Source organism: Beta vulgaris, chromosome 9 (genome assembly GCF_026745355.1).
Source record: "Beta vulgaris subsp. vulgaris cultivar EL10 chromosome 9, EL10.2, whole genome shotgun sequence".
NCBI classification, from domain to species: domain Eukaryota; kingdom Viridiplantae; phylum Streptophyta; class Magnoliopsida; order Caryophyllales; family Amaranthaceae; genus Beta; species Beta vulgaris.
Genome location: NC_079210.1, coordinates 20559037 through 20619984, shown reverse-complemented (window position 1 = coordinate 20619984; position 60948 = coordinate 20559037). Strand labels below are relative to the sequence as shown.

The 60948-nt window shown below is 35.2% G+C and overlaps 1 protein-coding gene and 1 pseudogene across 2 annotated transcripts; both read right to left on the bottom strand.

Moving 5' to 3' along the window:
- Positions 1-716: 716 nt before the first annotated feature.
- LOC104903374 (secretory carrier-associated membrane protein 1) lies at positions 717-24512 on the bottom strand. 2 transcript variants are annotated; one of them, XM_010691400.4, is made up of 13 exons: positions 24272-24509; positions 21995-22057; positions 21027-21137; positions 20848-20910; positions 20523-20556; positions 20305-20427; positions 10736-10798; positions 10553-10646; positions 3281-3326; positions 3143-3210; positions 2073-2121; positions 1301-1366; positions 717-1194 (listed from the first exon to the last, which is right to left on the bottom strand). In XM_010691400.4, exons 1-13 carry the CDS (start codon positions 24320-24322, stop codon positions 1108-1110), a joined length of 918 nt encoding a protein of 305 aa, XP_010689702.1. In that variant the 5' UTR covers positions 24323-24509; the 3' UTR covers positions 717-1107. The 2 variants fall into 2 exon arrangements, 1 of the variants encoding a protein (XP_010689702.1); XR_008967612.1 differs by lacking the exons at positions 717-1194; positions 1301-1366; positions 2073-2121 and adding an exon at positions 4289-4629 and having other exon boundaries at positions 3144-3210; positions 24272-24512.
- A 5723-nt stretch (positions 24513-30235) lies between these two features.
- LOC125493877 (small nucleolar RNA R71) lies at positions 30236-30334 on the bottom strand (annotated as a pseudogene).
- Between the last annotated feature and the right edge of the window lie 30614 nt (positions 30335-60948).

Genomic DNA, 60948 nt, shown 5'->3' with positions numbered 1-60948 from the left:
TTCACTCTTAGGAACAATTGGGTTAATTTCAAATGAACATTTCTCATATCACACTAAACATTTTGGAAAGATTCAAGTTGCATATTAAAATTTGGCTCGATGGCTTTACAACACATAGTTAATAGCTTAATTCCAATAAACAAGTAAGATATGACCTTTTGAAAAATGAGCTGACAGAGCTAAGAGACACGAGCATCCACCCTTTGTGGCCAACCACACACCTCCTCCGTTGAGATAGTTGCAGCATTTGCAAAGTGTTCACTATTCATATCTTAGACTTTAATTGTCTTTGATGATTTATATTTTAGGAAAAACATAATGATATGAAATCTTGTTAAATTCATTTCAATGTATATTATTTAATATCAACTTTTATAATTTTGACTTATTAATAGTTAAACATATTAATGCTTGAAATCATGTGTCGATAAGCGTGAAAACAATAAATGATGCAACTAATTTTAGAAAGAGGAAGCATAATAGTTTGTGTTCATATTGAGATTGAGAAAGCATCAAGAAGTTTCACTCGATTGACCTACCTACTCAATTCTTTTCAGATGGAGTAATTTTCACTTAGATTATGCAGTCTCCCGCCTAGCTTGAGGATGTTGAACATTCTTCATCTAGATTAAAGCAACAGTGGATTCCAGCCACAGTATAACCAACCCCATGTTAGCTATTAATTTAATCTTTCTAGATTCCTTCTTCTCTGTTAGTGATCTTGTATAAATAGGAGATGATGCAATAATATGATTTATTCAGTTAGATTACACAAAAAATACTGCTTCTGCAAGTGGAACTCTAAAATGAAGCTCAATGCTCCTAAAAAAATACTTCTGTAAGTGAAAACTCTATGAAGTTCAAGCTCTTAGTCCCTATGTTCATAATGGCAGCAACAGTCATCGTAGAATGGTATTCTCTATGCTGATCTGTTGACTTCTACAAAGTTAATCAGTCAAGAACCTTAGCAACCACCTCAAAACATTAGAGTGGCCAAACCAGAGAGGTGTGTGTTGGAAGTCGAAGCCTGCTAAATTGGCGGCAAGCTTTTAAAGAATCAAAATTGAATATCTTCCATATGTAAGGTGAACTTTTTCTGTACCCAAATTATAGTGCTGCCATCATTGTCTGTCTTGCCGCCTGCTTCTTTATCTCTGCTGCTTTGCCACTTCCTCGAAAATACATGTAAACTTGCTGCAAAGATACATGACACAGTGGAGAGAAGATTGGAAAAGGAACAATGGAACATCAAGAAGAAAGAAAAAGATGAAGATTAACGAGAAACTGAGCATTGAGAAACCTGAATAACCCAAATGCTAAGTAGCACTTCCAGAACGAACAATCCAAATCCAACAAGGTATAAGATCTGTAAACAAACCCAAAGAAAACGAAAAGGACACATCAGAGTGTTTTGTACTTCTGTTGACAATGACAGTCAATTGAAAAATGCGCAGGTAATGTTTCTATAATTCCTACTTTCATTTAACCAAATCTGATCAAAGTCGCTTCAACAGGTTTCAAGTTAAAGTGAGAACCTTACAGCTGTGAAGAGCGTGACCTGGACTCCTTCCAAGTTCCAGCACCGTGTGATTATTATTATTATGATTTCCACCCCCACAAATATTATGTGTTTATACAATGTGGCACCAACTCAATTTGCTAATAAAACCGTTAATATAGTGTGGAATATAGAGTTGTTAAAACCCATTCTTAGGCGGGAAAGTTTGTTAGTCAGGATTGTTAGTTTAATCATTATAAATACTTGTATTCATTTCCTTATGAAGGATATTCTGATTTTAATAACAATTCTACGGACCCATTTCATTCTCTCTCTTCCTTCTATCTCTCATGTAACATTCATGGTTGAATGTTGAATTCTCAAAGCTACTTTCTATTCTTCATCAGTTAGTTTGTTGTATTCTACATCTACGGCCAATGAACATGATTGTTATTCTACATCAACGTTTTGTCCATATCACAAGCAAAAAAACACAACACATAGATCTCGCGAAAAAATCAGCTATATCCGATCTTGATTGGCCTTCACTGAGATTCTTAAAAGTAGAACTTACCCCAATAATAGCATTACCACTCAAAACATCTATAGCAGGCAAGATCCCCCTATTATACACCATAGAAACAAACATCATAGCAAACAGAGAAGTGTCAGCAAACATAAATATTTGAAAACTTCAGAAATAAGAAAACCAAAGACATCTCACATTTTCTATCTAGCAACAAAAAAATAACTCCTATACATCCCACAAGGTCCTTTAAGATACATTGGACAAGACTGTCCACTGGCTATATGTACTTTCCAGCATGCAACAGCTCTAAGGTTGGAAGTGAAGAGGAAATCAATTTTCCCAGCAATTCAAATTTGCCTGGTTATATGCGAGCTCGAATCTTGAATTCATAATACATTATGTTGTAAATGTTAAAAAGATAACCAAGCCGGAACAAGATCCTAGAAAAGCATGAGCACTAAAGCAGAAAAGAAGTGAAAGGTCTTTGGACCAGAGATGCAGAGTAATCACATTTTCAGAAAAGAACTGTAGGGAGTATCAGGCATGAGAAGAATTTAAAGGCAAAAGTAGGCTGGAAATAGCTGAGGCCTTTCAGTGAAAAGTAGATTGATTCGAATGAAAAGACATCATAGAAAATTCTAACAAAAACAAGCTTCTCTACCAGATTGATGTATGGACCAAAATCAGATCATTTAAGCTGAGGCAGAAGCTTATCGGAAGCTGATGATAGCAAAAGCGGTGAATGAGAATGAGATGCTTCCACAGATATGGCACATAAAGTGAGCTCAGTCAATTTCAATGAACGGACAATGGCTAGCATAATCATGTCAAAGTATGTTAATTAGGCATAAGTGTCGACGTGGGAACACAGTGATATGACTAAAATATGTTACATGATGATGTAAGTCAAACCGTAAATTACAATGCATCAAAGGTATGGAAAATATATGCACCCTCACTGCAGTAAAGCATCATAACAATCCCCTCCCCCCTACAAACATAAGATAAAGATTCCGTGACGAGGACCATTATGAGGATTACCTACTCCCTCTTCTTTTACGGAAAACATAAAGATCAAAGAGTACAGAAATAAACTCATAGACATGTAAACTTACGTAAGAGATTTCCCCTCGAAGACAATAGGTGGAGCAACTGCAGCCAAGATGCAGAAGCCAATATGAACCTGCAAAGAAAAGAAAAGCTTCAGTAGCAAGCATAGCAAAAATAATCCTACCATGTAATTGACAACTTACTGAATAGGCAATGAAAAACCAGCCAAACTTCAAAGCACTGTCCGTCCTGTTGAAAAGTGAAAGAAGTCCCATTACATAATTTTCCAATTTGGCTCTCGCATATTAATTCTTATTCTGATATGTAAATTTTCACTGGTTTCACACATCTAAAACCTATTATATCGAATGTGAGGTTAAACAAATTTCACATTTTTTGGCTCAGTTGGTAGAAGGTACTTAAGTCAATGAAATATTTTCGTCTCAGTCAGTATAAGGTACATTGCATAGTAGTCCTCAATATTTGGATCATGTGGTAAAGGGTAATAGCTTGAGTGCATGGCAAGGATTCTATCAATCTTTACATGGGATGATAATTATGCATACACATGGAAGTACATCTCTACTAATAAATATGTGTTGTTTTTGCGACTTTCCATTTTTCATCATAAACAAATCTCTAGAGAGTAATGAAGAACATTAAAAGAAAAAAGATATGATTTTATAGATGTTTTACCTTAGGTAATCACATGGGGTATTCTATGTAAGATTACACAAAGGCTTCATTACCATTCCTTTAATATATTACCCTATGCCAATGAGCATTGAAGTTGTGATTCTACACTAAGTCTATTCCTTTGTTTTGCACATGTAATTTGATGCTAAACATGTTAGATCAGATAATTGTTGGGGCTACCCACTTCTTTACTCTCCAATTGCTGAGTATAAATGCTGACCAATCGAACAGGTTTGACTGACCATGGTTAATTCCTTATTTTCTGTTACCTTGTGTAATAATTTGCATTAGACAACTAGGATTTTATTAATCTATGCTTAGTGGGAGCTATATATATTGATAATATCAGGCAGGTCCATTGATATCAACCATGTACCCAGCAGTTGAGACTTGAGAGTACTCTCCTATGAGATAGCGCTGTTGCTTTTCAGGATTTGTCTTTTGAATTATGATCTCCTAATCAGTTAATAGTTGCATTTGCACATTTACATGAGGTCCATTATGAGATTCATTACTGTTTGCTGCTTCTTGTAGACTTGCAATTCTGCTTAGATGACCCTGATTAGTTGGTCGATTGGCAGCACGGTACTTCCTTCTGGCTTAGAGTGAGATGTTCCTTGCTTTCGATGGAACTGAAGCAAGATTGAAGAACTCCTGCTGCATAACAGGCTCAAACCAAGCCTAGTCAAGGCCAGTTTTAGAGCGTTCAAGCTAAGCTTGAAAAGAATCATTTGTTAAAGTATGCCTCGAGCTCAAAAGAGCTTCTAGATTTGTTGTTCGAGCTTGGCTCGTTACACATCCGGCTTGCTCGAACTTAGCTCGAACTTCCTTCAGCTTGAGCTTGAGCCTAAGCAACCTTAAATCAAACTTGAGTTAAGCTTGTGTGTACTTATGAAAATAAAAAAGATACTGAAGGTTCAATGAGCAATCTGTTGGTATTCCACTCTAATTATGGGAAATAAAATCTTCCAATTTTCAATTAAACAGTTGTGCTTATTTGTCATTTAGGATTGACTCCAGCAGACTTGCAAGTCGTGACTCACAAGTCCTTTTGTGAAGCTTTAATTTTCTTTCAAAGATGAACCTTGATGCTATTTTTAAACCATCACGATTGCGAACGATGTACCATACATCATGAACAAGCTAATAAACAAGTTGTTTGCGAACATCCACAAGTCGAATACAAAAGTTTTCAAGTTGGCACATGTACTAAATGAGCTTAAATTTTTTTGTTCAACGTTTTTTAGTTACATAGCAAATGGGTCCTGATTTGACCAAGTTTATTGGCTCATTTGTATCCCTATCACCAGTCCCAAGCCCAAACCAACAACCAGCTATGGCTATCTATCCACATCGAAAAAGTTAAAATTTGGTATAATGATTTGTTGAGAGATGGATGAACCACTAGCATATATTGAGGGTTTGGAGGGGGGATGATAGCACAAGACTCAAATTTGGAAGTTTTTATGATAATATTGGTGATCAGAGTTTTGAACATTTTTATGTGCTCCCTCCTCCTGGTCCTGGACCCCCATTCCTCAAAAAAAAAGAAGATAATTATGGAACAAGAATTCGCTCCAGAGTCCAGTAACTCTTGGTGAACCTGAGTATCAAGAAGGCTTCCTGAAACAACAGCAAGGACATACTACAACGGTATGTACTACTTAACTATAGCATGAAAGTAGGAACCCTCCCCCCCCCCCCCCCCTTCTCCCTCTCTCCTATTATATCTTTCTTTGTCACCATATCAAACTGATATGTGACTTATAATTTCTACCCACAGTGATGTCTAGTCATTTATGAAAAAAATTCCAGTTACATTTTCAATCAAACATCAATAAATCTTCAATCAGGCATTAAACATTTCTTAAAAGGTGAAGCTCCATTGCTTGTTCTGTTGTTTTATTAATATTCAATAATGTTCGGGAAAAGAAGTCTGATTGGTGGTTCACTGAATATCAATTTCCAATTGAAGCTCCATTTTGGGTTTAATTCAACAGCGTACATATAGATGGTCTACCTAGTAATTCAGATTTTAGTACACACTACACATACTACTTAAATACTCCCTCTGTCCGACAAAATCTGAAGACTTGTTGCCACACATAGTTTAAGGAGATATGTGGTTATCAAATGTTATGTTTATTATAAGGTAGATGTGATAAGACCTTCTGGGGTTTTTTTTTTCATTGGAGATAATAAGTTGGGTATATTTCTATTGATAGAGATAGAGTAAGGGCTAAAAGGGGTGTTAGAAAAGTAATACCACATCCGTTCTTTTTCTATTGTAACAATAGGTTAGGGCACGATTTTAAGGAAATGAAAAAGGTGGGTAATTAAGCATAAAACTACCCTTTAATTTAATAGAGAAGGAGAGAGAAATGATCTTTTAATAAAGTAAAAGTACCCCTTTAACAATAAAAGGTGGGTTGGTGAATAATTAGTGAGAGTTTTAATAGGATAAAGTAAGGGTAATAATGTCAATTAAAGTTGCTTTTTATACTAAAAATAGAATTGTTGCAATAGATGTAAAACTACTCAAAATTGTAATTGTTACAATACAAAAGGAACGGAGGAAGTATAATAATAGTGGGACCATGTCCAGGGGCGGACTTACTATGGGTTGAGTGGGTTCAGATGAACCCAATGATTTTTGGAAAAAAATTGCCTAGTTTTTTTTTTAAAATTAAAAATATTTTAGCTATAAGATATATATTACTCGCGTGAAAAGTGAAACATGAATGAAGCGGGTGGCAGAGTGGTTTTGTCTCTCTCATAAACCTCTATGTGCGCGCGTGGGGTGGGGACTGGGTTCGAATCCAGCAAAACACCCTTTTTTTTTCTTCTCTTTTCTTTTATCTAAATTCTAAACATAAAACTGAAAGCCCAATCTACCTCCACCTCAACAAAGTCGACATTTTTTTCTCCAAAACCCTAACTCCCTAAGCAACGAATAACACCATCACTATTTCACTGCCAAGCCAACTGACTGCCGGATCCCTGCTGGCTGCTGCAGTCCTCGATGGTGCACTACCGGTGACTACTTACCAACCGCAGCAGCAGCACAATGACAGCCTCACAGCCAATTAGCCAAAGGTAACTTTTATTTCTTCAATTTTAAATATGAATTTCAGATTATAGTCTTTTAGACATTAGAATATGTAATTGTAACTATGTACTTCCTTTGTTTCTTTTTAAATGCAGCAAAGGAATATTTTATAGCTTACAGAAAATACCCCTTTGTTGCATTTAAAAAGAAACAGAGGAAGTAATTTTATTAATCATTTAAATGTTGAATGAATGAATGTGGATTGTGGAGTTGTTACTTGTTAGTGTTACTTAGACTTACTGACTCATGGACTCGAAATTTGTTGTTTTATGAATTTCAGATTTTAGTCATTTAGACATTAGAATATGTATTGAATTGTTTAAATTTGTTTAAAATTTCTTTCAAGAGTTAGTAGTAATTGTAATTCTGTGATTTTGTTGAGGAAATTTTCCCGAGGTACCTTTGAAGTTTGGCTTAATTTTCAAAATACCCTTATTGAATTTTGAAGTTCAAAGTTTAAGTTTCAAGGGTACCTTAGGAAATTAATGCACTTGAATTTCGGTGTATGGTAAGGGTATTTTGAGCTCAAACACAAAGTTCAGGGGTATATTCGCAAATGTGAGGGGTAATTTGAGAATTACGTCAAACTTCCTGAGAAAATTTCATTTTTGTTGATCATTTAAATGTTGAATGAACGAATGTGGATCACTGGATAATGGATTGTGGATTGTGGATTGTAAATGTTGAGTAAATGTTGAATAAATGAATGTGATTGAACTTTGAAGTGTCTAGACTCATGGAGTTGAATTTTATTGCTTGTTTAAATTGTATTGTGACTATGAAGGGTTATAGAATTTTTTTGGAAAGATCATGCGGGAAACAAGTCACAAAAATCATCCGCTAGTTCTTCTCCTAGTTCAAGAGAACCTCTAAATTCAATACAAGAAGGTGAAATTCGTGATAATGAGTCCCCAACATCCGTACCACCACAAAGTACACCACAAAGTGAAAATTATTCAAATGCTAGTGTAGATGTAGATGCTCCCACCTAATGTTAATCTTCTTCCACATGACCCCGGAAAAAGAATCCCGATATTGGCATACCCAAAAAAAGTTGTGTCACACGCTTACATGACTTTCCTCAAAGAGAGATAGGAGGTATGCGCTTTAATGTTGCTTGGTTTGATAAGTATGATTGGCTTGAATATAATGTTGAGAAAGATGACTTTTTGCTTTGTGTGCTACTTGTTTAAAGGCAAAATCAAGTCTTTAGGGACACATGATTGCTCTGTTAATGGAGACTTTAGAGGTTGGAACAAAACTTAAAGATTGGAAATGCATGTTGAGGATCTAAATAGTTCTCATAATAAAGCTAGAGAAAATTTTGATTTTTTCACTAAGCCAAAGTCGTCTGAGTCATTTAGCTCTTATACCACATAAGCTAAGATCCTTTATAAATCCCGCTTAACATATTCATTGAAATGTCTAAGGTTTCTTTTGGGTCAAGGGTTAGCATGTCGTGGACATGTTGAAAGTGACATATCGAATTACAAAGGGAACTTTCTTGCACTTATAACATGGCTTGCTGAAAATAATAGTGATGTGAGCAAAGTTGTCTTAGGTAATGCTCCGAGGAACAATCAAATGACTTTTCCTATGATCCAAAAGGACTTTATTAACTCTTGTGCAAAAGAAACTACTAGGCTTCTTATGGATGATATTAAGGCTGATTCTTTTAGAATACTAGCTGAAAAATCTAGTGATGTGTCTCAAAAAGAATAAATGGCCTTTTGCTTGCGTTATGTTAACAAAAAAGGGAACATAAGTGAGAGATTTCTTGGAACTATGCATGTTAATGATACCATGGCTTTGACATTAAAACATGCAATTGAAACTTTGCTTATGGATCATTCATTGAGTTTGTCTGGAGTTCGTGGTAAGGTTATGACGAGGCAAGTAATATGAGGGGTGAGATAAACGGTCTTAAAACTTTGATCATGAATGAAAATCCTTCTGCTTATTAAACCAAGAGATTGGTTTGGGTAGGCCAGGTGATACTTGATGGGGATCACATTATAAAACAATTAACAATGTCACTTCATTGTATTCCACTATCATTAAGGTTCTTGTGAAGATTGGAACAAGTAAGGGTAATAAAGATGATCGTGTGCAAGCTATTGCTAATATGTCAATATTTGAGTTTGTTTTCATGTTACACTTGATGTCAGAAATATTTGGACAAACGGAAAAATTATGTCAAGCTTTGCAAAGAGGGGACCAAGATATTGTTAATGCTATGTCATTTGTTTCTTTGACTAATAATTGATTGCAAAAGTTAAGAGACCATGGATGGAATTTTTTTTTTGGAGATGCTTACTTCTTTTTGTGCTAGAAATGAGATTAATGTTGTTGATATGAATGATTTGTACATTCCTCGTGAATAATCAAAACGTTTCTTTGCCAAAGTTCCAAATCTTCACCGTTTCGAGTTGAAATGTTTCTAAGTGTTATTGATTTGCAACTTCAAGAGCTTAACAATAGGTTTGATGAGAAAAATTTGAAGTTGCTTATATGTATTTATTGCTTGAATCCCATCAATATATTTTAGGCATTTGATACACAAATGTTGCTTAGGCTTGCCGAGTTTTATCCAAAAGAATTCCCATGTAATGATATGACAACACTTCGACATGAACTTGAATATTTTTATGATGACATGAGGAAAGATGCAAGGTTTGGAGTGAAGGATATTCATGAACTTTCTATGATGCTTGTTGAAACAAAAATGCATAATTCTTATAAACTAGTTTACTTGCTAATAAGACTAGTGTTAATTCTTCCGGTGGCAACGGCAAGTGTGGAACGACTCTTCTCTTTGATGACTTATGTGAAGAACAAGTTGCGGAATAGTATGGGTGATCAACTATTGGATGATAGCTTAGTCACATTTCTTGAGAGGGATCTTTTTGTTCAAGTTAGTGATGATGATGTATTAAAATGTTGCCAAAGTATGAAAACTCGTAGGATGCTTTTGTAACTTTTTGTTGATGTTATGTAATGAATTAACATTCTATTTAACTATTGTAGTTTGATATTTGAATTAATGTATTGAACTTTAAGTGAATGAATGTAGTATTTTTTTTTTACCGGCTCCGAACCCATATGGTTGAATTCCTGAATACGTCACTGACCATGTCATATATGAAAGTATTCAAACTAATGTAGTACAAACAAAAAACGAAAGTGTAGAGACTATTCTAGGACGGGGGAATACACAATATACTACATTTCTATAGTTGACCTGACCAAAAGATTATACTAGATATTAAGCAGAAATAAGCATCCAGCTCCACATAAAATACACAAGTTCTTGTCAGTATCTGTGCATACATTTTAGTTTCCAGTTTGGTAAAGGTTTTATGACTCCCACCATCTCAAGTCAAACGTTTACTTTCTGAAGAAAATGTGACATTATGACAGCCTTTACTACAGGGTTGATACACAGGAGGAAAAAACCATCTTTAGAAGGTTACAGGAAAGAAACAAACAGTTCTAAAGCACATGCCAAGGCAAAGTAATTCAAAGAGGTTTAGGGAGTCGTCTACATTCAAACAAAAAGTTAAACTTGAGAAAACCACTAAAGAAAGTGCTGATAAGATACACAAGTTATTGTACTTTCTCATCCAGCAAAGATATCTCTCGAAACAAAAGCTACAGGGAGTAAAATTACCTCATAGCACGATACAATGGACGATACCAAAAGACATAGGCACCCGGAACTCCAGATATAAAGTAAATGATTGCTAGAAGCCAAATTTTCACTCCTGGAACAAAAATAGCATAAGCAAACGAAAAATGAATGCTTGTAAATAATTGAGACACCAAACACATAAGCCTAGATCACAAAACCCACCTTCCCCTTTGATCCAAGCTATAGTGACTGCTACAATATTCCATAGAAGGCAAAGTGCAAGTCCTGGATAAACTCAGACAAGTCAGTTGATTTTACTAGAAACTGTAAAATGATAATAGTATCTTGACTGCAGAGTAAGCAATTCTGGTTCAAAAGATAAATACAGCGCAGAAAAGCATCTGCACCTCAAGAACAACCTCAACCATTAGTCCAAGAATAAAGAAAACCCGCCCAATAATTTAAGGGATCTAAGCTCAGGTTCCCGCAAATAGATTTCATCCCAAAATTTTTGTTCACAGTACTTACTGGCAAGGGAATTAGATTTGATTCCAAGAATTTCAAATCACCATTACATAATTTTTAGAATAAGAGTAATATTAGGTGGTGACTGGGCTCATCATTTTGCAAGCCTGAATTGAAATGACGCATGTACATATGCATAAAACGCTGAAATGAAAAAACAGGAAATATGCGGTTTTGGTAACTCTAGGATAAGAAAAGTGATGTGTAAAAAATCACAAGGATGAGTTATAGGAGACAAGTGTTTGTTAAAAGTCATAAATGACTCTTAAAACACCCCTACTGAGGTTGTCGTACTAGTAGGACAGGTGGAAAATTGTTCTAGAGAGAAATGGGATAGGCTATTGAAGAAGTTAGGCTTGTTCATTATATAGTATATTGCTGTTCAGAATAGAAGAATATAAAGTTCTAGGCACAAAGTGAAACAAAATTAGAATTTTTCTACACTTTTTGCATTTTAGGTGATCAACAGAGGGACAAAAAAGGATTCATGGTCACAAAGCTCAACCAGTAAATATACAATATAGATGGTCTGCAGTCTGACAACTCATAAGACATATAATACTCATTGGAGAAATAGCTTCTCCTTCTCCTGAACTAAATATTTCATCATAAGTATTTCATTTACCCAATAAGGTCTTCTCTTTCCAAGAACTAAAGAGAAACCTTTCTTCTAGATTTTTCTAAGACTGGTTACACTTTTTCTTTTAAGCTAATTTATATAGATGGTTCCCTATTTCAAATGCTAAAGAAGACTTAATGCACAAAATGCATTTGCAGAATGCAGTAATAGAACCAAGTACCAACTACCATTGTTGTTAAAATCGCAATATGGATCGTAGGATCGTATGATTCAAATATGTCAAAACGATTTGGATCATTTGCATAATCGGACTGTCAACAGAATCCATTCAGGATCCGTCAGGTTTGCACAAAATCGATTAGGATCGATCAGGATCAAAATATCATACGACCGTACAATATAGTAGTAAAAAACATGTTTAAATTTTTCAAAGCCTACTTCTCTGGAAAAAGGACGCAAGCCTAAAATAAAAACACCTTCAATGGATGAACATAAAGCTCAACCTTTTACTCTACAATTTACATATGTTTAATGTTCAATCAAAAAGTTGGTGATAATGATACTTTGGAACGTCGGATAAGATTTATGTTCCTTTTAATAGGTAAATGCTAAGGTATAGGGATGTCAACCATGTCGAAATAAATATGGTTATGTTAAGATATATTTTGAAATTTTAGTTTTAGATCAGTAAATTATGTTTCTCTTTTTTACATAAATTATATTCTAGGCTACTTCAGAATTTCTTTCTTATATTGTCATTTTGACTACTTACTCATTACGGTATGCTATAGACATGAAGATACTCAAGTTAAAAATATTATCAATGGAAAAACAAAGAATTTTACTGATTTAAAAGTTAAATATCAAATTTTTAGGATAATTTTATCATTTACGTAGAATTTTATGATCCGATTCTGTCATCCAAAGTAGGATCTCGATCCTCATAATATTACCAAATGCCAACTACTATAAATGATTTGATTTATCCAAATATATGGCAAGGCATTGCAAGGAAACAAGAACAAACAGAAATACACTCACATATTTATAACCTATTACTCGAACTCTTCATTTTACCTCAAGTACCTCTGATATATCGTCGACAGTCTTACATGGGTATGGACACTACAACACTTCTTTTAGGCCAAAATCATGGAAAACTTTGCATAATAAAGTGAGAGCACAAACACACAGACACAAATAGAGAAGAGATCCAATTAAAATTTTCTTAAAATGAGAAAGGTATAGTTGCAGCTTTTGTCCTCATAGATATAGGTGCAAATTATCTATTACCATCTACTAAAAGAGAACTATTCAACTTCTCCCCCCCCCCCCCCACACCCAAAACTATCCTATGTGGCATAACATGGTTAACTCTATTTCCCTCCTAGTGTTTTGGTAGCTATTTATTGTTTCTTTTAAATCTTATATTCTCCCCAAAAAGAAAAAAAATAATTATAGAAAATTCTTTTGCTTAACTGTTCCATATCTCTTTGCCTTCCTTTAGTCATCTAGCTCTATCTGCTTTACAATCTTGATACTCCAATTCTCACTTCACCTCCAGTAATTTATCTTCTCGATTGGTCCTTCTCTCTCATCATCTCAGGTACACTTCCTTTTTTCTATTTTAAACCATAACTTCACATACCTTCAATTATTTTATTTTCTTGAGAAATTAAAATTTGTTATTTTGGGATTTGTTTGTAGGTTGAGAAATACATAATTCATAGTGAAGGAGGGTTGGGGCTCCCTATCTTGGAGGAAAGTCAAATTAAAACGATGGTAGAGTACTTTAGTAGTAATTCAGGCTTCCCGTGTACTTAAACTTCAACCCTCAAGAAGATGAAGAACAAAATGAACCCATTATATAGTCTCTGGTAGTATTTTGTAAAAACAATAATTTTCCAATTTCCAAATATATGAATTTATAAAAAAGTTTCCTTCCAGAAATTATGATTCAAGTTTGCGTTGATTTTTATTTTGATCCTCAATCTAAGATTTTGTTTTTGGAGTTGTAATTAAAGTCGAGCTTAGCATCAATATAACATGAGTAGTTTCGCTCCTAAAAGTTATTTTTCAGATTCTAATATCTCTCTTTTTATATCCTAAACAAGAGTTCTAGAGCAAGCATATCCTAAACCTAGGTCATTTGATTTGTGTATAACAAGAGTTAATCTGAAGAAATGACCTTCAATTTTCCTCATTTCATTATTTTTGTATCTCTGATTTCCTTTTTGTGCATTCTTCTTTCATCTTTTTCTCTTTCTCTTTCTAACTATACTTTCTTTACCTTTTGCATCATTGCAAGTTAAATAAATAGCTCACATAATTTGAATGTAGTATTGGCCTTCAGTTTGTTAACATGATGTAATTCTAGAAGCATACACATGTATATATAAACATTTATGTATTATTAGTATTGTTTTGTTAAATTCACCACATTAAGATGAGATTGTTTGATGAAGGTCAGTGCTATAACAAATAAGATCAACAGTACATTATTATCTAAGTTTCATCAAGTTATCTTTGTATTTCACTATATAATTTTGTGTGCACGTTTTCCCATTATAGCAATCAAGTAGTGCGTAACTACTTGATAGAAGATAATGTTCATATATTACTAAGGGTTTGTTCTCCTTTATATATTAACATAAGTTCCAGTAAACATAAGAGCTTTAGTAAAAAAAAGTTACTGTTCAGCAAAGATTAGTTTAAGTAAGTTTAAATTAATTTTTGTAATAGTGTAAGTTAGATTAAGTCAAAAGAAAAGTTAGCCCGAATAAATTTAGTAACAATCTGTTAAATTCAACAATGATAAATAGCAAAAAGAAGTTCTAAGATGATTTTTATTCTTTTATATTTATCGATTAATAATGAGTAGTTAATAATCCATGTCTATTTTGTTCAAAGTATTCAAATAGGAGCCATTGTTTCAGAATTTATGTATGAGGAGTTCATAAAATCTGGTACTACAAATACTTTTGTTCAAACCGTGCCTCGCAGGAGTGTTAACCTAGTTACAAACTAAATGTGATTGATTTTGTATTAGAGCTGGAAATAGTTTTAAAAGAAGTAGATGCACATCCTGTTAAAGATATTTGCCAATTTCGTTCAAAATTTTTGCAAAAAGAACCTTCTCGTTTTAAGAATCTTCTTATTTGACTCGAAATCCAACAACCAACTCATCACTTCATAAACCATGCCACACACGTTATTGAGAGAGTTTGATTGCAGAGCTTTATAGAATCATAAATTCTCTACACAAAGAAAACTTTTGAAGAATTTACAATGGTCACTTACAAGTCAGATCATTTTGCACGACAAATGCCACCAAAAAGTGTTTATGTGATCTCTCATTGTTTATCTTATATACTTCCTCCGTTCCTTTTTCCTTGCAACGGTTTGACTTTTACACTATTCACCAACTCTACTTTTTTTTATCTTTGGTGAAAATAGTTATGGAAATACATATTCATGTGGCATCTTGTTACAATCGTCTCAAAGTATATATTTCAAATATCTACTTTGTATAATTTTTTAATATCGATAATTAAAGATACTAATTGTTGAAGTTATGCATTGGCAAGTGTGAAAGTCAAACGGTTGCAAGTAAAAAGAAACATATAAAGTATTTAGTTTAACTTCTCGAAAAATGGCAAGGATAGTAAAAGTAATTGGGACTTTCTTCATCACCAATTTGATGAAACCCCACTAACTGGTTCCTCTCGTACTCTTTATTCCCTTTTTAGTGTGCATTCGTGCACCAAGAATCAATCAAATTGGAAGATGAAGCTATGATAGCGCCTCATGAAGCTAATATTATTAACACTCGTGAAACAACAATCCATGAGTTGGAAGGGAAAGCTATGATGGTTCCTCGTGAACCTAAATGTGGTTCCCAAGTCTCCTCATATATGATATTTATTTAGATGGATCTCATCCCCTTATATTCTCGAGGTCAAAACCACTTATAAGACGAGGAGATCCCTCTTAACTAATATAAAAAGCAAGTAGAAATAAGAATCAGGTTCAAAAGGCGCCAATATAGTGTTGGTTCACGAGTATTAACAACAGCTTCACAGGGTGCCATTATACCTTTATCTGTTTCATGACTTTCATCTTCTAATTGATGGATTGTTGATTCACAATATTAATAACTTTATAAGGAGCCATCATAGCTTCACGACTTCCTCTTACATAGGAGAAAGAATAATACGATATGCACTAGATAGTGGGTCTGAAGTAATCTACACTACCCTTGCTAGGGGTGCTAAAGCCGAATTGAGACGGAACCTGAAAAAACTCACCTCGGCTTGTAAACGTACTTAATAGGGCTGAGCTAAAGCTAGTCGAGCTTGAAATATTGGGCTCGGCTGGAACTCGAGTTCAGGACTTACAACTTGGCTCGAGTTCGCTAGAAACTTGAAATTCACTTTGGCCAAAGCAAGTCCAAGGTCAAATTTCATGAGGCCCAAACATTAAACAATTCAAAAGTCCAATGTCCAAACACTTGTTAATTGCATGGCTCAAGCAAGTAAGCCAACTGTAGAAGAAAGCTAAGTCAAAGATTTCTTTTACAATGCATTTAACACACCTTCATGGTATTCTACCGATGTGGGGTGCCTGAAGATTACAGCTTGTTGTTTTGTTTTCAACAAGGAGAAATAAAGCAGAAAAACAAATACCCTTTTCTCAAACTTTCTCTCTCCTTGGATGATTTTTTCACTAAGCTTGGTCACTCTTATCCTCCCCCTGTGCAACTCATGTAACTGTTTCCTAGCTTCATTTATTTGTTGCTTCTACACTAGCCTATATAGCTCCTTTCTCTATGTTTTTTGACGTAAACTTTGTTGCTTGGACTTGGGTACGCACGTCCAGCATGGGTACATGTCCAAGTGTTCGACTCGGCTATTTTGTGGAATATTTTCAATTTTTTGGCCCAAAATGAAGTGTTGAGTGTCCCACCCATGTCCACGTGTCGAGGAACCAACAGGGGTTTTTGAGGTGAAATGAAAAGTTCGAGCAACATATGATGGAACAACCTGTGTCTTGGATAAGACTTTTAACCAATGAAAAGCAAATTATATAAAAATGTAGTAAAGACGAAAGAAATGATAATAGTGGGGTTGTAGTTGGAATTTGTCTTCTCATCAATAACTATACAACGTTTCTTTAAGTAATCTCTCTCATTTATTTATTTTTGTTATTTTCTTTGCTTTTAGGTGCTTTTCTGGTTTATCAAACATGTACATTTTGAGTTTATAGTGTGGTCTTGTATCCCAAGACTACCATTTTTTCCCATAGTTATTGATTATTCTATCTTATATTAAACATTATGATGTATTTTTAGTAACTATAAAACCATTGGGCGCCAGCTTTCAAGCCGAGCTTAAGGTAGCTCGAGCTCAACTCGTTAGGGTGTTGAGCCCTCTCGAGCCAAGCCAAGCCTTAACCGAGCCGAGTGTAAACAGTTTATAAGCCACCCTTGGCTCAGTAGCCCTAATCTTTGCCATTCATCAAGAGACAAGTGACTACTTTATTCTTCACGAGTTATGTAATTTCTATATAGCCTTCTAGTTAAGCTCAATAACATAACCTCCATTTTAAAAGCCATAAGTTAAGTAAAAATTACTAATAACATTAATAAAGCCTGAAGTAATATTCCCGTTTCAATTAATTGATCTAGAGGAAATTACAACTGAAATTTTAAAAGTTTTGTTGATGTTGTGCTTATGCCGAAGTTACCATTTGAAGATCTCGCCCTAGGCTGATGTGATTCCACGGATGCTTCGAACCAAAACGAATGCGACTAATACTAAAGATCGAAACTTTAAATGGATAGACTCTATATGTTCCCTCAAGAACTAGAGGATCTCTACCTAACCTCAATTAGGAGATTCACATAAACCACGATTTATGTGTTCTTGGTACGACAACCAAAATCAATGCAAACATGCACTTGACAATCTTTTAATCAAAAGCAAACAACCAATCTCTTCTTATTAATAATACTCGTGTACTTATATATACACGCCTAACACACTCTAAATCTTATCACCCTAATAAGATAAGCACAACTACAAAGATAAACATAATCTAATTCACACGCCTAAGATAAAATCTATCCATACTTAGGATAAGAATTACCATAACTTATCTTATTTGGACTCCTAACTTGACTCAATGACAAAGGAATTAGACTCCTAAATATAATAGGATTCCTTTTATCACTCACACAACTGAAATTAAACGCCTAATAAGCAATTAAATTACATAGTCTCCTAACAGAACTAGGAGACTACGTACGAATCCTAACAGAACTAGGACTCTCGCACAGTGGTTAGCACTGTCTGGCCAACCGTGACCTATGATTGTCGCACTTGATACGCATCATAGGCTTTCTATGGAAGCTACCCAGTCTTTATGTGCTCTTACCATGAACTAAGAAATTGATGATGCTTTGGCTTTTATCGATGATGCAAGTTGCAAAGTTAGCCACATTAGATGGACATAATTTGGTGAAGTTGAAAAGGCTTTACATTCTTAAAGACAAGAACAATATAATGTTCTTTTCAAACTGATTGCATTTCGACTACTCTGGTTCCTAGAGTACACAATGCCTATGCAGTTAACATATCGCTTGTTGTATTGTGTATAATTTTATTTCTAAGATTATTATACATATCAGGCTATCTAGATTCATCTTTTTTTTATAGCGAAGGTTTTAATATAATGGTGTGAAGGTGTGTCTCATTTGAATTGCTGGAAGGTAATATTATTAGGTTCATCATGTTTGAACTAAAGTTCCATCTTTTTGGTGGTTCACATGTTCCGTATTTAAAGTTCAGACTATTTTTGAACAAAAGGTTCATCTTTGATTACTTGTAACTTTTTAGATTCATTTTTCCAACTAAAGGTTCAACTTATTGTTGGTTCTTTTTTTTTTTTGAAATGGGATATTCATATTATAGGTTTTTTCAAGCATCATTAATTCTTAATAGTGGATTGAACTTTATGAGTTGTTTTATATATATATATATATATATATATATATATATATATATAATATATACTTCCTCCGTTTCTTTTTACTCGCTACACTTTCCATTATGGGAAGTTTCACATTACTTCCTACACTTCTTTTTTGGGCAATAAACTCTCTCTATCTCTCTCCTCCCACATGGGTCCCTTTTCTTTTTACTCTCTACCTCTCTCTTCTCCAAAAATTGCCTAGGAGTCCGTGAAATGAGAAGTGTAGCGAGTAAAAAGAAACGGAGGAAGTATATATATATATATATATATATATATATATATATATATATAATATATATATATATATATAATATATATATATATATATATATAGAGAAGTGAGTTCATATGAGAATGCATACTTAGGTGTTGTTTGGTTGGAAGCTATTTCCCTTGAAAATACAAATTCCTAGGAAATACATTATGGGTGTTGTGTTTGGTTGGAGGGAAATGGAAGAAGCACAGGAAATACAAATTCCAAGAGAAATAGAATTTCCCATGAAACATGGGAAATCACTCACCAAACCCCCCCTTAGTGAGTAATTTCCTAGGAAATGCAATTTCCTATGGTGTCAACCAAACAATTTTGTCTAAATCCTAGGAAATTAACAAGGGAAAGAATTTCCCATGAAATGTGAATTCCCATGGGAAATTACTTCCCATGTGAACCAAACGAGGCCTTATATGGGAAATGAGAATGAATTTTACACGTTATAACTCTTATGAATAAGTGATATAACTCTAATGAAAAAGTGATGTAACTCCAAAAACAAAATATTTGAAAAAAAAATTCAAAAAGAACAAATTTTTTTTTGAATTCAAAATTTTCTAATGAATAAATGTTGTAACTCTACACCAATCATGTGGTTTCTCATGTAAGGAGCATTCTCATGTGATCTTGCCTCTCTCTCTCTCTCTATATATATATATATGGATTTTTTGATTTTAATAATGCAACCTTTTAGCCATTTGCAACGAATAAGCAAACCTTTTAGTTATTCCTAAATAATGCAACCTTTATATTAACGAAGCCACCTAACTCAACCATAACAAGTAGTAGCTCCTAAGTACATATCAACTTTTTCTACTATGAAAACCAACACCTCTAAAATTCTCCCTCCCAAAACCACGACTGCTTACACCCTCCTAAACCTCAAATTCATACTCCAAACTAGATCATACGAGATGGAGATGTAGAGAAGTTAGATCTAAAGACAACTTAAAAAAGAGATAAAAATTAACGAAAATCAAATAAAATTTAGCTATGGATTTTGGCCTCTTTGAAGAGGGAAAATAGGAGGGTGGTATCGGTTTGTTAAGGGATATTGTTGTAGTGGAGGATGATGGATGATGAAAGAGAAAGCAGGATGGATAACAAAGGAATATAAAATCAAACTATTGATTCATTTGCTTTCGTTATTATTATTTTTCTATTCAAATCTATCATCAATATAAGTATTTGCCTCGAAATGGCAGTATTATCTGTGTAATGGTTTGCACCTTAACGCTTTATACTTAGTCAAAGTTAATGGAGTCCATTAGGAAGCCAAAAAAAATACAACATAAGTTTTTTTTTTTAAAGTACTAGAGCTGTATTCCAAGTATGCAGCAGCAATCATCTATGTGCATTAGAAATTTTATAAACATCACATACCCAGATATGTGGTGAAGGCAACATACTGCAACTTCTGTAGATGAACAGGAATCTCATTTGGAATATCATGATGTATAAGAGGGAAAAACGGAGGCCAGTTTTTCTCTTCTATCACAATCCCAGCTGCAAAAAGGAGGAAGTATAATTGGACGTCAGATGCTAATGACAATACATGATACCTTGCTGTTGGAATTCAGATAGATGAAAAGTGTAATCACCCCGAGAAATAGCATCTTCCCTCCTCCTCAATTCCTGTATCCATAAAGGGGATCAAAATAGCACATAGTTGTAATATTGAAAGAAACATACCATGACAAATATACAGGTCTTCGATTGTTTCTATAAGGAAAATCAGTTATAAGTATTTAATAATATGCACTTTACAAGTCAATGAAGGTTTGGGAGATACAGAAAGGACATATATAGGAAATCAACTCCATCCAGAAGATATGTGAGAGCATAATGTCATTCTTGCTAAGCTTGAAATCTTAACTTCTCGTAAAAATTTTGCTTTGCAATTCCTGAATTACGAAAGTGTGATACCTGTTCCCTTTTTTTCAATTCAGCCTCCTTTGCTAGCAGTTCCTTCTCTTTGCTCTTCAAATCCTAAAAATGGAAGTTACAAAACAAAAGGAACCACAAATATAAGTTATACAGCATCCAGCATCAATAGCACGATATTGTGCTAGCTGCTTTGCAATCTCAGTGGAACTTGATTATACCATTCCATTCTCAAGAGGAATATCAACTGTTGCACCACGATTGTAATCAGCACGTCCCGAAGGAAGTGGTGAGAGAACAGGGTTTGGTGAAGGAGCAACACTACCGGGATTCTGCCATCGAAGAATAATTTAATTAATTCCAGAATAAGAGTGTATCCTCAACAAGACTAAAATGCAACTCACCAGTGAAATCTCCAACAAACATATCAAAGCAGGTCAAGAAATGAAGAATAACAATTCTATAGACCATATATGATAAAACGTAATACACTAACATGAAACCCGAACCCTTTCAAGTCCTCACAAAATGCAGGCAATGCATGGGTGTGAATATATACATACATATATGGGTGGGTAGGTGTTTTTTTATGTGTGGGTGTTTTGGGGGGTGTAAAGGAAGGTTCAGGGATAAAGGCTCGCGCGCAAAGTGACAATTAATCACTTGATACTCATTTATGTATGTTCTTTGGAATGCTTGTTTCATCTACATAAGTTTACAAAACAACTTGTAGAAAATGAAATCAAATGCATGTTTCCATTTGTTCAAACTCAATCTATCAAGTGAGGAGTTCTATAAAATTGCATACATTCAAGAAAGTATTTCATCAATGAACAACCTTAACAATTTTGTTGATCTATAGTCTTAATAACTTTTCAGACTGTAATATAAAAACACATAATAATATAAAATATATTTGTAGTGTGCGAATATGTGATTGTATATATATTAGCGTGCATATTTATATAAGTGAATTAACGGAAGCTCATATGATGACAACAATTTTGGTGTAGGTTAAATAAACAAGAACACTCTATCATATTATGATAAAAGCTCATTAAATTAGAAGTATGGTGTAGGAAGGAAATAAAGAATGATTGGTTCATATTACAAAAGACAAGTATTTAAGCTCCAAACATAATAAAGAAATGACAAAAGAATCATGAAGTGAAACAGTGAAGCCACTTACAGGCATGTAAAAAGCACCTCCATTAAACGCTGATTGCTTAGATCCTTTTCCGTTAGGCTGATCCTGTAAAAACATTACCTTCCATGTAAAATTATAGTTTGGAACGGAAATACGCCTAGAGGTCTTGCAAAAAAAAACAATAAAGAAAAGAGCATATGCTCTAGATATTATAGAACTTCAAGATTTTCCATCAACTGCATAAGTAAGTAATGTTATAGCTCTCACTAACACAAACTCGTGCTTGTATACACTGCTTCTCAACTGATATTATACCATCCTTTTTCTTAAATTGTAGAGTTGTTGTGTTCTAACAGGCTACAGTCTGCAGTCTACAAAGAAGACATCAGAACATGTGGTCAAACTGACACATGAGCAGCAACATGGATTTAATTTGCATGTCGCAAAATTTGATTACAATTTCAGCGAAAATCTAATCAACTTAAATTTGAAAACAAATAGAATGGGTGTTGAAATGATTTGACGGATTAATAAAAATCGCAACATCATTTGTGAAATATGTCGAGGAACTCAGTATTCTGAATACAACTCAAACTCAGCTGTAATTCAAAAGAAGAAAGATAATAAAAAAGAAGTTACAATTGCTTGTAAAATCATACTGATAAAGCAAAAGGCTGGGCCTGTAACACAAAAGTTTTGAAGAAAGTTATGGCAAACTTGCTAAAAAAAGGTACAACACAGCATATACAACAAAAAGTATCAAAACAAGAAAAGGCAAGGTTCAACACTCAGCAATAACGTCATGAAGGATAATTCAATTATCCAAGGTCACATACAAGATCCTACTATGGTGATCCATCCCAACCAAAACAACCATGTGTTATTTTCACATTTACCCAATGTAAATAATTTAATGATAAATCCTTAGTGGTTATGAACGAAATATTGATGTAAATATTGCTCGAGCAGGTATGTAGACCTGTAGAAGATGATTTCTTGGGCTTAAACATTTATTTAAAGGTTCCGTTAAAAGTAGTTAAAAGGAGTTGAATTGAATAGCACTTGAACCAATAAGCATGATGACAAACATGACTGGTTAGGGAAATTCGTCTGATGATACCAAGTAATCTTTTTGACATGGGGTAGCAACAGGGGGGGAGGGAACCTCAAAAATCATCCTAACTTAATTAATATTCCTCTTTCAAAGGGAATATTAGTAATCAAACCCATCAAACCACAACAGAAGCTGAAACACCAGGCAGTCATGTAGCAGGGGGGTTTCTTGTACATATGAGTCTAAGGTTTTCGCGGCATGAGATCTCAACCCTCTTGTATATTAATACTCATAGTTCTTACTCTAGCGGTCTAGCTACTAGCTACCCATGAGAATAAACCTTTAGTTTTTTCCCCTCCATCTCTCTTCTTATCTTACAACTACAATTAAAATTGAAATAAAAAGTTACAATTCCTTGTTATCTTCTTCTACAACTATTAATTTTTGACAATATTCCTATTACATTTTCTTGTGTCTTTCTAAAACAGCCTGCAAGATGCAACTGATTTTTTGTTAAGGTATGTTTCCCACCATTAGCTAGTATCGTTTATTGTCATATACTTCTATGGAGCATGTTATTTTTAAAGCATCTGACAGCACTCCATTTGAGACTGAGTTATCTATCACAATGATCAATAACATCTATTAAGAGGCTTACAGTTGTACTGAATGATCTATTCCAAATGCGAAACAGGCTACGTGACTGTGGCGGATCCAGCCCAATAAATTGGTGGGTGGCAAATAAATTTTAAAAATTGTAAATTTGTAATGGGGTCAAGTGGTCAACTTTTGGAAGCAAATCAAAGTTCCTCCAGAGTTAATGGCATCACACCCTGACAATGTGGCTCCGCCTCGATAAATCTAATAATCTATACTTGTTATAAACACTCCAAACTTCCATTAGACAGATAATTCCCTATAAAAATCTCTGATCAATTTCATAGCTTCTTCCCGAACAACAAGACCATACGCGAATCCACCTCGAAATTCAAAAGCATAGTTTGAATTCCATCTACATAACTCCTCAAATTATCAATCAAATCATTTCCAGGCATCCATGCAAGCACGTACATTGTTGAAAGAAAAGAGGAAATAAATCCGTAAAAGATTCAAATCAGAAAAAGATCTCATAATTTCAGGCAATGTCACGACAATGTCAATCCGGAAAATTTGAACCTTAACAAAAAAAAATCAATCTACAAATGCGAGAGAAAAAAAAAAGTAAAATAGAATATAGAAAACAAAAAGAGAGAGAGAAAACAAACCGCGAAAGGATTGACATCTTCCTCTGCGAAAGGATTTTGATTTTGCGCCATGAGAATGGAGATGAGATCAAAAATTGAGATTAAAATGTGAGGGAAATTGCGGGAAATCTGCAGGACATTTCAGGTCCGGTTTTGAGTTGAAAATAAACGGTGAGGGTTGAGACCTATGAATTTCTGCCTTTTCGGTTCTTTTCAGTTGATTTGAAGTTTGAAACGAGAGTAACAAGAAGTTAGGACTGTCAACTGTTTTTTAAGAAAAATAACATATTAATATTGGGTGAAAGTATTGAGTCAGACCTTCTGATCCAATATTTTCCGTCGGATGGGCTGAGTCCAAGAAAATGCGCGCGGGCTTTTTTTTTAATATTTGTTTCTTTTTAAAAAAAAACATTTAACGGTTATTAGGTTTTATCTTTTGACGGTTTTGAAACTGATTCTTATGTAGTTCGTGCTTGATTCTTTCTAGTTTTAAAACTGTTTATTCTCTCTTAGTTTCTCATTATTTCTAGTTTTGCTCTTAATTTTTCTGCTTCTCTGCTGTTGAAATTTACTTTGTTTTTTGGTTCGTAATTGAAAACTGTTGCATCGCAAATATGGTTAAGAGGATCAGAGATGAAGTTTCTATGTATAATTTGGTTTGATTTTTGCTGCATCTTTTTTTTTCAAATTCTTAGTGTGTTGTTGTAACTGTAATGCAGCTCAAAGTCGAAGAAGGTGAAAACTGACGCATCTTCAGGAAAACTTTTGGTTGTGTCTACTGCTGGGAAGAAGAAAGAGAAAGATGGTGATTATGATCCAAGGTATGTTTCGAAGAAAACTTTCTTTTATTGTTGTTTTTGTTTCATTTGTTTTTTCATCTGTTTACTTTGTTTACTTTTTTGATTTGATTATGATGAATGTTGTTGTCATTTAGTAGTTGTATTGATTTCATTTAGTTAAGTGTTTTTTTTTCAGTTCGTATTGTTTTTTATCATTTCGTAGTGTTTATGTTGTTTTTCATTTTCTTTGTTTGTTGTTTCATTTAGATATGTATTTGTTTCATTTTATTTTGTTTTTGTTTCAGTTGATGCTGTGTTTGTTTCATTCACATATTTTGTTTATTTTTTGGTGTGTTTTAATTGTTGTTATGTATTATTCACATATGTTTTCAGTTGATGTTGTTTTTCTTTCATTTAGACATTTCTACCTTTCATTTGGTATTTTTGATTTTGTTTTTCTTTGATTTTTTGACGTTTTCAGTTGATTATTGTATTTCTTTCATTTTATTATGTTTTTTGTTTCAGTTGATGCTGTCTTTGTTTCATTTACATATTTTTTTAGTGTGTTTTAATTGTTGTTTTGTATCATTCACATATGTTTTCAGTTGATGTTATTTTTCTTTCATTTAGACATTTATTCCTTTCATTTGGTATTTTTGATTTTGTTTTTCTTTGATTTTTTGACGTTTTCAGTTGATTATTGTATTCTTTCAGTTGGTGTGTAAATTCTTTCAGATTGTTATTGAATTGCATAATTTGTTTATTTGTTTTGTTTAATGATTCATGTGATTTTTTATGTGTTTCAGTTGTTTGTTTATGTTTCAGATTGTTGCTTGTTTATTTCATTTTGTTCTTTTTTCCTTTCAGTTAGTGCTTCTTTATTCATTTGGTTATTTTACTTTGTTTCAGTTAGTCTTATTATTCTTTCAGCTTGTGTTGTCTTTTTTTCATTTGGTCTTGATATTGTTTATTTGATTAAACTCTCTTTCTTTCAGCTTTGATAAATCATTGTCTAAGAAGAAAGGCAAAGCTGATTTATCACCAGTGAAGTTTTCATTTGCAAGGTCTAATCCAGACGAAGAGAAAGACACTTTTGATCGATCGTATGTTTTTTCATTATTCTCCTTTTATATGATATGATTGTTTCTGTCTTTTTTTAATTTATTTTTGTTCACTTTTGTTAGGAAATTGACAAAGTAAGAAATTAAGTCTGTTAGTCTACATGTATTGTCTGATTATTCTCATTTATATGAAGTTGTTAGTAACCTCAATGATCAACAGCAAAGAGACATTAGGGAAATTGCTTTTGGCAGTCTTCTAGATATTAGGATAAAGAAGTTCTGTTCGAATGTCTATTTGGAGTTGTTGTTGAACTACAATGCTTCTGGAATGATGTATATGACAAAGAATGGGAAAGTTATTTTTAATAAGTTTACCATTAGGGATGTGTTGGGTTTACCTGTATCAGATAAAGCAGTTGAGGTGCTTGATGATGATGCTTTTAGGAGGAAAGGTATTCAGGTTGAGGCAGGAAGTGCTAGGAGGGATTGGCATAGGTTGCTTGATGTTTCTGATCCTAAGAAGCCATATATTAGTAAAAAAAAAATTGGGATGATTTTGTTTAAGAAGTATCAAAGTGGGGATGATTTTAAGAAGATGTTTGTTATTTTTTCCCTGTCAAAGCTCCTTTGTCCACGTGTTGATTTAGGGTCTGCCTTGAAGTGTGCAAAGAGTTTGGAAGATGTAACTATGATTTCAAGTTACGATTGGTGTGGATACGTGTTACGTAGTCTTTGTACAATTGTCTTGGATTGTCGTCAGAATATAATGGTGAGGAAGAACCACTAGTAGAATAAATGCTTATTGCTGCGGTCAAAAAGTGGCCTATTGCTGCGGTTTTGGGTACGCTGCAATTAAGGGGGCAGCAATAGGTATTAATTATATTGCTGCGGTTTAAAACCGCAGCAATATATACAAATATTTCTGCGGTTTTTAGGACAAACCACAGCAATATTTTTATTTATTATCTAGTTAACACGGAATATTGCTGCGGTTTTGGGCTAGAAACCCGCAGCAATATTCCACAATATTGCAGCGGTTTTGGGCCCAAAACCGCAGCAATAGGTCCCTGTACGGGCAAAAAAAAATTTTTTTTTTCAATTTGCAATTAAATTTGAAATATTAAAACCATACAACTTACCGATTCACTATCCACCAAATTCACACAAACTGAAGATTAAATAACATAAGATTAATTACCTTACCCTAATGACTAATTACAATCATAAAAAAACAACCTTACAACTAAATGACTAATTACAAAAATAAAAAAAATAACCTTACAACTAAATGACTAATTACAAAAAATATAATAAAAACTAAAATATATTACAAAAAAATAAAAAACTGATCTTAAAAAATAAGAAATGGATCTGAAAAAAATAACAAACTGATCTGACAAAAGTATTTACGCAGTAATAGTGAACTAAAACACCATATACTTATTACCTAACAACATAATTACCTAAGGTAGTGGAGTGAACGAAAGATGAAATAACATAATTACCCAAGTAACGCAACATAATTACAAGTTGAACACTGGAAATACTCTTAATTTTAGTTTTTACTCTCGGACGCGGCATTCCTTTGGGAGGCCTTGTGGAAACCTCTTAGTATCGGTGCAATAGTTATAAATCATGAAATTCTCCCTTACCCATTGATGAGTCATATTAAAATAAACATTTCATGATGCATTTAGGTTGCATTTTAGGATCATTTAGTTGCATTCTTAGTCCATAATTGCATATAGTTACTTAAGCTGAGAAGATATCACTCTTGTGTGTGTTTTCGGTGTTTTTGATGGTTTTCAGGTATTGAGAACACAATTGGAGTATTATTGGACAAGCTTAAGCATGAGAAGCATCTAGGAAGGAGCTAAGTCAAATGAGGAGTCCAAAGGGCATCTTCGAGTCGAACTGCAACCCAAACATAGCGGAAACATATTAAAAGAAGTATGGAAATTGAGTCATGTGCACTATTTTGATCATAACTCATTATCCAGAGATCCAAATTCAGTGATTCTAGTGGGGTTGGAAACTAGACTTGAAGATCTTTCCAACGGTATATGACACGCCCCGATATGACTTCTAGTTTGCGAGATATGGTCTTTACAAGTTGACGCTGTTTCGCAGGTCGAAAACCCGCGGCCGCGGGTTATTCCGGGTTTCCTAGTCGAATAAGGCTTTATCTTTTGACGAATTAGACTCTATTTTTCTGGTTGTTTTAGGAAATAGAAAGGTATAAAGACTCAAGGGAATATTATTATTTCCTATCTTATTTCCTATTTTGTTTTCTCCATCATTAATTCATTAAGGCTCCGTTTGGTAGGGCGTAAAACGTTTTCCCGGAAAACTGTTTTCCTCTATTTTCAGTTTTATATTGTTTGGTTGGCAAAAGAGTGTAAAACCATTTTCCCTTGGGGTAAAATTACTCTCCCAATTATGGAAAACCATTTTCCTTTCAAAATGAAGGGAAAACTATTTTCCTTATCTCTCTTGTACTCTTCTCTCACTACCTCCTTACTTTCCCTTTCATTTTCCTTTCATTTCATCATTTTTCTTACATCGAACCAAACAACGGAAAACTAAATTTGGAAATGTGTTTTCCATTGTAAATTGTTTTCCATGAAAATCATTTTACACTGAAAATGTTTTACGCCCTACCAAACGGAGCCTAAAGATTAGAACTCTTTTTCTCTCAATTAGTGAAGAACCCTAGTTTTGCTTTTTCCCCAATTACATTGAATTTTCAATAGAAGCTTTGATTTTTGCAAGATTGGTTCTACAATTGGTATTATTTCTTTTCTTTTTTATTCCTATTCAATCCTTGATTATTAATTCATGTTTGCTTATTTAATTATGAATATGTCTTCCCCAATTATGATTGAGTAGTCTATTTCTAGGGTTTAGGGGGATCCATGATCAATTAGGAAGAGATGTTTATTAAAGTATTGATTTTTATTGATGCATGTTGATTCCTATTGAATGTGTTATGTCTATTCAATCCAATTTGGCCAGATTTGATTGTTATAGTGTTGCAATATTAGGTTATGCGCCGAGAGGTATAAACTTGATATTGAGGCTAGTTTCAATAGGTAGAGTTGGTATTAATACATTGCGAGAGCCTGTTAATACCGTTCTATGGTTGATTTAGACTTGAGAGAGCGAATTAATCTATTTAACTGCATTTTAATTGTTGATTTTTGTGTTTCATCCCGAAATATTGATCATTGGTGAACCTATGCCCTAGACCTTTTATTCTTGATAATTCTTTATATAGTTATAGTCTAGTTTAGTATAATTACTCATAAAAACTCATTTCTATACTCTAGATTTGACTGACAATTAGGAAAAGAATACTGTTTTTCTGTGGATTCGACCCTACTTCCCTGACTACTATTTGTTAGAGGATTTTAGGATTACTTTTGATAAGGTGATACGACTTTAGCCTGTCAAAATTTGGCGCCGTTGCCAGGGAAACGGTTTTGTTCCATTTTCTTTAATTATTTTAGAGTCTAGATTATATACTCTCGTCTCAGAGAACACTTGTTCTTTGGGACGAAATCTCTTAATTGTTTGTTCTTTAGTTCTTCTATGCGCAGGAGTTTGAGTTCAGATTGCCTATGATTTGATCCTGAAATCGAAAGATCCTTTCATAGACAGAAGAACTTTTCCCAGACAGTTGCGAGATAATTCAAGGGAAGATAATCCTTGGATTCTGACTCTGATTCTAGCAGCATTGTCTCTATTACTCCACCAGAATCAGAGATGGCTCAAGGCTTACTGACTTTTCCCAACCCTCTTTGGTGAACTTCCCAAGAGCAATCAAATGCCTGAAATCGAAGCTGTAAATTTCGAGATCAAACCTGCATTGTTAAACATGATCGAAAGAAAACAATTTGGTGGTGGACCTAATGAAGACCCTAATCTTCATTATCAGGATTTCTGCCAATATTGCTCTACCATTAAGCAGCAGGGAGTGACACAAGATCAGATTCGGGAGATTCTTTTCCCATTTTCACTTCGAGACAAGGAAAAGATGTGGTACAATGGGATTAATCAAGCCACTCTTGGGATCACTGATTGGAATACCTTGGCCCTAGCTTTCCACAGAAAGTACTACCCTCCAGAGAAGACTGCTAGGTTGCGTAGTCAGATTACAAATTCACCCAAGGGACTGATGAGTCTTTACATGAGGCATGGGAAAGATTTAAAGATCTTCAGAGAGAATGTCCCCATCATGGTCTACAAAAATGGTTCCTAGTTAGGGATTCTACAATGGTTTGGGGAACAACTCGAGACTTATCCTTGACTCTGCAGCAAATGGGAGATTCATGAAACTAGAAATTGATGCTGCACATGATTTGATCGAGGAGATGGCTATCCACAACTCTCAATATGGTAATCCTCGAGGACTAGCTAACAAGGGTGGAAAGCATGAGATAGATTCTATATCCCTATTAGCTGCACAGATGAATGCAATCAGCAATAAACTTGACAATATGCAGCTCTCCTCTCCTGCAAGTGTTGCTGCTTTGGGTACTACCTCCGAGATTATGTGGATAATTGTGGCATAGTTGGACATTGGGCACAAGAGTGTCGGAGTTCTCTCGAACAAGTTAATGCTTTTCAACATATCGGCCGAACAACCCATACTCCAACACATACAATCCAGGTTGAGAAATCATCCTAACTTGTCTTACAAGAGCACTAATGTCCTAATCCTCCTGCACCACAACCACAAGCACAACAATTGAACCAGAGGACTACTAACAACCTCCCAACACCCTCCTGGTTTCTCTAGACCACCTTTAATCCATCTAACAAGCACCTCCTGCCGATCCAATGATGGTTGAGATGAGAAACATGATGCTACAAATGCAAAAGGATCGACAAGCTGACAAGCACAAATTGAGTCCATTCTTGCTCACAATAAGATGTTGGAGAATCAGTTGGCACAATTGGCTACTTCGAACTCTACTCGACAACAAGGTGCTCTTCCAGCACAACCTGTTCAGCCTACAGATTCGGCAAATGCCATCACTCTCCGAAGTGGTTCTCACTACAATGGACCACCCATGCCTATTGATGATACTTTGAGTGTGGAAAATGATAAGGAACAGGTCCCAGCTGAAGCTAAAAATGACAAGGAGAACTCTAAGCACGCTGAACATGAAGAGACCAATGAAGCCAAAAAGCCTGCTATTGAGTTCCTCCTATCAAACTTCCTTTCCCCAATCGTCACCTCAAGAGTAAGCTAGACAAGCAATTTGGTAAGTTTTTGGAAGTCGTCAAGAATCTTCAGGTAACAGTTCCTTTCACGGAATTAATTACTCAAGTGCCTGCTTATGCAAAATTTATGAAAGATATCTTGACTAGGAAAAGGGCTTTTAACGAGGTGGAGACAGTTGCTTTTACTGAAGAATGTAGTGCCATTTTACAAAATAAATCTCCACCAAAATTAAAAGACCCTGGTAGTTTCTCTATACCTTGTCACATTGGTAGTTTGTTCATTGATAAAGCTTTATGTGATTTGGGGGCTAGTGTGAGTGTTATGCCATTGTCTGTTTCCTCAAAATTGAATATGGGAAGTTTGAAAGTTACCAATATTACTCTACAAATGGCTGACCGTTCTGTTAAATACCCCCTAGGTATTTTAGAGGATGTACCTGTTAGAGTAGGTAAATTTTTTATTCCCGTGGACTTTGTTGTACTTGATATGGAGGAAGATAGGCAAATTCCAATCATTTTGGGTAGGCCATTCCTTCATACTGCTGGTGCGTCATTGATGTGAAAAATGGTAAGCTTACACTATCTGTTGGAGATGATGAGGTCACTTTTAATCTAGCACTGCTTTGAAAAGTCCTATGCTAGAGGAAAAGTGTTGTAGTATTGATGTGGTTGATGTAATTTGCCATGATAACATGCCCCAAGCTCTCTATGGAGATCCCTTGGAGGCGGTACTTTGTCTTGATTCTTCCACAGGTGATGGCAGTATATGGAGCAATGAAGTAGATGCTATTGAGAGGATGCTAGCAAGTGAAGAATCTGACCTTGATGGATGCCAACAGGTAAAGAGGTTCGATCGATCTGTGTGTAATGTTGAGGTAAAGAAACCCGACCTTAAACCTCTCCCCTCTCACTTGAAGTATGTCTTTTTAGATGAGCAAGAGTTAGATCCTGTAATTGTCAGTGCTGCACTCGATGATAGCCAACTTTCCAAACTTCTAGTTGTTCTGAAAAATCACAAGAAGGCTATAGGGTACAGTATTGATGATTTGAAGGGTATTAGCCCCAATTTTGTATGCACAGGATACACCTCGAGGATGATCATAAGCCGTGCATTCAACCACAAAGGAGATTGAACCCAAACATGCAGGAAGTGGTCAAGAAAGAGGTGATGAAACTACTCGATGCAGGTATTATCTACCCTATTGCTGACTCTAAGTGGGTAAGTCCTGTCCAAGTAGTACCGAAAAAAGGTGGCATGACTGTTGTGAAAAATGAAAAGAATGAGTAATCCCTACTAGAACTGTGACTGGATGGCGTATGTGTATAGACTATAGGAGACTCAACATGGCCACTAAAAAGGACCACTTCCCTCTACCTTTTATTGACCAAATGCTTGAACGGTTGGCTTGTCATAAATACTTTTGCTATTTGGATGGGTATTCAGGTTTCTTCCAAATTCCCATTCATCCTGATGATCAAGAAAAGACCACATTCACATGCCCTTATGGCACTTTTGCATATCGTAGAATGCCCTTTGGTTTGTGTAATGCCCCTGCCACCTTTCAACGCTGCATGATGAGTATCTTTTCTGAGTTCATCGAGTCTATCATGGAAGTCTTTATGGATGATTTTAGTGTGTATGGTTCCACGTTCGATACATGCTTAGTTAATCTCACTAAAGTCCTGAAAAGATGTGAAGAGTGTCATTTGGTCTTAAACTGGGAAAAGTGTCATTTCATGGTGACTGAAGGAGTTGTCTTAGGCCATATTGTTTCTGATAGGGGCATCCAAGTTGATCGAGCTAAGGTCCAAGTGATTGAGCAATTACCCCCCCAGCTAATGTTAAAGGGGTACGAAACTTCCTTGGTCATGCGGGATTTTATCGCCGTTTTATCAAGGATTTTTCGAAAATTGCTAAACCACTGACCCAACTCCTTCTTAAGGATGCTCCATTTGTTTTTACTGATGAGTGTCTTGAGTCTTTTGACAGGATCAAGCAAGCTTTAATAACTGCACCTATTATCCGCTCTCCCGATTGGGAACTCCCTTTCGAGATAATGTGTGACGCCAGTGATTATGCGGTTGGAGCCGTACTTGGTCAACGCAAGGATAAGGTCTTGCATGCAATCTACTACGCTAGCAAGACATTGGACGAGGCTCAAGTCAACTATGCTACTACAGAAAAGGAGCTTTTGGCTATTGTCTATGCTTTAGAGAAGTTCAGATCTTATCTGATTGGCTCTAAAGTTATTATCTACACTGATCATGCTGCTTTGAAGTACCTTCTCTCTAAGAAGGAAGCTAAGCCTCGGCTCATTCGATGGATTCTCTTACTCCAAGAGTTCGACATAGAAATTCGTGATAAGAAGGGCGCAGAGAACGTAGTTGCAGACCACCTGTCAAGGATCAGGCATGAAGATGGTATGAACTCAACTCCTATAGATGATTCTTTTCCTGACGATCATTTATATGCAGTCACAGCACAGATTCCTTGGTTTGCCGACTACGCCAATTACTTGGTAGGCGGTGTGATACCTCCTGATATGTCCTACCAACAGAAGAAAAGGTTCCTCCATGATGTAAATTCTACTTTTGGGATGATCCTCACTTGTTTCGTGAATGTTCAGATGGTCTTTTTCGAAAATGTGTACCTGAATGGGAGGTCAATGGAGTCCTGAATCGTTGCCATAACTCACCTTATGGAGGGCATCATGGCCCTTCCAGGACTGTTGCAAAGCTCCATGAGTCGGGTTTCTTTTGGCCGACAATGTTCAAGGATGCACAGTCTTTCATCATGTCATGTGACGCTTGCCAGAGGACCGGCAATATTTCGAGAAGGCATGAGATGCCCCAAACGGTATTCTAGAAGTTAAATCTTCGATGTTTGGGGTATTCTTTATGGGACCGGTTTCTCCTCCAATGGAAATTGCTACATATTGGTTGCTGTGGATTATGTCTCTAAGTGGGTTGAAGCCGTGGCATCTCCTACTAATGATTCTAAGGTAGTCATAGCTTTGTTCAAGAAGATCATATTTCCAAGGTTTGGGGTCCCACGAGCTGTGATTAGTGATGGAGGCTCCCATTTTCATGAACGACATTTAGACACCCTTTTGAAGAAATATGGAGTCTACCATCGTACTGGATTAGCATACCATCCTCAAACAAGTGGCAAGTAGAGGTTTCAAACCGCGAAATTAAGTCCGTTCTTGAGAAGGTAGTTGCAAGGTCTAGGAAGGATTGGAGCACGAAATTAGATGACACACTCTGGGCTTACAGAACTGCATTCAAGACACCTATTGGTACTTCACCGTATAGGCTTGTGTATGGGAAAGCGTGTCACCTCCCCGTTGAATTAGAATATAAAGCTTTTTGGGCGATCAAGGAGCTTAATATGGATCAAAAGCTTGCAGGGGAGAAACGTCTTCTACAACTCAATGAGCTTGATGAGTTTCGGTTGCTAGCGTATGATAGTGCACGAGTATACAAGGAGAAAACCAAGAAGTGGCATGACAAAAAGATCCTCCCTCGGGATTCACGATTGGAGATAAGGTTTTACTCTATAACTCTAGGCTAAAAATCTTTCCTGGAAAGTTGAAGTCTAGATGGTCAGGCCCTTTCACAGTTACCAGAGTGAACCTGTTCGGTTTTGTCGAGATTATGAACGAAAAAGGTGAAAGTTTCAAGGTGAATGGTCAACGTCTGAAGTTGTACTATGAAGGCGCTCCTGTGGGTCTAGTTGAGGTACTCTACCTCCAAACACCTACCTCTACTAGTCATTGAAAAGAGGTAAACGGTCGCGCGGGACCTGCATAAACCAGCGCTATTCGGGAGGCAACCCGAATCTATAACTCTTCTTTTTCCTTTTACTCTTCATTTATCTAAACAAAAAGAAAAGAACAAAAATATTTGTATATTGAATTCACTTTATTTTTAATTTTTTTTGTGTGTTTTTGAATTCACTTGAATTTGTTTCTTAACTTTTAGTTCAGTTAGTTTCTTTTGGTTTTTGAATTCACTTGAATTCCATCTTCATTTTTTTTATTTTTATTAGACTAACCATGCTAACAAGTGTTGTTTAGTGGTTTTGGTGTGCTAATTTTGACCCTAGGTGAAAGCACGAGCTCCAACATGCACCCACGGGAATTCATGACCACTCTCATCCTTTTTCCTCCAGCCCGCGGGGTTGATCCCGCACCCGCGGCCAAAAGATTCCCAACACCCAAACTCCTGTCCGCCCGCAGCCAAGACCCCGCGCCCGCGGGCTTCCGAACCAAAAGTAATAGCACGCCTGTCCGCCCGCGGGTTTTAGCCTGCGCCCACGGGATTTCAAACCCCTCTACAGCCCGCGCCCCCCACCCGACATCCCGTGCCCGCACCTAAACTCCCCCACCTGTACCATCAGTTCTGTCCGCCCACGGGATGAAACCCGCGCCTGCGGGATTTCGAACCCCTCTACAGGCCGCGCCCCCACCCGCAATCCTGCGCCCGCAGCCTCAACCCCCCACCTTACAAGTTCTCTGTCCGCCCGCGGGATTTCGAGGGTCCAACTACCCTTCGACCAACCCCCAACCAAACAAAAGCAAAAAAAAAAAAATGAACCAAAAATCTCTCCACCATCAGCCCCCACCCTCGACCCCACACTCTCACCCACCCTCCCTCATCTTGACCGCCGACCGGCCGGCGTCCGACCAGCCCCACACCTGCCGGCGCCGCAGCCCCTCACACCCTCTCGCCTTTCGCACTTCTCTACAGCCCAAACGCCCCACTCGACCCTCGCCCTCACCCCCCTCTTCTCGACCGCGCCGGGCGCAGTGCTCCTTCCGACCCGCCGGCGACGCGACCCATCCACGACCCCTCCCACAAAGCCCCTTTTTCCCCCTTTTCCATTCCCATATTCTTCCAACCCTAAACCTTCTCATTGAATTGGGGTTTCTTCTTGAAGGTGCTTTGAAATTTCAATTGGGACTCTTGGACATATATTTGGATTTCCTCAATCACGTCTCCTACATCAATCAACCGTGTACTTCACGTGGTAGTAAGTTTTCGATTTGTTCACTTTCATTCCGAAATTTGAACACTTATTATTTATGCTTACTACTCATCTTTGATACTTGGTTGCTATTCAAGTTGTGTATTGTTGATCACTCTTGATTGTTGGCTTCGATCGTGTTGAATTTCTAATTGCAATTGACAATATTTTGGGTCCCTTGGTGGCGACATTTAGTTGAGATTGGATTGATGGGTATTACATTGGTCGTGTGGTGATTCTTGTGACATTGTTGAGATTGGATTAATGGGTATTACATTGGTTGTGTGGTGATTCTTGTGAAGTTGTTGTGATTACTTTGTGGTGATTGTTCTTGGTTGTGTGCTCAAAAGCATCATGAGATCCTCCGCAAGAGTCTTGTCTAAGCCAAAACCCATCTACAATCCCAATGAGCACTCACGCAAAATACAAAAGAAAACCCCCTCCAAACCACCTTCAAAGACTTCCACAACTTCAAAATCCAAAGCATCTAAAGCCACCACTTCTAAATCCACCACTTCCAAAGCCACCACATCCATTTCAACCTCTCTGGGAAGTGGAGGGTGAGACACTGTGCTGTATTTAGCTTGGGGGAGGGATATTCTATCCTTTATTGCTTTCTAGTGTAGTTTTTACTGCTTTGTAGTTGTTACACGCTTTTGCCTGTTCTTTAGGAATAGGATTTTACGTGTAAGCAAAAAAATGTACCGCTTTCTTAGTTGCATCATAGTTGCATTTTAGATAGCTCATTTCATTATAGTTTTCATCTATGGGACTATTGTTGGCACACCTTCGAGAATTTTGTGGATATCTCTACTACAGCTCTACAGCTTTGTTGTATAGTGGTTTCATGATTCTTCATAGCATAATTGTGATACGATTGATTGGCTGTGGTAAGACTGTTTGATCTCTCTGGCTAGTTTTAACTTTACTATGCAGACAAAATTGACCCATGTGAGCTTCTGTGCCTAATAAATTGACGAATCTGTGTCAGTTATGTTCTTTCATGAGTGATTAGTTCCTCAGTTGATGTGTTGATCTTTATATTGACCTGGTACTCCTTGATACTTGATTGTGTACACTATTTGATATGATTGAGGCGTTCATTTCATGATTTTAGCTCCAGAGTTCTACTTGTTTACATATTTCCCGTCGCTAGCCCCGCTGAGCCTTCCTGACCTTTGCTTGCTACTTTCACCCACATTACAACCCTTAACCTCATTTGATTATTGTCCCAAGCCTAGCTTAGGGGAGCAAGTGTTAGTTTTGGTCATACTGTATTATATGGATGTAGTTCATGCGTGGTTTTGTTGAAGGAAAGGGTTATTAATGAGCTTTATCATCGAATTCGAATGTGGTTCAAAGAGATTTTGGCAATATGGAAAAAGAATGAAGAAAAAGAAATGAAAGAACAAGGAAAGTGAACAATTTTGAAAGAAAAGTGAAAAGGTTATATATGGGTTACTATGCATGAAAGATAATGTGGCGATATTTTGGTAATGATGGTGTTATTTGAAGCTGTGAATGATTTGTTAGGCCGTTATTACATTGATATTTGCTCCCCTTCTTGGCTTTTCCACCACATTTCCCAAAATATGATCCATACCCTTAACCCTAGCCTCATTACAACCCTTGAAAGTCCTCTTGATCTTTGTGTGTTGCATTTTTCGTGTTGAAGGTGAGTCAAAAGGTCAAAGTTAAAGAGTACTACTTCTTATGAGTTGATATATATAGGTTGAGATCGTTGAGTGTCATTGATTTTCGCCCTAAACACAAGAGTATTAGTTCACATATCTATAGTGAGGTCTGTCAAGTTTTGTTAAGTCCAGCTTGGGGGAAAGGGTTTGTGGTAAGATTGTTGAGTTGATTGGTCACATGACGTACTATGCAACTTTTTTTCATTGATACTCGATGTTTGGTTCATGTAGTATTGATATCTCTCGTGTTTTGGATTATGTGCTTGACCTTGTTTTAGCCCCATATTGTAGGTTATCATTTTCTTCCCGTGTCTATTGTTTGATTGCTTGAGGACAAGCAACAGTTTAGCTTGGGGGAGTTTGATGAGTCATATTAATATAGGCATTTCATGATGCATTTAGGTTGCATTTTAGGATCATTTAGTTGCATTCTTAGTCCATAATTGCATATAGTTACTTAAGTTGAGAAGATATCACTCTTGTGTGTGTTTTCGGTGTTTTTGATAGTTTTCAGGTATTGAGAACACAATTGGAGTATTATTGGACAAGCTTAAGCATGAGAAGCATCTAGGAAGGAGCTAAGTCAAATGAGGAGTCCAAAGGGCATCTTCGAGTCGGATTGCAACCCAAACAAAGCGGAAACATATTAAAAGAAGTATGGAAATTGAGTCATGTGCACTCGTTTGATCATAACTCATTATCCAGAAATTTTAATTCAGTGATTCCAATGGGGTTGGAAACTAGACTTGAATAGCTTTCCAACGGTATATTACACGCCCCGATACGACTTCTAGTTTGCGAGATATGGTCTTTATAAGTTGACACTGTTTCGCAGGTCGAAAACCCGCGGCCGCGGGTTATTCCGGGTTTCCTAGTCGAATAAGGCTTTATCTTTTGACGAATTAGACTCTATTTTTCTAGTTGTTTTAGGAAATAGAAAGGTATAAAGACTCAAGGGAATATTATTATTTCCTATCTTATTTTCTATTTTGTATTCTCCATCATTAATTCATTAAAGATTAGAACTCTTTTTCTCTCAATTAGTGAAGAACCCTAGTTTTGCTTTTTCCCCAATTACATTGAATTTTCAATAGAAGCTTTGATTTTTGCAAGATTGGTTCTACAATTGGTATTATTTCTTTTCTCTTCTTATTCCTATTCAATCCTTGATTATTAATTCATGTTTGCTTATTTAATTATGAATATGTCTTCCCCAATTATGATTGAGTAGTCTATTTCTAGGGTTTAGTGGGATCCATGATCAATTAGGAAGGGATGTTTATTAAAGTATTGATTTTTATTGATGCATGTTGATTCCTATTGAATGTTTTTATGTCTATTCAATCCAATTTGGCCAGATTTGATTGTTATAGTGTTGCAATATTAGGTTATGCGCCGAGAGGTATAAACTTGATATTGAGGCTAGTTTCAATAGGTAGAGTTGGTATTAATACATTGCAAGAGCCTGTTAATACCGTTCTATGGTTGATTTAGACTTGAGAGAGCGAATTAACCTATTTAACTGCATTGTTAATTGTTGATTTTTGTGTTTCATCCCGAAATATTGATCATTGGTGAACCTATGCCCTAGACCTTTTATTCTTGATAATTCTTGATATATTTATAGTCTAGTTTAGTATAATTACTCATAAACACTCTTTTCTATACTCTAGATTTGACTGACAATTAGGAAAAGAACACTGTTTCTCTGTGGATTCGACCCTACTTCCCTGACTACTATTTGTTAGAGGATTTTAGGATTACTTTTGATAAGGTGATACGACTTTAGCCTCTCACCCATTTAAGCTTATTGACGCTCAAATCATCAACCATGGATTTACCGACCGACGAACGTGATTCATCCATGGACCACTTCTTCTAATACCGGGGCCTGGGGTTTTTGAGGAGGGAAGCTGCAGGATGAACGAAAAGGAAGAGAGAGAAGGAGATTTTCGAGAGAGAGAGCGGTTGGGAGAGGGAAGAGAGAGAGGTTGGGAGTATTTTTTAGGGTTTACAAGAGAGAGGGATATATGGGAGGGAGATTTGAAAGAGAGAGGGGCGCCCCACTTAACTTAAATTTAAGGTTTTATTATTTTGGTGAAATATATTGCTGCGGTTTTTGATAAAAACCACAGCAATATATTAAAATATTAATTTTTTAATATATTGTTGCGGTTCTTGTCAGAAACCGCAGCAATATGTCTGGTCAAATGTCAACTTTTTTTCGTCGAAAACCGCAGCAATATGGTTATTTTATATTTTTTCTTTTCTTTTTGCGTGCTATATTGCTGCGTATTGGTAAAACCGCAGCAATATCACCGCAGCAAATAACATTTATTCTACTAGTGAACGAGTTGGGACAGAAGAAAGTCACATTTAAGCTCCGGGGATGCATAAGTGCTCTGGCTCTTGCTGTTATTCACAACTTCAAGTGTTGCAATCTTGATTTTTCAAATGTGAGTAAGCCATTTATCACTTATTGGCAGGAAGATAAGCATTTGATTAGTGTTGTGAAGCAGTTTGAGATGAACATGGATTTTATTCTGCCAGTGAAGCGTGAAAAAGAGAAGGAGAAAGATGGCAGTAGAGTACTTGAGTTTAAAGCTCCTTGTGTTAGTGCTGCTAGTGTTATAAAGTCTACTTCTCCTACAATAAAGGTGGTTGAGGGTCCATCACCTTCAACTAGGCAGCTTGTTATGGATCTACCTTCTACTTTGATGACCGATGAGGAAATAGATGGTCTTGATGTTCCTCTGAGTTTCTTTCATCTTATGTTTTTATTACTTTTGAAATTTTATTTGTACTTTTTTCAGTATAGAAAGGATGCTAAGTCAAAAAGTTTGAGTAAAACTGACTGAATAACTGAAAGCTGAACAATGCTAACTGAAATTAATAAGTTTGAGTGGAATACATTTGTTTAAATAAAAAAGTTAAAGAGGTAACTGCAAGAATAAAAACATAAAGATAACAGTAATTTGGTGAGAGATTACTTGACTTTCAGTTGGTGTGTAAATTCTTTTAGCTTGTGTTGTTTTTCTTTCATTTGGTCTTCTGTGTTCTTTCAGTTGATGTGTAAATTCTTTCAGCTTGTGTTGTTTTTTTTTTTCATTTGGTCTTCTGTGTTCTTTCAGTTGGTTTGTAAATTCTTTCAGCTTGTGTTGTTTTTTTTTTCATTTGGTCTTCTGTGTTCTTTTAGTTAGTGTGTAAAAGAGGTAACTGAAAGAATAAAAAGACCAACTGAAAACTGTGAAACTCTAACTGAAATAATATCAATACTATTAGCTGAAAATTATATAAATACCAAATGAAACTATTTCTATTTGTTTTTATTTCATTTAAGTTTTCATTTGATTGATGGATTGTTTCAGTTGGTCCATTTTTTGTTTCTGTTGTTTTTGTTTGGCTTTCAGTTGGTTTTGTGTCATTATGATATTCATTTGTTTGTTTCTTTGTTTTGCTCTGTTAATCGAAGGAATATGTGAAGAACAAGCATAAGTTAAAGAGGAATGCGCTTGCATTCTGTCAAGTGAACTTGGATATTGCACAAAACATTCGGGAAGAGGGTGAGAAGCTGTCTCAAGACAGTCTTTCTCTAGATGACAGTGACGATGTTTTTAGTCCAGAGTTTTTGAATCAAATTGACGATATATGCATGCGTCATTGGGCAGCGAAAGAGAGCGCAAACAAAGTTGATCCTACAATTGCACCGTTGGTGAAGCAGAATGAAACTGTTCTTTTCAATGAGACAAAGAAGCAGCAGGAAGATGTTGGAAAATATGCTCCTGATTCGGATGCTGGTCTTCATGGAGATGAAGAGAAAGGAGGAAATAAAGATTATGGAGATAGTATGTTCCTTTCATTTTATTGTTTTCATTTGATTGTTGGAGTTTTTAATCTGGTGGAAACATGGTTTCAGTTTGAGTGGAATACATTTTTTAAATGAAAAAGTCAAAGAGGTAACTGAAAGAATAAAAAGACCAACTGAAAACTTTGAAACTCTAACTGAAATAATATTAATACCAGCTGAAAATTATATAAATACCAAATGAAACTTTTTCTATTTGTTTTTTATTTCATTCAAGTTTTCATTTTATTGCTGGATTGTTTCAGTTGGTCCATTTTTTTTTTCATCTGGTGGAAACATTTTTTCAGTTTGTCAATGAATTGATTCATTTTTTGTTTTGATTTTGTGTGTTTTTCAGTTCTTGTGTATTTAGCTTGTTTTTTATTGTTTTTGTTTTTGAATGAAGATGATGAGAAAGAACCAAAGGAAGATGATAAGACGAGGAATGCTGATGATGATCAACTTAAAAATGGTGATGATGATGATGATAATGATGATGATGATGATGATGATGATAATGATGATGATGATGATAAGGATGACCAGAATGGTCAGGATGATAATGAGACAAAGAAGCAGCAGGATGATAATGATGATTCTGATGCTGGTCTTCATGGAGATGAAGAGAAAGGAGGAAATAAAGATTATGGTGACAGTAAGTTCCTTTCATTTTTTGATTGTTGGAGTTTTTCGTCTGGTGGAAACATTGTTTCAGTTTGAGTGGAATACATTTGTTTAAATGAAAAGTTAAAGAGGTAACTGAAAGAATAAAAAGACCAACTGAAAACTGTGAAACTCTAACTGAAATAATATAATACCAGCTGAAATATATATAATACCAAATGAAACTTTTTTATTTGTTTTTATTTCATCTGGTGGAAACATTGTTTAGTTTGTCAATGAATTGATTCATTTTTTATTTTGTGTGTTTTTCAGCTCTTGTGTATTTAGCTTTTTTTTTATTGTTTTTGTTTTTGAATGAAGATGATGAGAAAGAACCAAAGGAAGATGATAAGACGAGGTATGCTGATGGTAAAAGTGATAATGATCAACCTAAAGAGGTTAAGGATAAGGATAAGGATAAGGATAAGGATAATGGTAAGAGTGTTACTCATGATTCTGGTTTGCAGAAGAGTTCTTGTGAGAAGCAGATTATTGAGTCTACACCAATCCCTACTCCTACCGCTGCTGTTGAAGTTGTTGATCTTTCTAATCCTCCTCCCATTGTTGAAGTTGTTGAGAACGTGTTCAAGAAGAGGGATTCAACATCTAGGGCATCTTCTTTGGGTCACAGCTATAGTAGAAGGTCTTCGAAAGTTGATTCTTCTGGTAAAGGGAAAAAGATTTCTGATTACGTTGGCCTTCTGCGTCATCAGCATCCTGTTGGTGGTCCTAATAGTGGTCCCGCTTTTAAAAGTGCTGATCCTTCATACCCTTCATTCCAACTATTAACTCCTAGTCCTGTTGCTGAGGGTGTTGGATGTGCAAACAGTGGTGAGGGTGTTGGAAGTTCAATTCCAATCATCACTCTAGTTAAAGTAAAATATCCTTGTGTAAGTATAGTTTTTGTTTTTTTAGGCTGCATTTTGTTTTAGTAGGTATTAATTTATTTTTCAGTTTGTTTGTGTTTTAATTTGGTTATTTTTCTGTTTCAGTTTGTGTATGTTTCTTGTCAGTTAGTATCTGTTTCTATTTCAGTTAGTATATGTTTCTTGTCAGTTTGTATTAGTTTATGTTTCAGTTAGTGTATGTTTCTTGTCAGTTAGTATCTATTTCTATTTCAGTTAGTGTCTGTTTCTTGTCAGTTAGTATCTATTTATGTTTCAGTCAGTGTATGTTTCTTTTCAGTTAGTATTTGTTTCTTGTCAATTAGTATTAGTTTATGTTCCAGTTAGTATATCTGTCATTTTTGTTTAAGTTGTTTTTTCATATTTTAATGCAATGCAAGGTGATGACTCTTATTCTTCTCTTGATCATCATCATACAAATCGTACATACCTAAGAATCATTCAAAGTCGAAATTCTTTCAACACCTGAATATTGAGGGTGGGACTATGACTATAATTCGGAGAAATCTGAAAAAGTTTCGAGAGTGGAGAAAAAAGGTGATGATTTTGAGGATGATGATTTGGATAAAATCATTGACAAGATTGCAAAATATGGAGTTGATTATGGAGATCCGAAAAAAGAAGAGGATTTGAAGAAACATATTGAAGATGTAGCTGGTGTTGGCTCTGCACCTGGTTTGCAGGCTATCCCTGTCAATAATCATGGCCTAATCTTGCGTCGAAGCTTGCAACAATATAACAAGTACCTGAATGATCTCTCTCCTGAAAACGTGTTGCTGGTTGATTATCTCTTCTACAATGAGTTTGACGACGTTTCAAGGCTCTCATTGGATCCAAATTCTGAACCTACAAAGATGAAGAATTTGATTCTACAAGATGAACTACAAAGTAGTGTCATTGTGGACTTCGAGAATCACGACAGCAACTACTCGGTTCAGTTGTACAAGTTCGACCTTGTTAGCATGCCTCGTCACAGTTGGTTGACTAGTGGAGTTATTGATGGATGCGCATATATGTTTAATATGCAAGAAGAGGAATCACCTTCTGCAACGAGGAGATTTTGGTTTAATTTGATGCCTTTTGTAAGTGTTTCTATCTAATATAGTTTTATTTTTTTAGTAAGTTTTTCAATTCTTTTTATTTTTCACTTCTATTGATGGTGTACTATGTGGTTAGTGTTATGGCTTAGTTTTATTTGCTCTTATTTTTATTTCAGTTTGTCATATTCTCTTTTCAATTTGTTTTATACATCTGCTTTCAGTTGGTCATATTATTTTCTCAGTTGGTCATCTTCTGTTTTCAGTTTGTCATATTTTGTTTTCATCTGTTTTCAGTTGGTTATTTAGTATCTGTTTTCTTTTGTTGCAGAACTATATAAATTGGATGTGTGAAGAGAAAGCAAAAAAGGTTGAGTTTGATAGTGAAATTGCTGAAAATGAGATTATTTTGAAGAAGTTGGAGGGCACTAGTGAATATGATGAGAAATTGAAAGAATGGGAAGAGAAGAAGAAAAAGTTGGTTACAAAAGAAGATGATTCATTCTTCAAGGAATGTAATGACGCTCTTTCTGCATGGGTGAAAACATTTCCAAGGAATGATATTCGACAAGTCGATCTGGTTAGTGGGATTGTATTGTTGTTTAACCTTTTTTTTCTTTTGATTTCAGTTAGTTTGATATGTTTCAATAATTGATAGTATTATGCTTACTTTTGATCGTTTTGTAATTGTTTGAGCTAGTTATAGTTTTGATTTCATTTTGTGCTATTTTTTTGTTTCATTGAATTTGCTTCTTTGTTTCAGTTGACATCCTTTATTGTTTCAGTTGAATTTATTACTGTTGTCATTTGGATTAATTTATATTTCAGTCAGTGTTTTCAATCTTTCAGTTAGTCCGAGTTTCTATTTCAGCTAGTTCTCCAAGTTTATCATTACTTTTCATTTGTGTTTGATTTAGTGTTGTTACTATTTCATTTAGTTCTTTGTTCTCTTTCAGGTAGACTTATTGCTTTTGTATCTATGTGTATATTCCAGATTTTTGTTCCCGTTCACAAGGATGATCATATATATTGTTTTGGTGCTAATAAGAAAGCTAAAAGGATTGAAAACATTGACAATCGTACAGACATGAAGGATATTGAGAGATATGTTTATGAGGGATTTAAAAGTCTTACATACTTTGTACGTACCCTTTTGTGATTGGATTGTTTTTTATTTCATTTTGTTACTTGTTTTTTGATGGTTCTTTACCTTTTTCATCTTCAAATGCAGTGTCGTGTTTTTGATGCTTTTATGCAAGGTGGTAATATGAGATGTCGTGATTTTGATCATCTCCAACATTGGGAGAAAGTGACTCTTTTTTTTCCCTTGGAGAAACAAGGAAAACAATCACGATTGTGGTGTGTATGCAATCAAGTGTATGGAGATGTACGATGGTGAAAATGCGAACGAGTTTCCACTTGTTGACCTGAAAAGGGTATGATAACTTTATGGTTTTTTGGGAGAATTTTTACTTGTTAGATTTCTGTTTTTGAAATTTTTTTAATAGTTTTAATTTTTAGGCATCCACCAAAAACTTTCAGCGGTGCAAGCTTGCACTTCGTCTAGTGGAGCATCCTTTAAACAAATTGAAAGACAAAGTGAAGCGTGATTGTTATGTTTGGTCAGCAAAGAAGCCTGAACTTATTGCAAGACAAAAGTTAAGGAAGGAAAAAGAGGGTCTTCTTAATAGATTAGCAGTTAATCGATCAAAGAGGACAAATAGAGAAGATCCATTAATTTTAGAGCGAAGGAGGAAGCACGAGGACGAAGTCGAAGCAGTGTTGAATGATCACTATGTAGACAAAGACAAATTAAACAAACTGTTGAATTTTCGTTATTCTTAGTTGCCAAACTGTCTTTTTTTTATTATTATTGTAATGTACAGTAGAAATAGCACACAACTCAATTTTTTAATGTATAGTAGAAATAGCACACAACTCAATTGATATTTTTAATGTTTAGAATTGTACATTTACACTTACTATGAGTGGAATACATTCGTGTAAATGAAATTGTTTGAGAATTAAGTGGAAAAATACAATCACCAGCTGAAAAGTGAAAAATCTAACTCAGAATGATAAGTGTATGACATATATTTGTAAATTTAAATTTTAGGAAACTAACTGAAGCACTATAAAGACTAGCTGGAAAATAAACAAGTGTACCTGAAAATAATTACTGACTGGAATACAAGTGAAAACTAATTTTTTTTTTTACACTATTCAACTTTAGTAACATTTGGTGTTTTTGTTCCATATTCATTCAGATGCCTTGTCTTCATTTTACGCTTCTCAAAATGTCCTTCTACTCTCTTGTTTCCCTTTGGGGGTCTTCCTTTTGTCTTTATCACCTCAGGATTTTCAACTGTCACTCTTCGTAGTTCTTCGTCTTCGATTTCTTGTTGTTTTTGTTCATCGGTCTTGAAAACTTCTTTTACCTATTTGTATAATTCCTTCAACGACTTGTCACATAATTTTCTTGCATCTTCACTCGATTGACATATTGACACTAGGTTGTAGAAATTCTTGGTTATTGCATGTCTCCATGGTGTCCATAACAGTGCATTTGGGTTTTGGTCCTTGTCTGCTGTAATAACAGTTTCTTAGTCAATTCTTTCATTTGGCGATAAAATCTTTTCAGCTAGTTGATAAAGTGTTTCAGTTGGAGCCTTACTTTTTTCAGTTAGCTAACTAAAGTTTTTTAGGTACTGTTCAGGTAATTTTTTCAGTTGGTTAACCAACCCCCTCCCCTCCTCCCAAACAAAAACCCCTAAACCCCCAAACTCCCAAAACCCCCCACCCCAAAATCCCCCCTCCCACACACAAACAAAACCCCCGAAATCCCCAATTAATTTTCTGTTAGTAACATTAATTTATCAGTTAGTTATACTAGTTTTTCAGTTGGAGCCTTTCTTTTTTCAGTTGGCTAACTAAATTTTTCAGGTAGTTTAAAAATTGTTTCAGTTGGAGTCCTAATGTTTTCAGTTAGAGCCTTTCTATTAATGTACTTATCAGGTAATTTTTTCAGCTGGCTAACCAAAACAACTAAACACCCCTCACCCACACCCCTCCCCCCCCCCAAAAAAAACAAAACCCACAAAAAACTCCAAACCCCCCAACAAAAAACCCTAACTTAGTTTTCTGTTAGTTATATTTAGTTTTCAGTTAGTTATATTAATTTTTCAGTTTCATTTGCCAATAAAATCAATTATTTCATTAGCCAATAAAAACTTTTCAGCTAGTTAATTATGTGTTTCAGTTGGAGCCTTATCGTTTTCAGTTGGCTAACTAAAGCTTTCAGATAGTTGATAAATTGTTTCAGGTGGTGTCTTAATTGTTTCAGTTAGTTACATTAATTTTTCAGTTAGTTATATTGATTTATTTAACTAACCTTGAATATTCTCCCATACTGCTGACTTTGCAAGTCTTGTCCATCTCTTAAGGATATATATTTTTATGGGATTTGAAATATGTTGAACATGTGCATGCCCCTTATGATGTGAAAGCAAAGCATCCTCGTCTCTATGAAGCATTGACATGAGCACACTAATTCTGTTGTAGCCTCATCGTAATCTACCGTATGTGAATTGCTGAAATCTTCTTCTGGTGAGACTTCAAACAACTTCAGCTCTAAGTTTTTTGTTGGCAATGCTCGTAAAAAGGATGCCATTGCCCACTCATACTCTGTTTCAAAGTCATTATACAGTGCTAGTGTGTATACATCAGCTGCATGTTTCAGGAGCTTTGACTTGGATTTCACAGCTTTGGGACGTTCGGTTCTGTTCCGGAAGTTGTCACTAGTTTCATTGCTTCTCCATCTCTTCATCGTCTGCTCAAATATATGGTAGAATTCATTTGTCGTTGCTTTTGCATTGAATGATATTGCCTTGTTTGTGACTTCACTTCTTTGTGATGATAAGATTCCAGCTAGAAACATTTCCCTATTTAACGCGGTGTATGACTTGTGTCTCTGATCATATACTTGATCGAACCATTATTTTTTCTCATGTCCATACATTTCCATCATTCTCGTCCATAATTCTTCACAGCCTAATTCATTTTGACACCCCATCAAGCAGTTTGTGAACATGTTCTTGAAGTCTACATTGGTCTTGAGGGATCCAAAGTGGCTTACAAAGTTCTTCTCTATATGCCAAAGGCAAAGCCTATGTCTTGAATTTGGGAAAATCTATTTTAAGATAGTACATAATATGCTTCAAATCATTTTAATTTGAATGCTTATAAATCTAACTGAAAGAGTAGATCTTTGAAATGAAACAATAAGACATGCAACTGAAATGATAACAATAAATCACAAATTGACAGCTTTGTATTCAGTTGTGTGAGTTTATGTTATTTATAGCCTCATCGTAATCTACCGTATGTGAATTGCTGAAATCTTCTTCTGGTGAGACTTCAAACAACTTCAGCTCTAAGTTTTTTGTTGGCAATGCTCGTAAAAAGGATGCCATTGCCCACTCATACTCTGTTTCAAAGTCATTATACAGTGCTAGTGTGTATACATCAGCTGCATGTTTCAGGAGCTTTGACTTGGATTTCACAGCTTTGGGACGTTCGGTTCTGTTCCGGAAGTTGTCACTAGTTTCATTGCTTCTCCATCTCTTCATCGTCTGCTCAAATATATGGTAGAATTCATTTGTCGTTGCTTTTGCATTGAATGATATTGCCTTGTTTGTGACTTCACTTCTTTGTGATGATAAGATTCCAGCTAGAAACATTTCCCTATTTAACGCGGTGTACGACTTGTGTCTCTGATCATATACTTGATCGAACCATTATTTTTTCTCATGTCCATACATTTCCATCATTCTCGTCCATAATTCTTCACAGCCTAATTCATTTTGACACCCCATCAAGCAGTTCGTGAACATGTTCTTGAAGTCTACATTGGTCTTGAGGGATCCAAAGTGGCTTACAAAGTTCTTCTCTATATGCCAAAGGCAAAGCCTATGTCTTGAATTTGGGAAAATCTATTTTAAGATAGTACATAATATGCTTCAAATCATTTTAATTTGAATGCTTATAAATCTAACTGAAAGAGTAGATCTTTGAAATGAAACAATAAGACATGCAACTGAAATGATAACAATAAATCACAAATTGACAGCTTTGTATTCAGTTGTGTGAGTTTATGTTATTTATACCTTTTCAATTGCATTGCCCATGGCCTTATCTTGATCAGTGAAAATTGTCTTTGGCTCTTGTTGGCACATTGCTCTCTTGAATGTTTCTAGCAGCCATTCAAAGCTCTCTTCCTTTTCATTAGTTATGAAAGCGCATGCAAACATTGTTGATTCCAATGGCAGTTTATGCCAACAAATGGTGCACATATCAGTCCATACTTGTTTGTCCTATAAGTGGTGTCGAATATCATAACATCTCCATAGGCTCCGAAGTCCTCCAACATCATGGAATCTCGCCAAAAGTAGCTGACAATGTTGTTATGTTCCCCCAATTTCAGCCTATAGAAGAATGCAGGATCATCATCCGCTCTTTGCTGAAGTACGTCCAACACACTCTGCATATCCTTTCCTTCAACCAATCTTGTTTTGTACTGTGTAATATAGTTTAGATGGTCCATTTTTGTGTGGCTAACTACTTCCTCTGATCCAGCCTCATGACACAAAACTTTATATGCATGCATTGGCTTTATGCCAGATTCAACCATTGTTTCTATTAGCTGGCCTTTTTGTTCAGTTATCCCCCTTTCTGATTTCAGATGATGTAGTTCTTGTTGTATTACGAACTCATGGTTGTGCTGCAACTCATGAGCTACAACAAGAAAGTCTTCCCCAGGTTTTTCTTGCTTAAATTTGACCATGGCTTTGCATGCTGTTCTTGTCTCATTGACCACCCTTTCCTTTCTTTCCTTGGTTGGCTCCTCAACATCTGGTATCTGAACATGATCTTGTTCTGTGTCTCGTTCTTTTGGTTCTCTTATTTTGTTTGTTGATTTTGAGGCTCCTTCCTTCGAGTAAACCAAGTAGAATTTGTATATAGAATTATCAATTCTCCTCCTTAGAGTTTGTTTCCTAATACTAAATCCTAATGCTCTTGAATGAGCTTGATACAAGTTGTAACCATGTTTGAGATCTGTAACATGTCTCCCTATTAAATTGCTTATGATATTCTCGTCATTGATGTACTTGAGATATTCATGTTCACCTGTTGAGTTCATTGACAAAAAATAAGCATACTAACTGAAAGAACAAATGCACTAACTGAAAACTAAACAAGTGTAGCTGAAAATAATAAGGTTCTGAAATTTTTTTGTCTAATTGGAATAGAATGAAATGAAAGAATCATTATACTAAATGAAATAATATGAAGACCAACTGGAAAATAAATAAGTCTACCTGAAAAAAGAAGTGACCTGAGTATGGTCCATTTGTCTAATTGTAAATTTTGAGAAAGTAAATGAAACAATATGAAGATCAACTGAAAAATCAATAAGTCTAACTGAAAATTATTAGTTTGAATCGAATACACTTTTGTAAATGAAACTTTTAGATATAGAATGAAATGAAAGAATTATTATACAAAATGAAATAATATGAAGACCAGCTGAAAAATAAATAAGTCTAACTGAAAAAAAGAAGTGACCTTCACTGAAAAAAGAAGTCTAATTAAAACAATGTAAATGCTAACTGAAATTTTTTAGTCTAATTAGAATAGAATGAAATGAAAGAATCATTATGATAAATGAAATAATATGAAGACCAACTGAAAAATAAATAAGTCTAACTGAAACAATGTAAATGCTAACTGAAAATTTTTAGTCTAATTGGAATAGAATGAAATGAAAGAATCATTATACTAAATGAAATAATATGAAGACCAACTGAAATAAATAAGTCTAACTGAAAAAAGAAGTGACCTTAACTGGAAAAAGAAGTGGACCTGAAATTATTAGTCTGATTCGAATAGACTTTTGTAAATGAAAATCTTAGACATACTAACTGAGACAATGTAAATGCTAACAGAAAATGAGTAAATGCAAGTGAAAATTATTTTGTTGCACCTGTTTCTTTGTCGTCTTTTCCAGCTGATTCTCCATGTAATTTGTTTCTTTTTTTTCTTGATCTGCTATCTGTATCAAACATTTTTCAATATGAATTTATTTCTTTTGAATTTATAAGTTGAGTTACTGTGTGAAACTTGCTGATTAATGTGAGATCTGTGTTACCTTTCTCATTGGTTAGTTCATTTCTTATTGAACTTTCGATTTGGGAGTCTGAATCTTCGGTTGACATTCTTGCTTTAACTAGATTGAGAAATTGAATGTCGAAATAAGATTTACTTGCAGGGAGAAAGCGGATGAGTATGATGATTTCCCATTGAACAATGGCGGATGAAGCTGTTGTTTTTGTTTTTTCGGTCATTATGAAATTTGCTGCGCGCGCGTGGTTTCATGTCGTCCGACGAGTCCGACACAATACGTTCTCTAATATTGGTGATTAGAAAAATTGGTGAAAAGGGATCTTATTTAATTACAAAGCGTCTTGTGTACCGTCGGCCACACCTAAGACCCGTTTGGTGGGCGTAAAATATTTTCTTACAAAATTGCTTTCTTCTATTTTCAATTTTACACTATTTGGTTTGCAAAGGAGTGTAAAACTATTTTTCCTTGTAGTAAAATAGCTCTCCGCATGATGGAAAACTATTTTCCTTTTCAAATAAAGGGAAAATTGTTTACCTTCCTTTTCCTTATCTCTCTTGTACACTGCTCTCGCTACCTCCTTACTTTGCCTTTCATGTCATTATTTTTCTTACATGGAACCAAACAACGGGAAACTAATTCTAGAATTGTATTTTCCATTGTAAATTGTTTTCCATGAAAATCATCTTATACAGAAAATGTTTTACGCCCAACCAAACGGAGCCCTATAGTGCGAGATCATGTTAGCTAATAAGCTCATTTTTTCAAAAGGTTGTATCTAACTCGTTTCTCATGGCAATCGAGCTTTTGACCATGCGTTGGAAAGTTACCAAACCAAATTTTCATCTCCAATTTAAACTTTCCAAAGATATTGAATTTGCTATGAGATATGACCTTTTGAAATTGACCTTGTGTACAAACTCTAATGAGCAAATGGAGTTACTTGTATGAATATGTGATTATTCTTAATATAAAAGGGTGTCACACCTATAAATAAATGTGGTTACTTGTATAACAAAAGTGACTACTAATCATTTTACTCTTATGAATGAATGAGCTTACTCGTATGAAGTAATGAAATTACTTTTGTAAATAATCGAGGTTACTCGTATGATTAAATAGGGTTGTCATATGATTAAATGAGGTTACTCACTAGTAGAAAAATGTCATTTTGCGTCGAACATCATGAAAAACCTACGCAGTTGATGCAGAGCTAATCATTTGCTTCAATTGTAAAAGGCATTTGACGCAAATAACAAAATATGTGCGTCGGATCTTCTCCGTATACGACACAAATAATTATAGCAATTGGGAGCAAGAACAATTTGCGTCGAATGACAAGCTACATGCAGTGCAGATCATAGAGACGATTTACTTCAGCATCCAAGGATTTACGTCACTTGGGCTTGTTAATTGATGCAAATCGTGGACCCAATTCACCAACCCTTTCCCCCCTTCTTCCCTTATTCGAGTCTCAAGCTCTAACTTTCTCACTCTCTCTCTGGCGAACTCTATCACTATGAACGTAGTCGAATGTTTCCGGCGCACCGTACTGTCTTTGGCGCCATCATCACTCTCTCATTCTCTTCTTTTGTTAATCTTGCGGGTGCAATCATCTCTTTCACTCTCGCCAACGCAATCCTCTCCCTCACTGTCGTCGGCGGCATTCTGTAATACCCCTCATGATTGGTTTGGAGGGATTTAGCAAGCTACTCATTCCAACAAGATGCATCTTTCTTTTAGAGAGATCATTTCCTTAGGAACTCCACAGTTAAGCGTGCTTAGCTGGGTGTAGTTGAGGGATGGGTGACTGATAAGAGGTTTTTAGTGTGTCGTTAAGGCACTAAGAACCGCTTTCCAAACAATTTTATAGTCCTAACAAGCAATTACTAAGAGAATAGTAAGGGCAAGTCAAGGGTCGATCCACAGGGAAACAGGGATTGGTTAAAGTCTATTAAGTCTAGACTACTTAATTGAAAGGTATTTGGGGGTTTGAAAGAGTTTTGGTATCAATTAAGTCTAACTAATAGCAAGAACAAGCAAATAACACGAGTTTAAATATCAGATAAAAGACACTAGAGTTAAGGTTACTAGTATGAATAAGAATGGCCAATGAATGCTAATGCGATTGTGATGTACGGAGATGATTATGCAAGGTTTAGTTTCCCTCTAAGTTACTTGAGTCCTCTCTCGAATGGTCCTCAAGAATAATCGCTTAATCAATCAACTAAATCCTCTCTCGAATGATCTTTAGTCAATTGATTAAGAGATTCAATAAGTTCGGAAAACCCCTAATAAAGGATCCCCTTAATTTCTACCCAATATCTTGGCCTAGAAATTAAGTTGATTCTTGGGGATAAAAGAGTTCAAAATTCGATTAAAGAACATTTGAAATCAAAATACCAAAGTATAAATGTGATCAATATCTATCCTAAGGTTTCAAAACACCAAGATCAATGCATGAACTTCTCTAAATATCACAATCACATCAACAACACATGTAAAACCCTAACTCATACTTTCACCTTAACCCTAGATTATGGAATTACTCACTAATCATGGAGTTAAAGCAATTAACAATAAATCTATGACTAATCTAAGGCTAAACATGATTAAGTAATGATTAAACTAATGAAAATCGCAATTAATAAACTAGGAGAATGAAGATCTAAAATAATCTAAGAACAAAAACGACCACCAAAAGAATGAATTAAAAACTGAAACTTTGAATTAAGATGAACGAAAAGTACCTTCAATATCAATGGAATCACAAACTATGATCACTAATCTCAATTACCAATGAAAACTAAAGTGTTTTCTCTCTAATACAAAACCCTAAAATATTGTGTGAAAAAAAAGAATAAAACGTCCGTCTTCGAAATAAAATAAAAACTCGTTTAATGAAGCCACGAGTTCCATTTTCCGGAAACGACTGGTGCGGGCGCAACAAAATCAGGTGCGGGCGCACCTCACCCTTCTGCCTCTAACTGGACAGTTTAACTTAAAACGAGCATAACTTCTTCGTTTTATATCCAAATCAAGCTTATGACCAGTCGTTGGTAAGATATCGAAACGAGCTTTCACCTCCAACTAAAATTACCTTCATACGATTTGTGGTTTGAAATTTATGTCCATTTGAAGTTCTCCATTCAAGATTTCATTGTGCAATGTGCTCCTTTGTGTGAGCGGACATGGGAAATGGTGCAAGCGCACCATTTATCAATGTGTGCTTTGTTTTCATTGCTACCTTTTCCAACTTTACAAATCGTAGCCATCTTAGTAGTTTCACCTATATCAAGAACATGGCAACACAAGGTGAAAGCAAATGTACTAGAAATTCGGTCAAAAATGACTAAAAATCTAGCAAAATATCAGTATGATCAAGTATGATCAAGTGAATGAAATAGAAGGGGAAAGGGAGAATAAAGAGGGAAGAAAGGGGAGAAAGAGGATCAAAATGAGCTAAAAGGAGTCCATAAAGTACGTTTGAAACACACTTATCAGTGACCTCCTGGGAAGTTTCTCAGGGTGCGCATGAGTAAGGACAAAATGTGCAGGTTGAGCTTGTGTTAGTTATTGAGGACAACATTGGTGACGATTGAATCGACTCTAGAAGAGTCGGGGTGTTACACATTCATCAAACCTCCTCAAATAGTCAAACTTTCGGTGACATTCATCAATTCCTCCTGTGACGCCTGCAAACACCTCAACTTCCGGCTTTTTGAAATTTGCTCTAAGTGAAAACCTTCTTCTCCCTCTGAAATTTGCTTCCTTCAGTCCCTAGCCCCAAATTTCCCTTCCCTTTCATGGGTTTTTGTAACACCCTGATAATTCTCTCTTTTCAGAAATAACTTAATAATATAAAACTTAGAGAATTACCCAGGCATTATCGCCCGTATGATAACGTATCGGCTTACTCAGAATTTTGCAGTAGAAAACAATTTACTAAAAACCAACTTTATTAAAACTCACTAAATAAAAGACGAGTGTTTGAAACTTAAACACACCAACTTAAATAAACCACAAACTGAAATAAAGATGTTCCTACGAAAACAGAACTTAAACTATGCTAGATATATAAATAGCCTCTCCACTCCGGATTCCCAATGTGATGCACATCTGCGAACCTGTAATGTCAATGCAATATCGACTCTGCTCACCAAAAGGATCATTACAGGATCAATAAGGCAATGTCATGATCACACACACACACAAACAAGCACGTAATCAGCAAAGCTGAGTACTACATATCAGACATAAATAATCTTAGACATGATACTACATAAATAACATGCAAGGATAAATAATAATATAAGCATATAATAATTTGCAGACAGCTTTTACTGAACTAGACTCTAAACCTTATTTCTTCCTTTAAATGGAATAGTTACTGGACGAGTTGACTTATCTAATAATATGAAATACGGGAGCTACCACGTATTTCAGAAATGACCTGCGATATCGAGGAACCTTTGAACTGAAAGAGGGATGGTGATCAATCCATTCCTAGAAAAGCCATGGGCTACCACCATGTACTCCAACCCTTAGTGTCCAACTCTAGACGTGCGCCAGTCTAAAGTCTATAACTTATTCTCGTTACACTTTACGTTATTTACATGTTATTACTTGTGTTGACACATACAGACAAGTAACACATAATTTATAATCAAACATTCATAACAGAACCTCTTTTATCTTTGGATTAACAAGTGATCACAACTTACAATCCAAGACTACTCACTTCCTTTTTATTCTTTACTCACTTACTTGTTGAACCTAGCCAACAATAAACTTTACCTTTATATAGGTATAACTTGTAGCTTACCAAATAAGGTCTACGACCCTCATAAGATAATAAAATGATACTTAATGAATACATGCATTACATGATTCACTTAACATATACTAATTCTTATATGAATTAATAAATAAATTAACTTAACATGCTTGGATCAATAATTCCATACAAACATTATAATCTGATAACATAATCACTTCTAGATCACATGTTGCACACAGGCATATAACATGTAAAATAAATTCCAGCAATCACATATATGAACAAATAGATTCCTATACATGATACTAATATTTACATACTCCTTAGAACACGCTTCTAAACCACATAGCACGTAATAATGTACGTACCTTGTATATACTAGCCTGTAGGCCACTTTTAAATCGTTAAAAGTCTCTTACAACATAATCTCCGCCTAGAAAATAAAGTAACTAACATTAATAACTTGAACCAAAAATTACAACAGCTTTAAAACGATCAAAAACCCTTAAAATACGTTTTAAAAGTCGTTTTTAAGTGTCAACTTAATTTATTTTTAATTCCTAGTATAGTACTACTATTCTAGCAATTAAGAATTCTTAAAAACTCCATAAATACTTCTTTTCTAAAATTACAGCACTTTTAAAATCTAATAACTCTTCTGAAAATATATACAACATATTTAAAATTACGTACTAAATAAATCTCATAGTTTATAATATATTTCTTTAGTTTCCAGCAAATAAAAACCCTAAAAACTCTTATTTCCATGATTAAAACTAAAAATAAACTCAACATAATAAATCTAAAATTTATTATATTATAAACTATAATAGTCGAAATTATTTACATAAATAAAACAGTAATTTAATTCGTAAACATGATAAATAATAATAAAATAACATAAAAACATAATCTTTTAATGGAATCTTAGGAAGGAAGAAAGAAAACAACCGACAACAATGGAAGGAAACTTGTGCCGGCAGCAACAGCAGCAGCAAGGTACCCGTCGACAGCAGTTCTTGATTTCCGAGAAGGTTTTCTGACGTTTCTTGTTGAACAAGAAACGTTACTTGAAGAAGAAGAAACGAATTTTGAGAGAGAAAGGTCGAAGAACGACGCACGAAGGAGAGAGAGAAAAGTCGAAGAGAGGGAGAGAGAAAAGTGACGTGAGATTGAGAGAAAAATAATGTGTAGGGTGAAATAATTTGGGTTTTTAGGATATTTATATAAAGGCTTCCCTTTATGGGCTTAGGAAAAGAGATTATAATTAATGAAACTTGATGACTAATAAGATGGACAATTTAAGACTTTAGTTATCAAATGACTCTTTCCCTTTTTATCCCTTCTTGGATTTTCGATTCCATTAAACTTCTTTTTCAATATACTTTAATATTCAAAACCTTTATTAAAACATGCTTAATTAAAATATTTCTAATTTTATTAAGATATGAAAAATAATTTCATTTGACTTTTAAAATAGTCAACCCTCTTTAGAAGTCAAATCATTTTCCCAAACTCATTTGGATTTAAATACAACTATATAAATACTTAAATATATTTATAAAATTTCTTTAAAATTGCGGGGGATTACAGTTTTAGGGTTTGATTTATGTTTCATCTGCGACAATGAAATGACTTGTTTTTGTAATCAATAGTTTTGAAGTATTCTGACTTTGATCTAAACAAGAATCCTTTTTTCTATCAATTTATTTTCATAGGTTTTAGGGTTTGATTTATGTTCCATTTGCGATAATGAACTGACTTGTTTGTGTAATCTGTTGTTTTGAAGTATTCGAATTTGATTCACTTATCAGAGTAGCTGATACAACTCTTATGGATGATTTTTATTTTTATATTTCTGTTTTGTGGGGGTGGTGTGTAGATTATGATTTTATCTATAAATGGCAGATTTGGCACGATTGTAAAGTTTTTAAGCTTCGAAGTGTCTAATGTACTTGATTGGTGTCTTTAAGGAAAAAGAAGAAAGAGACAAAGAAAACTCTTTTTTTTGGAACATATCCCACACACAACAAGGTGAAAAAATAAGAATTTGGGCATGCATTTAAAAATCCACACTACAACAAAGAAGAAAAGGGAGCTGGATGGGTTTTTGTTTTTGGTGGGCTGAGAGGGATGCATCAAAGGGTTTGGAAGGGGTTGGAGTTAGAGAGCACAACATCAATAAAAAGGAACAGTTGGCGGCGGGAGTAAGGGACAACAATAGTGCGAAGGAGAGGGCAGCGAAATTCGATGAGCAGAACAACAATTACGGGGCTGCTGCAGTTCGTACAGATTGAAGAGCGAAACAACGCCGAATCGAGACCCGAAATAGAAATTCGACCATGAATTTTCCTATTTGGGTGATATTTTCTTCAACTATGAGTAGCTAATTTTTTATTCTAGGGTCTAGATGAAATCCCTATTAGTATGATTTGATAATTTAGTTTTGTTTGGGAATTGATTATGGTTTATGATTGCATAACTATAGAGATTATTGATGAGTTTATTTACTGTTTGCAATATAGATTGATTATTATTCTTGTAGAATGGTTTATTAGTTTATATTGTTATTAGATTTACACACTTTGTTCTTGTAGTTCAAAGGGTGATGTTATGCAATGATATTTCATGATTTGTAATTGAAAAGTTGAATAATTTATGCTTTGGTTAGATAGGTTATGTCACCTAATCAATCACAACACTATTTCGTTTTAAGTATTCCCGGCTTGCAGTTTAGGGAGCTTGATAAACCAATTAATTCTCATTCAAATTAAATTATTAATCATATTAGTAGTGGTGGATTCAGCTGTCCTACAATTCACATTATTGTCTGTTTTCCAATTCAATTTTGTTATAGTCAAGTTTCTTTAGTTTACTTTAAATTTTAGTTAACTTTAATTTGTTCAAAATCAAATCATTATATCAATATTTAGGATACAATAAGTAGACATTAGATTTAATATTACTCAATTGTTCCCCGTGGATACGATACCCTATTATTTATCACTTACTACTAAGTATTGTTCACTTGCAAGAATAGGGTTTTATAACTTGTTTAAAATCGCTATCATAAATGCTTCTGGAATCCCTTTGTTTTTCAGATTGAAAACTCATTTGGTCCTTAGTAATTATCACTATGATCTCCTAACTCTATTTCAGGGGCATAATGTCTAGTTAAAGTTGGTTTACATTCATTATATGTATTATATTTCTCTATTGATCAACAGGATATTCGTAGCCCAATCACTCTCTCTTGGAAACTCCACTTATCCAACTCATAAGGAAAATGACAAGGAGGATGGGAGAAAACTTGCTTCTGAGAATGAAAGCATCAGGAAAGGAGTCATCAATGGGTAGGCCTTCTTCCATATCCTCGTACTGCAATCTGGACAAGTGATCAGCCACTACATTTTTTGCTCCCTTTTTATCTCTGATCTCCAAGTCAAATTCTTAGAGCAGCAAAATCCACCGAATGAGTCGAGGCTTTGCTTTCTTTTTGGCTAGGAGGTACTTCAATGCAGTATGATCGGTGTAAACAATAACCTTAGACCCAAGCAGATAGGTCCTGAACTTGTCTTGTGCATAGACCACATCTAGAAGCTCTTTCTCCGTGGTGGCATAGATAACTTGAGCTTCATCTAGTGTCTTGCTAGCATAGTAGATGTCATGGAGGATGTTGTCTTTCCTCTGACCGAGTACAGCTCCCACAGCATAATCGCTAGTATCACACAAAATCTCAAATGGGAGGGTCCAATCTGGAGATCGAATGATAGGAGCAGTAATCAGAGCTTGATTGATCCTGTTGAAAGACACAAGACACTTATTAGTAAACAGGAACCGGGCATCCTTGAGGAGCAACTGAGTAAGTGATTTAGCAATTTTAGAGAAGTCCTTGATAAAGCGGCGATAAAATCCTGCATGAACAAGAAAGCCTCGAACTCCTTTGACATTCACATGAGGGGGTAATTGCTCAATCACTTGAATTTTTACTTTATCCACCTGGATGCATTGTTCAGAGATAATATGACCAAGTACCACTCCTTCAGTAACCATGAAGTGGCACTTCTCTCAGTTCAATACAAGGTGGACATCTTCACATCTTATCATAACTTTAGCTAGATTTATCAAGCATGCATCAAAATCAATGCCATACACACTAAACTCATCCATAAAAACTTCCATAATGGACTCAATAAACTCAGAAAAGATGGCCATCGTACAACATTGGAAAGTAGCGGGGGCATTACATAGTCCAAAGGGCATCCTTCGATAAGCAAAGGTACCATAAGGACATGTAAATGTGGTCTTCTCCTGGTCGTCTGGATGGATAGGGATTTGGAAGAAACCGGAATATCCATCTAGATAACAAAAATGAGAGTGACAAGCTAGTCGTTCCAACATATGATCAATGAAGGAAAGGGGAAATTGGTCTTTCTTGGTGGCAACATTTACTTTCCTACAGTCAATGCACATATGCCACCCGATGACTACTCTTAT

Coding starts and splice junctions, on each gene's coding strand:
- LOC104903374 (XM_010691400.4), bottom strand. CDS start 24,322: ATGGCGCAAAATCAAAATCCTTTCGCAGAGGAAGATGTCAATCCTTTC. Junction 21,138..21,994: donor GAGGTGCTTTTTACATGCCT/GTAAGTGGCTTC, acceptor CTTCGATGGCAG/AATCCCGGTAGTGTTGCTCC. Junction 20,911..21,026: donor TTCCTCTTGAGAATGGAATG/GTATAATCAAGT, acceptor TTCCATTTTTAG/GATTTGAAGAGCAAAGAGAA.